The sequence below is a fragment of the Pseudopodoces humilis genome, chromosome 12 (assembly GCF_049639895.1).
Source record: "Pseudopodoces humilis isolate 2021_Gansu_Grassland_sample_001 chromosome 12, ASM4963989v1, whole genome shotgun sequence".
NCBI lineage: Eukaryota > Metazoa > Chordata > Aves > Passeriformes > Paridae > Pseudopodoces > Pseudopodoces humilis.
The window spans coordinates 791,640-863,728 of NC_142211.1; the positions used below are offsets into that span (position 1 = coordinate 791,640).

Consider the following 72,089-nt stretch of genomic DNA (forward strand, 5'->3'; position numbering starts at 1 on the left):
CTCATGAATTTCATATTATATGAAATTCAGTGTTTTTTTGAATCCTATAACTAAGTATTAGAAACAAGGGCACACAATCTTTATCTCAGACTCCAACATCTGCCCCTCTTTTTTTTAAAAAAAAACAATAAAAAAAAAATCAACCTAAATCTTTTCTTGGATTACTTTTCAAGAAGGGTTATTTTTCCTTCACTCGTGTTTTAACAAATGAGGCTTTACAATATTAATTTTCCCACTCTTTCACTTGAAACCCGAAGTCCATTGCTCTTGCATGTGGGATCTAAGTTGTTCAGCTGTTAACTGTGGTCTTAATACAGTTCACATCTGCATGCTTGCTCTTCTGCTCTTTGGGCTGTCTCTTTGTCTCTGCAGCCGATGAGTTTCCATGTTCTTCGCTAGGAAGTTACTTCTGCTTTGAACCTGTGAATACACAAACATAGACTTTCCTCCAAATTATTAATTGAAATGAATTTTTAATCTTCTTGCTTCTAAACCTTTGACTAGAGCTAAAGAACTCTCTCTCAACTTTGTTTGAGTATTGTTAGACCAATGCTTGATAATTGATGGAATTGGCTTTGTAACAGACTTGTTTTAAAAAGGACTGTTCAAGAATTATTTGCAATAGATATAAGATCTTTACGCTTTTTCCAAAAATTTAAGATATATAAGGTTTTTATACTTTTGAGGCATAGCCTTGGTTCCCCCCCTTTTTTTGTAATTAAGTAAGGTATTTGGTTTTTTTGTTATGACAATGAAAAACCATCAAATTAAAACACTTGCACATGTATACACATATAGGAAATAACACTTTTACAGAAATAAAAAACTTATTAAAAAGATGCATAATTAATATTATATGATATTAAACTTATCTAAATAATCTGTAATATGAATTGCTAAATGTACTAAATATATACTCTCATCTCAGAGTCTGCTACAGCTGATAAGTTAATGGAAGATTGGAAAATCATGTCCGGATAACAATTTTCCAAGCCCACTGTAAAATCCAGCTGCTATATTAATTCATTAATTGCCAAGTCAAATTGACCTGAATATTGTTTTGATGCAGAAAACTTCTGGGTTTATTGGTAAATTCTCTATCCAAGTAAAGTAAAGGCTTTGCCAGAGCCTTAGGCCTCATCTGGAAAGATGTCTCTTAAGTAATTTTCAAAGCAAGGGGTTTAAAAATAGCAGCTATAAGATGCTTAAAACACTGTAAACTTTTAAAAGGCATTTGTATAAAACAAATGATCAGATGTCTTAGGTAATTGACTAATTAAACTATTCAGCTGTTAATTTAATCTGAAGTTTCTTTCATAACACTTAACTTTCAACCATGACACATTTTCTTAGAATCCTGGAAACTAAAATAATGAAGTTACATTGAATTAGGCAAATGCAAATCTTCTTAAACAAGGAAAAGAGTAAAAACCAACACAAAAAAACCTCTATATAGAAGCAGCTGCATAACTTATTTACTAAGATGCATCTGTAGTTAGAAAACAAAAAAATATCAAATGACACATGTCTAAAAGGTAATTACACAAAGATATACCAAAATATGTATAAAGCTGACTGTAAATACAATGACACTTTATAGATAATGCTCATCATAGAAATTTATAAATTTACATTATACAATGAAAATGTCATCAGTGTCTGAAAAAATCAAGATAATATTTTTAAAACATTCACGTCTTAGTGACTAAAAATTAATTAAAGTGAAAAACTTTTAAAGTTTTTGTAAATAACAATCACTATTTTTTGTGCAACTTATAGAAAACCAAAACTGCAGAGATTATAACAAACAATAGAACTTCTAATGAAATCAAGGGTGCCACAGACTGCATTCACTTCTATCCACAAGTAGGTGTTCATCAGCGTTCTGTCCCAGCTGTTTCAGTTGTAGTTATTTTCATCTCTCTAGGAAAATAACTATACTTTGCAGTTTAAACAAACGTCTTCAATAAGACATAAAGCAATTTAAATTTTAAACTTGTTAAAAATTAATTATGATAAAAGGAAGTAACAAAACTTAACGTCAAAAAATACCAAAGTTATAACTTAAGTTAAAAACACTCAAACTTAAACATAGTGAAATTTAACTTTGATTAATCTTATTAACACTTAATCTATATTAGATGAAAATATGACTTAATCTTACTCTATTATTATAAAAAAAAGGCATCTAAAAGTTTGGTATACACTTCTTTGAACACAATATAACAGGAACATTGGTTCACTATAGAGATTATAGGGATGCAACAAATTTATCACCATTCTATGTTATCTGATTTTGAGAATAACTTATAATAACTGCAGATGTCATTAAAAATACCCATTCGTAACAAGAATTTGCTTGGTATATGCTTAAATTTGTTAGGATTTTTAGAATGCAGTTTTACTAGAAAAAAAAATACAACAACACAGATTTGGCTATTTGCTATTCAGCTTTTGTAGTACTTTTCAGAAACATTAAGTCTAACTTTTTAACTGAAATCTAAAATCCAAATTGGTATATATGCTGTTATACATGTTTTTTTGTTTGTTTTTTTAATAACAAAAGGATTCGCATTAAAATTTCCTTATTAAAATTGTAAAAAAAAAAACAAGTAAATGGGTAATATATGGTTAACATAACTTTGAGATTACTGAAAACTGTATTGAACTAAATCCACAATACACATTCAAATGAAAGTTAAAAATCAAAGAAACCTGTCTTTAAATCTTTTTTCTGTAGGGTTAATCAGATGATCTTTCAACTCAATTTTAAAGAGATGTATCTTGTAGAAACTGACTGTAACTACAGTAATAATGCTTGATCACTCCATATCATACAATATTACATTATCAGTAAATGTATAGAGAAGATAACATTTTCAAAACCTTCATGTATTAGGAATACTGAAACTGAAGAAAAATCTTTTAAATTTCTTGGGATGCATAAATATCATTTTCTATGTTATTCTGTGAAAACAAACCCAACAGATATTATTAGAAATACAACATCCATATGTATTCTATTATGCAACATTTTTTAACTTTTTGATCCATTTTTGAAGGCACTTCAATAGGGGCTTCTCTCTGAAGCTTAACTGACTGCAATAATTTGCAGATTAGCCAGTAATGCATCTTACAATGCTTTTGATTTTTGCCTTTCGGCTATTTTTCTGAAACCATTCCAGAGATGCTGGACTTTGTATTGACATGCCCTGTAACCCCGAGTCCATGTCTGTGGGAGGATTTGTAGATTGAAAGAACTGTGCATTAGCATGGCTGTGCTCAAAAGACTCTTGGCTTTGTGTGGTATCTAGTGAATCCATCTGCTGTGGTGAAGCTGTTGTTTTTTCCAGCTGTTGTTGCTCTGTTGCAGCTGTATCGTAAAGCGAATTTAATTTTAAAACTGCCGCTGCAGCGCCTGGGGGCGGTGCCGCAGGCGGGGTATAGAGCTCCGGCTGTGGTTGCGTCACTGCTGACGTTACTTTGACTGACAGCTGTGGCTCAAAGCACACCCCTGGTAGGCGGGGCGCAGGGGCCTCCGTGCCCGTGGAGGTCCCGAGCTACTCTGGGTCGGGCCGAACCCTCCCGTACCCTCCCAGGGGGGACAGGGCTGTCCACCCCCCTAGGGCCGGAAAGGGACTCGGCTTCCGGCACGCCGGTGACCAAGGAAGTTTCCCCTCCCTCTTCTGCCTGCAACAGCACACCGAGCCCTGGAACAGCTCCAAAAGAACTCAGACACTCTTGCAAAAGCTCTAAGCCCCCTTTTTGCAGATTCTGCCTGCGGTTTAGAATTGCCTCTTCGTCTCTGTATAGTTGTTTTTCTGGGCTTTCAACAGGCTTAGACATTCTCTTTGCTAAGGTAGAATTCAGGAAGGCTGACACAGACTTTACAGCGTGCGGGAGCAAGGATTCCGCATCTGACTGAAACAAGCCCTTCTATTTTTCTGGACCCATAGTGTCCCTTGCCTGAGTTTCAGAGTCCCATTTACTGGCGATGACTTCATAAGTCACTGCAGAAGTCATTAGAAGTTTAGTCCCTGCCTGGTCTCTAAGAGTGGTTTTTTCATATACTCTCACGTTTATCTTCTCCCACAGGCTTGGGATAAAAATTTTCTCTGAATCCACGTTAGGGAATTCTACCCGTACCCAGGATAGAAGGCTTTTAAGCTCCTCCATGGACACAGAGATCGGGTGCTCCTTTACCATAGCTTCCAAGATAACTAAAACCTCCCCCTCAGGTTTGGACATGTTTCCCATGTTTTTGCTCTCTTTTGACGGCTTACCTGACCTCAGGGTCAGCTTCCTCTCAGCTCCTCTATCCGTGATCCGTTCCACAGCTCACAGACGTCTGGCTTGGCTTGTCCGCTCTCACCAGCACCGGGATTACCGAGATCTTCTTTTTCCCCTTTCCAGGGAGTTTTCCAGCTTTCCGCTGTATTCTCTTTTTTCCAGCTTTCCGCTGTCTTCTCTCTTTCTTTTTTTTTTTTTTTTTTTTTCTTCAACAGGAACCTTCAGTTCAAAGTGCCCCAAGTTTGGGAGCCATTTATCTCATTAAGGACTTTTGGATTGGGTTCTTTTTCCCTTTGAACTGAAGATTGATGAGAGGGAGGCTAGTTTTATCTTGTTCGGTCTCAGTTGTTTATTTTTTCTTATCAGCATTACAAGGTACAAAGAGCTACGTGCACTAAGATAGAAAAGGGGTAAAATGGCCAACAAAGATCCTCTTCAAGGTCTTTTATATGTCCATTTACCCAATTAACAGATGCCAACCAAGCTATTTTTCTTAGTGACCCAATGACCCAACACCTGTGCTGCACTGCGGCATTTTCTACCCAGTCACCTACTACTACCCAAAAACCCCTAGGAGAAGAACATGAAGAAGAAAGAAGAAGGACAAGAGACAACACCCTAAATCCTCCATCTTGTCTCTTGTTCTCTAAACTACTTTTTCACCCAGTGATTTAAAAAACTTTCTAATTTACACACTTACACTTTTCTTATCTAACTTTAGCATTTGTTCTCATGTGTTACCATGAAAACATGCTCATGAATTTCATATTATATGAAATTCAGTGTTTTTTTGAATCCTATAACTAAGTATTAGAAACAAGGGCACACAATCTGTATCTCAGACTCCAACAATAAAGCATGGGCAGGAGTCCCATCTCGCCTTCGAGCGGGGCCTTGCACTTTTGGGAGGCTGTCCCTGTTTGCACCCAACCATACCCAAATTATTAGATGGACTAGGAAAGACAATTTGACTCATGAAATCCACAAAAGAAGAACTGATATTTTAGACTCAAATTGTGATTCGGATATATTTCATTGGGCAAAATCAAAAAGGGTTGCTGCATCCATATTTCTTCCATGGGTTGCAGCTGCCAAGGCACTTGATGAATGAGGACAGCTCGAGTGCTGGGTGATCAAACTGGCCAATTTGACATCAGTCGCCCTCAGCTCCCTCCTCGAAGACGAGGAAATTACCAGACAGGCCACACTCCAAAATCGGGCTGCCATAGATTTTCCTCTGTTGCTGCTGCATGGACACGAATGCCAGGAATTTGAAGGACTTTTCTGCCTAAACCTGTCCTCAAAAGCTCCCAATGTCCACGGAGCCCTCTGAAAGATGAAGAACTTGATCGGACAAGTGAAGCAAGAAGCCAAGGACTGGTTTAGTGAGCTGTTTAAAGGCTGGGGACTCACAGGATGGTGGACCTCGATAATCAAAACAATCTTGTTGTTTTTTGTTACTCTGTTTCTAATCGTGCTCGAATTCGGAGTTGTCCATTGTTTAGTTTCAAAAGCTCTCAAAAAATTAGTCTCTACTACCTCAGAGATCAACCACATAGAGCTAGAGGACCGGAAGCAACTTAACTGGCTCGCCAATCACGAGTGGTGGACAATCTCGTGACCTGTATCAAGATAATCTCATAACCCTTCAACAAAAATTTTATATAATAAGAAAGGGTGAGATGTTGTTATGCAGTTAGGAAAAATGGTATGACCCAAAGAATGTACCCCTGAAAATGTAGGATTTTAAATTTTTTTCCCTTATCTCTTTCTCCCCAGTTCCCCTTATTGGTTGTGTAAATGTAATCCACCCTCTTCCCCCTGCCTTGAAAAACGGGTGCTTATCGATACCTCTTTCTCTTTCCCTCTTGCTCCCCAACTCCATAGGATCCCAAGAAATAAAGCTGCAACTGCCATCTCAGCTAAGGGAAACAGCCTCGTTTTTAAGTTCTTTGCTAAGCTAAACTACCTCCCCTGTTTCCCTGGCTACTGCTGGGTGTACACTGGTGACAGAGAGGCAGGGGACATAGATATTATAGCAAATGACAATGCTGATTATAGGAGGGTGATTGAGGCCCTCCGAGGGGACCCTTCCTTAGCGGACATGGTCCAGGCTTGTGCTAATGTAGGCACCACAGATTATAAGATTGCTGCCTTGGTTACTGCCTTACCAGCATCCTCAAAAGGGCCAAAGGGTAAGCAGCAGAAACAGGTGACTGTACAAGCCATCAAAAAGCATGGAAAACAGAAACAGGAAGAGAAAACTCCCTCGTTTCTGTATGGTCAGTGTGGAAAGCCAAAGCATGTTGCAGAGGCTTGCACAGTGAAATTAGATGCTAAAGGCCAGCCTTTGCCAAGTTCAGGAAACAGAAAGCCAAGCACTTTGGGGAAAGGCGGGCAGACATAACCACTTCCCCAGGTCCCGATGCTGATGCAGGTCTGCTTAGCCGGCTTGTGGCCAGCACCCATAGCTCAGCCAGACTTGATGTCTTCACAGCAGGAACAGTCGTATTGAACTCTTGCAAAATGCACAAAATTCCTTTGGATGCCTTTGGACCCTTGGGGGAGGGCAAAAGTGCTCTCCTCATAGGGAGATCTAGCACCACTATTCAGGGTATCATTGTGCATCTGAGACTTATTGATGTAGATTATACGGGACAGATTTGTGCTATGGTTTCCACCCCCACCCCCCCATCACTATCCCAGAGAAAATGTGCATTGCTCAACTTGTGCCTTTCAAGTCTTCAGTTTCCAGGGCTGTCACACTATTTTAGGAACGGCGAAGTATGACACAGACTCTCTTAGCTGGGTTGCCCATGAGAGCAAGTTTTATTATTCCAGACCTTCTTTTATAGACAGGTTCAAGAAGGTCCGAGAGGTAAAACTTTCATTGGTCATTAAACCAACACATCACCAGCATTGGACAGTTGGGAACAACACCCCTTGACTGTTTCTTACAAGTAAACAACAAGGATCCAAAGAACACCTGCAAAAGTTGTCCTTCTCCAAAGACTGTTTAGATTCCTCCTTATGATTATTCAAGCCAGAGTGAGAACTTTGTGTGACTTGGTTTCACACAGGCTCTGTGCTCCCTGCCTGCTTTCAGCATCCATATAGGGCTGTGAATCGGTGTCGAGGGGACAGCTGCTTTGGATTGACCGGGTCACCTCAAGTTCACTGGACTGCAACCCTGACTGACAAACGTCCCAAGATGTGGTCTACCCTGTGCCTCCCTGGAGCTACCCCGCCAGAGATCCATTTTCGAGGTCTGATTGACACGGATGCCGACGTAATCATCCTGTCCGTCTCTGTGTGGCGTCTGCAGTGGCCTCTGGATCCTGTGGAGTCACCTGTCACAGGATTGGGTGGAACAGCGCGATGCTTCATGATCCAGCAGTCTGTGCTGATCACAAACTCAGAGGGACAATCGGCTATGGTTAGACCTTATGTCACCACAGCTATTGCTAACCTCTGGGGGTGGGATGTACTGGCGGCTTGAGGGGTATGGATTGGGATGGATTTTTGATGGGGGCCACTGTGATGAAGGGTGCACTGTGTCCTACGCCTCCTTTACGGTGGCTGATGGACAAACCCATCTGGGAAACCCAGTGGTCCCTCCAAAAAGAAAATGTAGTCGTCCTTTGAAATTCGGTTCAAGAGCAAGTTACAAGCTATACCAATCTGCCAGATGTCATAGCAGAAGGTAATGCCGGGGCTGAAAAGTGGGCTAACCCTACATGGGTAGCACCTCAGCCTGATGTACTAGCACAGGCCAGAGCATCATGTGAATTTTTTCATCAAAATGCACATACATTGCAAAAGCAGTTTCAGTTGATTCCAGCTGAGGTTAGTGACACTGTCAGTTCCTTTGATGACTGTCACGCGCACGCTCTGCCTTTACTGGTGGGGGTAAACTCCAGAAGCCTCAAGGCCTTGGAGATTTGGCAAACGGATGTTACCCAAATTGCCGAATTTCACCGCCTCAAGTATGTGCATGTGTCTACTGACACTTTCTCCTCTGCCATGTGGGCTTCTGCTCATACTGGAGAAAAAATTTGTGATGTCATTGCCCATTGGAGTCAGGCTTTTTCCATGCTAAGGATACTTTCTACTGTGAAGAGCGATAATGGCCCTACTTATGCCTCACAGAAAGTGCAGCAGTTCATGCAGTTGTGGGGTGTTTCACACAAATTTGGCATTCCGCATTCTCCAGCTGGTCAAGCTATTGTTGAACGTGCTCATGGTACTCTGAAGCAGGTTCTTCAAAAACAGAAATGGGGAATGTAGGGTGAAACCCCGCAAAGTCGATTGGCAAAAGCTTTGTTCACGGTAAATCACCTTACGGTGCCGCAGAATTCAAATAACCCTGTTATCTTGAACCATCACCTTTCTTTGCAGGCTTCAGGCAAGACACATCAGCCCCGAGTGAAAGTTCGGGTGCGAAATTTGACCACCAAACAGTGGGAGGGCCTGTTTGAACTTATCGCTTTTGGTCATGGATGTGCGTGTGTATCCACAGATACTGGGGTACAATGGGAACCTACAAAGTGTGTCCGCCCTGACCTGCAATCACAAAGGCAGAACCAAGCCAACAGGCAAACCACAGGCCGTGACCAGAAAACCACAGGCTGTGACCAGCATGAAGGTCATCAAGTGGAGGAACATTCAAGTGATGACACAGATGTAGAGGATGCGAGTGATCACTGGGATGGTCCCTCTACAAGCAGACCCTAAACATCTTCCTAATTTTTTTTTTTCTTTTTTTTATAGAAAAACGGGGTGAGATATGGACCTGATTTTCTGTGTCTGAGAGAGTTCTCAGCCTGTCAGTGGCTGAGCTGTTCCCAAGGGAAAGTCTCTTGAGAACATTTCTCTCTTGAGGACTGTTTTTGTAAATAGATTGTACTTCTCAAAACAATACTGTAGAGCTGTGTTGTGTGTTTTCTCTTGTCCCACCAATGGGATGAGAGAGGTGCTGTTCCCTTCACCAATCATGTTAAACCTGTATCGGAACACCTTATAAAAAGAGCTGACAGGTGTCACCCTGAAAACTCAGCTTCTGAGCTTCCTGACATGGTTTTCTAAAGACTTTCCCAGGATAGTAACTGTAAACATAGATATGTGTACATTCTTTCTGTTACACGTCTTGTGATGGACATCTCTCATGGCCAGTGCAGTGGGAGAGTGTTATCCTGACCATCCAATCCCTGGCCGTGGTCAGAAACCTATAAATCCTGGGAGGAAAAATAAACTTTCTCTTCTTTTCACCACACCTCGTCCTGTGTCCGTGTGATCTATTCAGCACCAGCGGCAACAGACAGGTTCTGAGAATAAACCCTTCTGATGACCCTCTTTCTGCTGCTGCATTGAATCCACGCTTCTTATTTCGTGTCCAACAGCGACACCACAACATTTTCCTTTCAAATATTCTTATACTTTATCAGGGTCCTGTAGTTGTTCAGGGGTGAACTTCCCAACCATTGGATCAGAATAGTCCTTCAAAAGATGGCTCATTTTCTCCCACATTCCATGCTTTGAGAGATTGGACGAGATTGCTGGCTCAAAACAATTCTGATGCACGTGTGTGAGGAAAAGGGACAGATCAGGCCTTGCCTTTGCTGAGGGAATGCACTGCTCTGGACACCCCACCCCCCCCCAGGCCTGTACCCCAGCCCTGCAGTGGCCTTCAATCATTGACACACCAGAGGCAATGCTTCACACCCCACACCCAGAGCCCCATTCTAGCTCCAGAGTGGCCAGAAGATCAGAAGTCCCATCTGGGGGAAGGGCCCAGGAAAGCCAAAGGGTACTTGAACTAAGGCAGAAGGCAAGCACATGTCTTGACCCTACCTCCTCCTGGAATTTCTATCAGCTGAACACTTCTGGAACTAGAAGTGGTAGCCATGTTTATTATTTTCTATATTTCTGTCTTTCTCTTTCTTCTAATTCCCTCCCCTTGGAATTTGAGTAACTTAAAATCAGATGGGTTTGGAGTTTGCTAAGTTGAATAGGCTAAGTTAATGCTTTGTTAAATGTTTTATGTTGATTGAATGCTGCTCTAAACCTTTTGCCAAAGTTCTCTGATTTTCTAAAGTTGTCAGTAAAGTTTTTGTTGTTTTGACCTCTTGAGAATATCTTGTCAGTGTTTCCCCCGTGCATCTAACTCAGAGCACATGAAATACTGTAAGCCCTTTTAAGAGTCTCATTATACGAGTTTTTGGGGCCTTACACATGCCATTCATGACTATCCACCCTCAATGCACATCTCTGAATAAACTCCCTAGAAATCTCTGTCCAAACACGGTATTGACTGTACTGAGACCTGGCAGACTTAGCAACAAGAATATGCTTTCCTTAACATCCAAAGGGAATTCAAAATTTTCAAAAGCTGTTGTAACAGGCCTGAAGGAGGAAAAGTGGGTGAAAAGCTGGGGAAAATCACCCTTCCTGTTCCCCCACAAACTGGGTATGATTATAAATGAAATCCCAGAGGTAGGGCCCAAAGCCAGGGTAGGAGAGCAACACTGAGTACACATCCCAAATGACCTGTTGCACTGTATTAGAACAGCGATAGTGATGACACAGACTCTCAAACTTAGTTGCCAAAGAGAGCCAGTTTTATTCTTCCAGATACTCTTTTATAGACAGTTCCTAAAAGGTCCGAAAAGGTAACACTTTCATTGGCTATCAAACCAACACATCACTGTGGACATGATTTCTGAACCTGAGAGAATTTCAAGCTCTCAGGGGCTGATTGTTCCCAAGGGAAAATCTTTTGGGAACTGTTCGCTCTCAAGGACTGTTGTGTAAAAACAAGGTTTGGTTTCCTAAAACAAGACGCAGGTGATCTGAGAGTGTTTTCTCTCTTGTCCCACTAATGGGATGAGGGGGGTGTTGTTTCTTCTACCAATCAGGATAACCTGTAATCGGAATGTTATAAATGCAATGGCAAAATAGGGTTAATATAAAAAGCGATTTATTATAAAACAATTTCAATCGCAAACAACGAGAGAAAAAAAAAAAACACAATAAAATAAATCAGCGCAGAGCTGGGTGGACAGGGGTCTATACCCAGAGATACAGATTTACCCAAATCCACGAAGTAGGTACTGCAGTCCGGGGTTCTTATAGGGGTTTTCATATCCTGGGGCAAAATCCAGAGTAAGCACCGTCCAACAAAAGAGTTTGAATAGACTTCCCGGATCTGTTGAGCTGAGTCAATGGTCGGTGGAGCAGAGTCCTTTCACATGTGAGAGGCTCTGAGTGTCCTCCGATTGCATTTCCCGGAATGGAGTGGCCAGTTTGGGTGCGGAGGAGATGGGTATCTCGACTGAGCCACTCTCATTGTCTGGTTTGATTGCTTGTGTCCTGCTTTTTATTTTGTGTTGATAAGCGTTGCTGCCGGTCGTTACTGCCCGACTCGGGAAGGTATCTCTGGATTATTTTACATTTTGCATCTTTACAGTATTACAAATATAACATATAATTCTTTATTCTCTTTCACGAATTTTTATCCAATGTTATATTTATCACAGGAACACCTTATAAAAAGGGTTGAAAAACCCCAAAAGAAAGGCTTTTCTGCCTTATGTAAAACCTGTGGCTGTGTGTGTGATTCTCGGAACCCTTCGCTCTATACTTCATGTCCTCTAATGACACATCACCATCACTGGACACTTAGGAACGACACTCCTCGACCGTTTCTTGCAAGTAAACAACAAGGAGACAAACACCTGCAAAGGTTGTTTTTCTTCTCCAAGGACTGTTTGAGTTCCTCCTCACAATTTCTCAGGCCACACTTTCTTAGGCCTGTGTGAGAAAGTTATGTGACAGTTTCACACAGACACTGTGCTACCTGCCTGATCTCTCGCATTCAGCATCCACAATGACCCTCATTGCCCTTGATTTTATCATGTCATAAGCTGATATCACACAGTACAGCAACAAAACAATCTTGATTCCTTTCCCTGCTCTGAAAAAGAGCACTGTGAGGAGCACATGTTGCATATACAGGAATATATACAGGGTTAGGTACCACAGCCACATGAGCAGACCAAGCAACATTGTGGCCATTGGCTCTGTACCTAATACAACAAATGCTTAGATTCAATTTGGTTCCAACCTCTTCTAGTGAGATCTGTTGTCATCTCAACCCTTTGAGCCCTACATTGGGCGCCAAATAAGGCTGTCATTGTTTAGGAATGGTATTCCCCAATTTAGTGTTCACACTCTAACACTACCAACCATATGCTGCTCACTCACTCCTCCCTCCTCCTACCACTCAGTCCTTTGTGGGATGGAGGAGAATTGGAAGCACAAAAGGTAAAGATCACAGGTGGAGATAAGAACAATTTACTGGAAACAGCAATTAAATAAGGCAATGAACAGTAACAGCAACAATACTAATGATAAATTGTCCAAGAGAAAGAGGCGAACTATTCACACATGATTGTTCACCCCATGGAAACCCTGGACAATACCCAACCACTCCTTCCACCACCTTGCACAACCTGAAATGGAACCCTTCTCCCATCCCCAGAAAATGATGTAAGGTGGTATAGAATAACCTCCAGGTCTTAGCCATGCCCTCTCCTGGCTACTGAAAAAAATTAATTCTTTCCTGGTTGTAACCAGGACAACAGAGCAAGTCTCACATCTGTTCTGTGAATAAATGATTGGCTCATTGTGAAACACAGTTCATTCCAGAGTGATGCAGTGCCACTTGTCCCTTTGCAGCTCTGCTAAGAGTCTAATGCAAAACCTTCATGATCATGTCCTTTTGCTGCTGCTTGCACCAGGCTGCATATCAGAAACAGGAGGCAGTTTCTCTTTGCACTCTGCTGCAGCAAGCAAAGTTTTAAGGTGGTCAACCTCAGTTTTAAGGTTATAATTTTCAATCCTAAGTTTATCAACTTGAATTCCCAATTTTTCTCCTGTTTCCCTCTCAGAGGTTAACAATCACTTCAACATCTCAATCTCTGATTTCAAAGCAGTATGCTCTACATCAGAAATCCATTTGGAAGCAAAAGAATCCTTGGTTTCTCCCTGCACACAGGAGAAACAGGCTCCTAAAACTGCACAAATGATACCTTTATCTCTTCTTTCTTTAGACTTTTGCTCAGCCTGACATTGATCAATGCATTCCATCACTTTATCTTTCCAAAAACTTTGAACCCACTGCTTCCCAACCTGGGAAGGGGCACATTTATATCTTTGAAGCAGTCTATACATGGCAATCCTGCCAACTATGCCAATTAGCTATTATATGAAAAGGGGGACATTTACTCCACTGTTAGTTTGGGGTGATTTCTCAACTCTCAGTGTTTGATTTGTCTGTCAGCACCCCAGGAAAGCTGAGACCCTTGTGCACAACCAGTCTGTCAGCATCCTGTTATAGGGACCCTTCACTGAGCAGTCCTGCTGGATTGGAGGGTGACTCAACTGACTTATTCAGGGACACACACCAACAGCATAAGGGACACCCCTCAGCAAGTCTTCCCCTTTATTTGAGTATGTAACCCACTGCCAGTGACTGCCAGTGCCTGTGAAGGACTCATACTAACAGTTAACAGAATAGCCCTCTTTATTTATTGTCAAGATGAAAAATGAGGGATGGGACCACCATGCTTTGAGATGATTTATTGCTCAAGTAGCCAGATAAGATATCAGTCTCAAGGCATGAGATTTAGAAGCGACAAGTCAGCCATAGCTCAAGGAAGTCACTAGTTTTTTCTTTGCACAGGAATATATAACATTCTAGCCCAATAGGCAGTTGTCACAAAGCTTGTTTTCACTTATTAACCTATCACTTTTACTTAATCTTGCTGCACTGTGCCTCTCTCTTAGCCAATAAGCTGACAGATCACATACTCATACACACCTCTATTATAGTTTCTAGATCTCTAACTTACTCTATAAGCCACACTATTACAGCTTAAACCTCCAACTATTTTACCTAATATAATTTTTTACTTACTCTAGGCATATTCTTACTTATAACTATAGAGACTTAAGTTTATAATTTCTCTACTCAATGTCTGTGTACCTTCATCAATCTAAGCTCTTTCTAAGGCTGCAGACTGAACCTTTCAGTATCTGCAGAAGTTTCTATTTTTCGGTTTCCAACAATTTATTAATATAAAATTGTGACAGGTTAAGGTTTGATGATTGTCAGTGATAGTATCTGAATGCAAAAATATATTCAAAGTAATACACAGATATTTGGATTTTAAGAGAGACGGGACCACTGGGAGACGTCTTAAAGCATGATGTATTTATTCTTCTTCTACAGTCTCATGAAGGAGTGAGAATGTCTTCATGTTTGCTAGATGTTCATGGTCAGTGGTCACAAGACCACAGGTTACAAGGTCTCTTAAAGTTAATTAGCCAATAAACTACTGCCACAAAAGAATGTTTCTACTTTTACACAAATAGTTAATTATTTTGCTTTATACGTCTATGCTGTAGTGTGGATTTTCTTAACCAATCATATAATGACAAACAAAACTATTTGCTACACTTTAAAACTTCTTATTACCTTTATAACTACTTCTATATCTTAACTTCAAAACCTTAAAACTTTCTACTACCTAGCTTAATGTCTTTCTATCTAAACTACAAACCCACATTCTTGCCCATGGTTTCTAAATTCGGAAGCCTTTTCCAAGGTCTCAGGTTGAACCCTGTATTCATTTCTGTGTTTGGGCCTGCATGCACAAGATTTTGAGAATTTTCTGTGCTTGGAATTCCCACACACAAACTCTTATCCCCAGTAAAAGTATTCAGTGTGTGATAAATGTAACCTTGGATAAAAATTAGTGAAAGAATAAATAAGTATATAACTGGATCAGTAACAATGTAAAAATTAAATAAAATATAGTGTGGCCGAAGAATTTCCCCAAACCCAGCAGTAACTACCCATTCAGGTAGTAACGACCTTAGGCGACGTTCATCAGCCTGAAAGAAAGAGCAGGACACGAACAATTAAGCTAAACAAAGAAAGGAGCCAGGCCGAGATGCCCATCGACTCCACACCGCACCGGGACACCCCTTCCTGCAAACCCCGACTGAAGATGCAATCAGGCCAGACAATAAGTGGAAGCCCAGCCGAGATATCCGTCGACTCCACACCGGACTTGGACACTTCACCCTGAGAGCCCAACCGAAGATACAATCAAGAAGCACTCAGAACCTTTCACATGCGAGCGGACTCTGCCCAGTCGTCTATTGATTCAGTTCCACGGTTCCAGGAAATTCATTCAACCAGCCATCTAAACTCTTTGTTGAACAGTAACTGCTCAGAGTTTTGGCCTCAGGACACAAAATCCCTATAAAAACCCCGGACAGTCTACCCTCCTTCGTGGATTTGGGTAAATCTGTACCTCCGGGTATAGACGTCTCCCTATCCACCCAGCGCTGCGCTGATTTATTGTGGTTTTTTTCTCTCGTTGTTTGTGATTAAAATTGTTTTATAATAAATCGCTTTTTGTATTAACCCTATTTTGCCATTGCATTTATAACAAGTGCACAAAGAGTATGGTTCTTACCCAACAGGCATCCCTGTGGGGCAGAAGAGAGGTTCAGCCCATCAACGGATCCCAGAAGTTACGATGGGGTCTTCCCTGACTTTTGTCCATTCTAGACTTCCTTTGATACTATTTCTTTGTGTTTAGGTGGAGCTTAAGTGACTCTAGTCATACATACTGAAACAGAGAAATTAAGAATTAGGAATCATTTATAAAAAATTGCCTTGCATAAAAGAAGGGGCTACAAAACCTGTGTGAAATGCTGGCTGCTCCCATAATAGCAGGAAGAGAATAAAGACTGCAGGATGAGATAAGGAGCTAGAATGCATAAACAGGAAGCAAGCATAAATGCACCATAGGATGAGGGGGTTCCTTGGATTCTTTTGGACCCCTAAACCAGAAAAAATGGAAAGAGGGGGGGTCAAAAGAACTGAAAGAAGCATGCCCAAGAAGACAAGGTGAAAAGTTCAGCTGAAGGAAAATTGCTGACTTCAGCCTCAAAGACCCCCAGACAACCACCAGAGTGACCAACAAGGAGCAGTGCGCAGCTGCAAATAGGTGTGGAAGTAATTTTAATACGAAGTGAGGACAGGCGGGGTTAGCAAATGAATATGTATTAGGTGTACTGTGTAACCCTAGTTTGTAGAGAATAAAAAGAGAGAAACAAGTCTCCAAGGTGTGCATGCCTTTCGGAGGAGATATCCCCCATGCACCTCAGCGCTGAATAAATTCATACCTACTCTTATAACTACTCTGTGAGTTATAGAGTTTTTTTCTATCCACATATCAATACTTTTGTTACTGATTGGTGTAAAATTCTCTCACTTTGCTTTTAAAGATACAGTTGTGATAAATGTAACCTTGGATAAAAATTCGTGAAAGAATAAATAAGGATATCACTAGATTTGTAACAATGTAAAAAGTATATAAAATATAGTGTGGCCGAAGAATTTCCCCAAACCCAGCAGTAACTACCCATTCAGGCGGTAACGACCCTAGGCGACGTTCATCAGCCTGAAAGAAAAAGCAGGACACGAATGATTAAGCTAAACAAAGAAAGGAGCCAGGCCGAGATAGCTATCGACCCCACACCGCACCTGGGCACCCCTCCCTGCAAACCCCGACTGAAGATGCAATCAGGCCGGACAATAAGTGGAAGCCCAGCCGAGATATCTGTCGACTCCACACCGGACTTAGATACTTCACTCTGAGAGCCCAAACCGAAAATGAAATCAAAGAACACTCAGAACTTCTTTACATATGAGGAGACTCTGCCCGGACGTCTATTTGACTTTATTCTCCAATGCCAGGAAATCAATTCATCCAACAATCAAGGACCCTTGGTGAATAGTGCCTACCTGGAATTTGGCCTCAGGACACAAAATCCCTATAAAAACCCCAGACAGTCTACCCTCCTTCGTGGATTTGGGAACACCTATACCTTTGGGTATAGACCCCTGTCCACCCAGCGCTGCGCTGTTTATTTTATTGTGGTTTTTTCCTCATTGTTTATTTTTTTATAAAAATTGTTTTATAATAAATTGTTTTTTATTTAACCCAAATTTGCCTTTGCATTTATAACAGATTGGTGCCGTGAACTCGGATCGGAGAAACTGCGGGGAATCTCACTGCCCAGGACGGGTACCCCCGCTGATTTTGGCGGCCTGGTGAGTTGAGAGCCCCCGTAGTTCATTCCGACATCCGAACCAAATTTAGGCTGAGATAAAAACCACAATAAAAAGGAAAAGGATCCGGATCGGAGAGCTCGGGAAGGCATGGAGCCTTCAGGAAGCCGCGGCTTGTTTTGCTCGTAAAACGTCTATTGTGCACAAAGACACCCACGCAGGAAAATAGCTGTAAGTACTGCTGGTTGAGTGGGCAATCGGGCGAGTGTGTGAGACGTGATCTGATCACGAGGCGAGTGTGGACTTCAAGGCCGCGTTTCCATCCTCCCGCGAGGGAATTGGCCGGCCGCGAAGGAAGCGATACAGAGTGAAAGTTTTTTTTTCTCTCGACACACACTCGTAAAACCTGAGGCCAAAGGGTGTCTCGGGAACTGATCGCAAGGAACTAAAAGGGGAAGGATACGTCTTGTCGAGCTCGAGAATTGGTAAACCCTTTTAGTTAACGGACCCCAGTAGAGGTCCAGGAGAGGATCAAAAAGTACCGATTACAAGAGACCTCAGCTCAGCTCGCTGAAAGGTGAGTATCGGCAAATTTTGATTCCTAGAGTAAGTACACAACGCAGAAACAGATATCGACTCCCGGAGAAGTCGAAGAAAGGTAAGAAAATATATTTGCGAAGTATGGGGCAGAAAAAGAGTAAGCTTCAAAGAAGAAGCACAGGGAAAGATTCCTCCGATCAGGGGGAGGAATCACCAGACATCCCACTGAAAAGTCCCTTGGGGTGGATGCTAAAACACTGGGAAGATTGTCCCCAGAGGAAGGGGAAATCAAAGGAGAAATTAATACATTATTGTATGGAGGTTTGGGGAGGACAGGAGTTGAGAAGTCATCTCACTTGGCCAGTGTTAGGCACATTTGAAAAATGGACATGTAATAAGTTATTCTCCTATGTGGAGAACAAGGTCCCCTCAGATCCTGAGGAGAGGGAATATTCTAAGCTCTGGGTAAATGTCAGAGTAGGGCTATTTCCAATAAAACAAAAAGAAAAACGTGAGTCGAGAGCTGAGTCCTGGGAACCCCTCGATCACTTACCACCCCCATATCATGGACCGGCGGGACCTTCCTCTGCAGATCAAGTGGTGCCTTCAGCACCCTTGGGCCCCCAAGACCAACCCACTGAGATATGTGTGTCTCAAGCGGGAGACTCGGGGCCAGCAGTGATGCCGGCAGCCCTTCCCCTTTCCCCGCCTGTAAACACCGTAACCACAGCAACCTCCTCGGAGGTTTTTCCTGCACAAGGCTGGGGATCACCCTATCCATCCCTGCCGGTCCAGCCGCCACAACCGGGACCCTCCCATACAACGGAGGGGATTCCTCCCTTCAGCCGGGTGGCGGCAGAATTCCCACAATTGATAACAGGGAGGCAACCCACAATCACCAATTCCCCTCCCGCAAGTAGAACCCGTTTGAGAGCGAGAATGACGGATAATGAATGGGGAGAGAGTGAAGAGGGGCACCGGTTGTTCCCTCTTAGGGAAGTACCGACGGCCCCGGGAGTGATCGGTTTTGTGAATGTACCCCTTAACTCTGGAGATGTAAGAGCATTTAAAAAGAGATGGGGCGGTTGTTGGATGACCCTTTTGGTGTGGCTGAGAAGTTAGATGAATTTTTAGGGAGTAGTATCTATACCTTTGACGATCTTATGGCAATCCTGGGATCATTGTTTAATCAGGAGGAAAGAGAGATGATTAAACAAGCCGGTATCAGAGACTGGGACAGACGCAATCCACAGGGGACGCCAGGTAACCAGAAATGGCCTAGTGTAAGCCCGAGCTGGAATGCACAGACGGAGCAAGGCAGACGGAACATGATGGATTTAAGGAGCATAATTGTACAAGGTATAAGAGAAGCGGTCCCTAGGGGCCAGAATATTAGCAAAATTTTTAGAGAATGTCAAGGGAAAGAGGAACCACCCACTGAATAGATCGAGAGATTACGGCGAAGTTTACAGATTTACTCTGAGACTGACCCGAACTCTCCTGTGGGGGAGGTTCTGTTAAAAACACAATTCGTTCCTAATCTTGGGAGGACATTAGGAGAAAATTAGAAAAGATCGAGGAGTGGCAAGATAAAAGCCTCCAGGAGCTCCTAAGGGAAGCTCAAAAAGTATACATGAGGAGAGAAGATGAGAAGCAGAAATTGCAGGCTAAGGTTTTAGTAACTGCGGTGAAAGAGGTCCAGAAACAAGAGCAGATGCAGGGTAAGTTTAAAACACTACCCAGAAAAAGTCGAGGTTCTCACTGGGCAGCCCCGGCCCCACGGAGAGAACCCCCTGAATGCTACTACTGTAAAAAGGTAGGACACGTTCAGCGGAATTGTAGACAAAGAATAAAAGATGAGAAAATTTTTCAGGAGGATTAGGAGTGTCAGGGGCTCTTTAATTTGGGGACCGGAACATCCAAGGAGCCCTTGATAAAATTAAAAGTGGGCCCCCAACGACAGGAGGTAAGTTTTCTTGTGGATACTGGGGCAGAGAGAAGTACCCTGCAGAAATTGCCATACGGATGTGTGGCTAGCAGAGAAAAAGTTTTTGTAATCGGTGCAAAGGGAGACCCCTTTGAAGTGCCTGTAATAAAAGATGTGGAAATAGAATCTGAAAATAAAATTTGCTTAGGGAATTTACTATTAGTAGAAGAAGCAGATTACAATTTGTTGGGAAGGGACATGATAGTCGCTTTAAGAATTAATATCATGATTAAAAACTCTCAATTGGTAGTGAAAATATTTAAGTTGACTCCTAAAGATGAGGAGAAAATAAACCCTGAAGCATGGCATTCAAAGGGAGAGGTAGGAAAGCTAGATATCAAACCTATCAAAATAGAAATCGAGAACTCTGAGGACCCCATAAGGGTTAAATAATATCCCATCCCGATGGAGGGGAGAAGGGGGTTGAAACAAATAATTGATGACCTCCTAAAAGGGGGTACTTTAGAACCTTGCATGTCTCAACACAACACCCCCATCCTGGCTGTAAAGAAGACAGATGGCAGCTTCCGATTGGTCCAGGACCTACGAGCGGTAAACGCTAGGACCCGGACTAGATTCCCGGTGGTGGCCAACCCCTATACTTTACTAAACAGACTCTCACCAGAAGACGTGTGGTATAGTGTGATTGATTTGAAAGATGCTTTTTAGACTTGCCCTCTAGACGAAAAGAGTAGAGATTATTTTGCATTTCAGTGAGAGGACCCAGATACAAACCGTAAGCAACAGCTAAGGTGGACGGTCCTCCCCCAGGGGTTTGTGGAGTCTCCGAACCTTTTCGGACAAGCTTTAGAACAAATGTTAACCCAATTTGCTCTTGAGGACAGGACAAAGCTTTTGCAATATGTAGATGACTTGCTAATAGCTGGACCGACTGAAGAGAGCGTGAGAAAAAGCAGGATTGCCTTGTTAAACTTTCTAAGAAAGAAAGGTTTGAAAGTACCAAAATCCAAGCTGCAATTCACAGAGTCTGAAATAAAAAATAAAATACCTCGGACATTGGATATCTCAAGGAAAAAAAAAAAAAAAAAATTGGACCCGGAGAGGGTAGCAGGCATCCTTGCATTGCCTGCACCAAAAACAAAAAGGCAAATTAGACAAATTCTAGGGCTCTTGGGATATTGCAGGCAGTGGATTGAGGGTTTCAGTAAAAAAAGTGAAGTTTTTGTATGAAAGATTAAACACTGACAGGCTGAAGTGGACTGAACAGGATGAGTCTAATTTCCAGAAATTAAAAACTGTTCTTATGACTGCCCCGGTACTAACTCTACCAGATACGAATAAAGAATTCCAGTTGTTTGTGGATGTGAGTAGACAAACAGCACAGGGAGTCCTGACTCAGGAATGGGCAGACAAAAGGAAGCCTATAGGCTTCAAAGATCTTAGATCCAGTCAGTCGGGGTTGGCCTACGTGTTTACAAGCAATTGTAGCAGTGGCTCTGTTAGTGGGAGAAACAAAGAAAATAACTTTTCCTCCCCTGGTAGTTTACACCCCCCACGACGTGAGAAACATATTGCAGCAAAAAGCAGAGAAGTGGCTGACTGATTCCAGGCTTCTAAAATATGAAGCCATCTTAATCAGCTCACCCGGTTTAAAATTGAAAACCACTGCACAAAAATCCTGCTCAGTTTCTATTCAGAAAAATTAGTACATGATTGTTCTGAAATCGTAGAGCTGCAGACCAGATAAGTTACATCAACGCAAACTGTGATTGTTTTCCATTTATACATTTTAAATGTGCTTATTGTAAACAAATTTGAGTAACCCACTGTTGGGGAGAGTACAAATCTAAGGGATTGTGTACCGATTTTCTGACTAAAGAACAGGAGCTGACTAGCCGTTTCTTAATACTTGTCACCTGGGCGGGGTTTTTAGAACTTGACTCTCCTGAGTGGTACCTGCTTTTTCAAAAGGGGATTAGAGGTAAACTAGACTCCAAGGCAGAAACTTTAGAAATTGAGTGCCAAAAGACAGTCAAGGTACCGTGCAAGACAGACACAATTAAGTCGTCTCGGTGGGCTGCTTTCAAGAGAAAGTACGCCATTAGGACTACAAGGGCCCCTGAAGAATATCCTTGCTGCCGAGAAGATGGTAATCCCCGCCGTATATTTCTATACGGGCGAAGGGCAAGGCAGAGGGATACACCGGTGGGGAATCCTGACTGTCCTGAGTCTAGCCGTGTGCTTAGCCGAGGGAATGATTCCCCAGGTACCTCCGGGGGAGCGTCTCCTGGGGAAGTGTGAGCAGTGTCAGACTGCCACAGATACCAGACGAATAATTAACTGTCCTCCGGAACGTTGTTTGTCTAACGGCACTCAGTATAATCTTTGTGAATTAAAGGGGGAGGTCTGGTGTTACCACTCAGGGGCAAGTTTTAAAGACGGGCAGTCTAAAACTCCTATGAGAAAAAAACTAAAGCTACCCACTTCAGGTATAAGAGAGAAGTGGGGATGCTCCCTCCAATTCCAATCTGCATCCAATGTAACAAAACTGTCTGGATAAGAGGAAAAAGACAATCCACCTTTTTAGCATATTATAAGGTTAACCCTTTATGTTACAATAAAGCAAACTTAAAAATGTGTACCATGGGGGAAAAGTGTATTGGGAAAGTAAAAATTTAAAACATGAAGAAAAAGCCTCTTTTAATAATGAACTGTGAAAAACGAAGTTCACTCCTGTAAGTTTTAAAAAGTTTAATAAAGACAATAAGAGACATAAAATAAAGCAAAGAGTTAAAACGGCCGGGTGCCTTGGCGCGCTGCCAAGAGCACACCTGGTATCCTATGGATACCCCTTTTATCCCATCCTTGCTGTGAGGGGTTAATGCATATTCAAGCATGTCCCCTCCCTGGTTCCACCTTCTTAGATCATGCTTCTGCACAGTCTCAGTTTCTGCTTGTCATCATTATTCTTGCTGGTCAGCATTCTTTTGGGGTCTGGTTTCCTTATCTCTGCAGATAGTCAGTTGTTGATAAGAGGCTGGGCCCCTCATCCTTCTTCTGAGGGCAGCTGAGCTTATCTTTCCCCCCTGCCCACGTCCTGGTGCCGGTTTTTTTTCTTCTTTTTTTATAACAGTTTGCTCTCCCTTTCCTGCTGCTGATAACAGCCTGTTTTCCACAGCTTGATCCTCCCATTGTCTTGCCTTGTCCGGATGAAACATATCTTTATTATTCAGAATTCCTACCTAAGCCTATAACTTACTAAGAGAGAAAAGAATATAGTGAAAGCATATAATATATATTTATCAGAATAATTGTGAAAAGCCAATATTTACAACATGAATTCACAACAACTCCTCCTTTTATTTTTTTTATAAATCATTTGGCTTGAGCAATAATTCCTGTTTCCTAGCTTCTAGCACTCGTTCATTTTTCTCACAAATCAATTTAGCTTCTTCTAGCGGATCTTTCACATTATTTTGTTTTCTTAATACCATGATTTTTTGTGCCGTTCCAGATGTAGCCAATCTTGGGTCTGTAGGCATTGCTACTATTTGCATGCCCTGCACCACTTTGGTGATTAGTTGGATGAAACAGGGGATTAGACAAGGAAGGAATATTAAACCAGCTGTAGCACATAGGAGGAAGAAACCTAGCTTCTTCCACCATTCTGTCCCCAACAGGTTATTCCACCAATTAGTGGTCATCATTGACTCCCATTTTTGGACTGGCACATGGGCTATTTTTCTGATGTTCTTGGCGATATCTAGAACGGCATTTCCATTGTCATCAATTTGCAAACAACAATCTGATGTATTAAATTTTCCGCAAACACCCCCCTCTTCAGCCAATAGATAGTCCAAAGCCAGTCTATTCTGATATATTGCAGCTCTGGCTTGGCGTTGCTGACTGACTATTAATTCCATAGCCCCAGCTGTTTCATTGGTTATGATTTCTACTACAGCTTGGAGTCTTATAATGCGATTTAGCATGTAAATTGGGGTTCGATATCCCCAACTTCCATCTTGTGCCCAAGTAGCTGGCCCATATGTTTCTAGTATGCGTTCAGGGGGCCATTCCTCATCTCCCCATTTTTGAGGTCCTCCAAACAATTCCCTTTTATTTCTTTTTAGGTCCTCATAAACCGGCACTCCCAATTGATCTCCATCTGGTCTTGGCAAAAGGAAGAATCCTGGTTGAATGATTCCCAGAGTACAACTCCCTTTCCATTGTGAAGGGAGCTTTGGGTATGCCCTTTTCCCACATATCCAAAATAAGCCATCTGGTGCCTTCCAATAGTCATTTTTCTGTTGATTTATATTTTCCCAAAATTTTGATATTTCTGGGATTCCAGAGTAAGGATTTTTCCCTTTACCATTACATCTGAAGAGTCTGGTTCGATTATCATACACACAATTCTTTTCTTTTACTTTTCCTTGGGTCCAATATAAAGTTGGTTCCTCTGGGATCCACCATGTAGAAGTTCCATTGCTTACCTTATACCTTTTACAGGGAGTTTTCCCTATTTCTTTAATAAATTCCTTACCAGTTCGCCATAAACATTCTTTCCCTATCACTGTTGAACTCAGAATCCATCCTTCTGGTCGAGTCCCCCCTCTTATATTGGTCCGGTTCCACTTAAGGAGTTCCACCGGGCCTATGCTACTACCTTTCCATGGCCATTCCTCCGTCATCAAGGCTCCTCCACAGACCCAGCAGTTCGTTATGTTAAGTTCTTTACTTATCCTCTCCCCTAAATCCACAAACAGGTTTTTCCCTAGTCTTGAGATATCTATTTCCCCTTTTAATTGCTGTTTGAGCCTTGCATACAGGTCCTGACGTGAGGTTAAGTTAGGTTTAGGTTTCTGTGTTGGTTTTATCTTTTTTCTTATCACTTGCTCTTTTATCAAATCTTGGGTCTTTCCCTTGACCGCCCCCGTGAAGCAAATCCATTTTTCCCCTTTTGGGCAAGTGCTTCCCAATCTAGCACCACTGACTCCTAAGTTTTCTGTGATCCAATATTTTTCTCCTTTATGTATACAGGTACTTAACTTGGATGGGTTATAGCAGTGACTATTGATATTGGTGTGGGTAATAAGAAAGAAACCCCGGTGTTTTTCCATGTAAAGTTTTCGATAGCATTTGTAACATGGCTTTGCTGGTGTCCCAAATGGGAAAAGGATAAGTGACAGAAGAAGGAATAATAGGGGTCCAGTATGGCTTACACCCCCACCCATCCTGCCTATGAGGTTGCAGCTCACAGCAGGTGTTTTATATTCTTCTTGGTGGCGAGTTATAGAGGCCAATCTGGTCTTGCCCCCTATTTCCTTGTCACTTCCTCTTTTGTAATTTCCAAGCAAATCTCTTCTGACACCTTTTAACAGTAGTATCCCACCGTTCTTCAGGTATTTCCCATTCAACAGGCACCAGTAATTCCCATCCACAGAACAGAGTTATTATTTCAGTTGCCTGCAATTCTGTTTGGATAGAGGATCTATTATGTGCTCGACACTCCCTACAACAAGAACGCCGATTGTGTGAGCTGCAATACCAATTTTTCCCACAACTTAAACACTTATATTTAACCCAGCTAGCATGTCCCGTATTGGGATGATTTATACAAGGTATATGGTGTGGCACTGATGGAAGTTGTGATTCTCCCCCTTCTTTATACAGATCACAGGCCAAAGCAAAAATATGAGGATTTCCTGACCGAAACAGCCCCGATCCTCCTGTTTGGAGAGGGAGTATTCCTCCCCAAGGTGGATATCGAAGGTGTCTCAGAACTTGTCCAGGCAGGACTTGAAACCACTGATACAGGTTTGGTCTCACTTCCCAATTAGGCGTGATTCTTTGCTCATCCCTTGGATCCTGTGGATTGTCCCAGTTCATTACCACCCAGCCCCCGCTTTAGAGTCAATTTGGTATCACCCGGTTCAGAAGTTATAATCCACTCCTCAGGTCTTTTCACAGGTCCCTTGATTCTACTGGCGTGGATCCAGCCTCGCTCCCTGGTCCGGATTGCGGCCTCCATTGTCAGCAGTACCTGAAAAGGACCTTCCCATTGAGGAGTCAAAGATTGTTCCTTCCATGTCTTTACCAGTACCCATTCTCCTGGATGAATATTATGAATTTTGAACTCCAAAGGGGTGGTTTGAGGGATCATTCCTTTTAGCCTTAGGTTTTCAAGTGTTTTAGCAATTGTGGTGACATATTTTCTGACACTTATTTCCCCTACTTCATAAGTGGCAGCTTCATGTCGGGTGGTAAGGAAGGGTAGTCCAAACATCATTTCATAGGGTGACACTCCCAGGTCTGACCTGGGTTGTGTTCGAACCCTTAATAGAGCCAGAGGTAAACATTTTACCCAGGACATCTGGGTTTCAATCATTAATTTTGTTAAGGTCTTCTTTAAAGTTTGATTCATTCTTTCCACCCGGCCTGAACTTTGTGGGTGCCAGGGGGTATGCAATTCCCATTTTATTCCCAAGGTTTGGGTTATTTGCTGTAAGACTTTAGATGTAAAATGTGTTCCTCTATCTGAGTCTATTTTATTAATCATTCCATACCTGGGAATAATCTGTTCCAAAAGAGTTTTACACACCGCATTAGCTGTGGCCCTGGCAGCGGGAATAGCTTCCACCCAGTGAGTTAAGTGGTCTACTATTACCAATAGGAACTTCCATTTTTGGACTTGGGGAAGTTCAGTGAAATCCACTTGAATACTTTGGAATGGCCGTAAGGCTAATTCACGGCCACCTAATGGTGTTTTTCTCATTATTTTTCTATTTACCTTTTGGCAAGTTATGCAGTTTTCAGTTATTTGTTTTGCTACCCCAAAAATTCCAATGCATCCAAAATCCCTTAGAAAGTGATCACACAAAGCCTGAGTACCCCAATGAGTTTTCTGATGCATATCTTCTAATATTTTTCTGGTGAGTGGCTTATTAAGTAACTGTCTCCCATCAGGGAGTTTCCACTTTCCAGACTGATCCCGTTCTCCCCCTATCTTAAGCAATTCTTTTTCTTCTTTCTCACTAAATTTAGGGATCTCCAATTCTTCCCTGTCTGGGGTTAAAATTAACATTACTCGTTTGTCCCCATTTTCTGCCGCCTCTTTAGCCTCCTGATCTGCCAAGTTATTCCCTCTTATTTCAGGTGTCATTCCCTTTTGGTGTCGTTTGATATGTACTACAGCTATCTCCTCAGGTAGTTTTAATGCTTCTAAAACTTCTAAAATAAGTCCCTCATGTACTAGTCCCTTCCCTTTTGAGTTTAGTAACCCCCTTTCCTCCCAAATTTTCCCAAAGGTATGAATTACTCCAAAGGCATACTTTGAGTCAGTATAAATGGTCCCCTTTTTATGTGCTAAATGCTCCAGTGCTCTTTTTAGAGCATATAATTCACAAGATTGAGCAGACCAGTTTGAAGGTAGACTTCCTTTTTCAATGGTCTGCATATTTTCCCCATCAACTACAGCGTATCCCGACATTCTTTTTCCTTGCAAGCATCTGGATGAACCATCAACATATATTTTTTTTCCCTCCAAAAGGGCTTGTTCTGCTAAATCTTCCCGAACTTTAGTTTGGCATTGTATGATTTCCAGACAATTATGTGCCAAATCATCTTTTGGTTCCCCATACAGAAATTGGGCCGGATTGAGACTCCTGCTTGTTTCTATTGTCAAATCATTATTGTCAATTAAGATTGCTTCATATTTTAACATCCTGGAGTCTGTTAACCATTTTTCAGCTTTTTGATTTAGCACATTTCGGACAGCATGGGGTGTGCATACAATTAATTTACTTCCAAAGGTGAGCTTACGGCTTTCCTCCACCAAAATAGCAGTAGCTGCTATTGCCTGAATACATACTGGCCAGCCATGGCTCACTGGATCCAACAATTTGGATAAAAAGGCTATTGGTTTCTTCACCCCCCCCCATTCTTGAACTAAAACCCCGTGAGCTACTCCGTTTTCCACATTAACGTATAAATGAAAGGGTTTTTCTAAGGAGGGTAGGCTTAGGGCTGGTACTGAGGCTAGTTTCAATTTCAATTGTTCTAATTTATCATCATCATCTTTAGTCCATCTTATATTGTCTCCCCCTGTCAATTTCTCATACAAAAATTTTACTGCTTGTGTGTATCCTTCAATCCACAATCTACAATATCCTAACAGTCCTAGCAGTTTCCTAACCTCTTTCTTTGAAGAGGGAGGAGGAAGGGATAGGATCCCTGCAATTCTTTCAGGATTTAATTTCCTGCTACCTTTGCTTATCAGGTGACCAAGATATTTTACCTCTGATTCCACAAACTGTAACTTTCCTTTTGATACTCTGAGTCCCTTTTCCCCAAGAAAATTCAGAAGTTTTATAGTAGCTTCTCTAACTTCAGCTTCTATTTCTCCTGATATTAGGAGATCATCCACATATTGGATAATTTGTATTCCTACAGGAGTGGGGAAAGTTTGTAGTATCTCTTCTAAGGCTTGCCTGAATAGATTTGGGGACTCTGTGAATCCTTGTGGTAATTTTGTCCATCTTAATTGTTGCTTTCTCCCGGTATTTGGATCTTCCCATTCAAAGGCAAAAATATCTCGGCTTTCTTCTGCCAGTGGGCAGGCCCAGAAAGCATCTTTAAGATCCACCACACTGAACCACTGATGTTGAGGTGGGACTTTACTTAAAAGAGTATAAGGATTAGGAACCACAGGGTAATGGGCTCGTGTTCTTTTATTTACCTCCCTTAAATCTTGCACTAATCTGTAATTTCCATCAGGTTTTTTTACTGGGAGTATAGGGGTGTTATGAGGAGATTTACAAGGTTCCAATGTCCCATCCTTTATCAATTCTTCTATTACTGGCTTTAAGCCTTCTCTCCCCTCCAAAGAAATAGGATACTGACGTACACGTATGGGACGTTCTTCCCTTTCAATAGTGACCCTTTATGGGGTCAATATTCAATCCACCCCTATTTCCTTTTCCAGCCCAAACTTCTTTGTTAATTTTCTCTTCAACTTCTTGGACAAGTTTTAACACTTTGGCTGTCATTTTCCCTTCTACTGGGATAACCCCAATTCCTAATTGTATCTGTAAATCCCTTCCCAATAAGTTGCTGCCAGCCCCAGGAACTAGTAAAACATCTCCTATTCCTATTTTTGTTTCTCCTTCTATGACCACATTTTTAATGACAGGAACTTTAAACCCTTCCCCTTTTGCCCCTGTTACTTTTACAGTATCATTACTTATATCACATCCCTTCGGAATATTAACAACACAAGTCCTTTCTGCCCCAGTATCAACTATAAATTCCAATGTCTCCTCTTGGGGGCCCACTTTTAAAGTTATCAAAGGCTCCAGATGGTATTTGTCCCCCAAAAAATAGAGCCAGTGACTCCCCTATTCTTCCTCTGGGGGTGTCTCTTGAAATATCTTTAGATCCCTCCTTAAGTGAGGGCATTCTCGTTTAAAATGCCCTTCCTTTTTGCAATAAAAACAGGTATTCCTGGGTTGTCCCAGGAATTTTGATTGTGCTGGATTTTTATTTCTTCCCTTTTCCCCACTTCTAGCCCCTGAGTGTTTAGGAGGAATTCCTGAGGGTTTTTGATTCAGATTTTTCTGGAAAGTGTTTTCCCTCATAGTGGCTATCATGATTTTTGCTTCTACTTTAGCTTTTTCTTCATCTCTCCGTACATAAACCCTTTGAGCTTCTCTTAATAAGTCATTTAAGGGTTTGTCGTGCCAGTCTTCCAATTTTTCTAGTTTTTTTCTAATATCTGGCCATGCCCGGGTGACAAAATTGACCCTTAGCAGGGCTTGTCCTGCTAGGGACTCAGGGTCTATTCCAGAGTATTGTTTCATATTTTTTCGGAGCCTTTCCAGCCATTCAGTTGGGGTTTCCTCTTTTCCCTGTTGTCCCTCAAAGGCTTTTCTAACATTTTGCCCTCGGGGCGCTCCCTCCTTTATCCCTTTGATTATCAAATTACGATAATCATTCATACTTCCCCTCCCAACTTCATCATTCTGGTTCCAATCAGGAGGTGCAGTTGGCAATTTCTGTTCTCCCGGTGGGCCTTGTTGGTTTTCTCTTTCCCATATTTTTATCCCAGCAGTTCTAATCATATCTCTTTCCTCTTGGGAAAATATTATTTTCATTATTGATTGCATTTCTTCCCAAGTGAAAATATTGGGCCCTAGGAATTGATCTAATTGTTCAGCCGTACCTATAGGGTCTTCTAATAGCCCTTTAATCTCCTTTTTGAAATTCCTAACTTCTGTAGAAGTTAAAGGAGCATTCACAAATCCCATTCCCCCCTGGACTCCTCCCATAGGTACTTCTCGTAATGGGAATAAATTGATTTCTTGGTTCCACTCTCCCTGTCTATCTGTTTTTACAGCCCCCTTCCCTTGTTTTGTATTAGTGTTGGTAACAGAGAGGTTATCAGGCTGCTTTTGAGCTTTAATTGCTCCCCTTGTGTTCTGATATGGTGCCCCTTCGTTAAGAAGAGATGTTATCTGGGCGGCAGGCGCTGAACTCTCCAAAGGAAAAGAGGCAGAAGCAGAGTCCGGCAGGGAAGCTGGGATCCCTAGTGCAGAAGGAGTGAGGGCGGGGCCTGGCAGTGAAGCCAGGGCCGCCTGTGCAGAGCTGCTGGGGTCCGGCATTGAAGCCGGAGCTGCTGCAGCCGGAGTGCTGATGTCCGGCAGTGAAGCCGGGGCCGGCAGGGCGGGTGGAGCAGAAGCCAGAGTCGGGACACCCAGCGCTCTCCCCGGTTCGAAGGGGGGTCAGGAGTTCCAGGGATGGGTGGAATTCCCAGCATCAGCGGGGGTGGGAGGATTCCCAGCGCCATTGGAGGCAGAGGAATTCCCGAAGGCTGGGGAACCCCTGCGGCTGGCTGCAGCGGGAGGGCTCCCTGTGTTAGTGGTGGAGGTAAGACATCCAGGGGGTCCCATTTTTTTTTATTTTCTGTTTGCTCAACCTCTGGAGTTTTAGATACTTTAAAAACTCTGGCTCCCAGAGGTTCTGTGTTTCCTAACCAGCAAGAGGCATATTCTCTTTCTTCTGGATTGTATGGCTCTTTTGAATTCACAAATATATTTAGAGCCTGGCAGATCCAAGCCTCCGAGGACCCGTATTTTGGCCAGTGAACATGATCAGGTCTAATTTCCTTTTTTACCCACTCCTTCATGCAGAATTGGATCATTTTTACTTTGTCTTTCCCCTTTGTATCGGGATCTGTATCCCAATTTGCTAGTATGACCCTGAGGGGACTATCTTGAGGTATATCCTCTGGTATTTTATTAATTCTTTTTTCTCTTAAGGCCAGCTTACTGGTTCTCTGTCCCATTTTTCCAAGTCTTCTCTGTTTCACTCTACTCCTTTTAAGTACCACTATTTAGAACACCAATTGTACTATTTTAGAATACCAGTTCCACTCCTTTAAAACACCAGTTCACTTCTTTAAAATACTTATGTTAACTCCCTTAAAAAAAACACGAGTTCACTTCTTTAAAGCACTAATCACCCTTCACAGCACCACCAACAAAACCAACAAACCCCAAATCCCTCTCTCAATGTTCTTGTTACAGTCCACCTTCCCCCCTTCAAGATACAGTTATACACGATCTCTCATTCACACATGCATTCTCATTTCTTTAATAGGCTTTCCACACTCACTTTCACTCACACCAAGACAATACAATAATAAGGTACCTTCAATGTTGTTGGCCAACCCCCCAGATTTTCTTGGGTACTGTATCCCACACTTCCCGTGGTTTGCACCCTCAACCTGGCAATATTCCCAGGGATTTATTATTTTTTTTATCCCCTTTTTGTCCCGTCTCCTAGTACACTGAACTTAGGAGAACTCCCGACTCCTTCCTTTCCAGGGGTCCAACCCCTCCCTGAGACCCCAGTCCCAGTAACCCCGGGGGGATTCTTTCACTCCTTTTTCATTCGCTTCGTCCAATTCCTGGCCTATTTTCTCGCGAAAGATAGGAACCGCGGTAGTATGGACTCCGCTCTTGCTCCGCAGGTCTGGGGTAACCAGCTTGCGTCTCATTCACACACATTCATCCCCCCCGTTTCCACCCCCCTGATCAGTACTTACCAATTCCTGTTCAGGTCCTGAAAGATTATGGGGTTTTGAAGGAGCGCTTTATTACTTTGATTTTTTTTTATTTTTCTTTGCTTTACTTGTCTCTCTCTTGTCCTCCGGGTGTTGCCCTGCTACCACCGATGACACCAGAAGAGCCAAAGCGGATTACCAAAGCTGGCAGGGAGGCGCCTTCCCCCGCCTGGAATCTCCTGGTTTCCCCGGGGCGAGGTGCTTCATCCCAGACGAGCCCCCAATTTCTGTGAAAAACGAAGTTCACTCCTGTAAAATTTTAAAAAAGTTTAATAAAGACAATAAGAGACATAAAGTAAAGCAAAGAGTTACGGCCGGGTGCCTTGGCAAGAGCACACCTGGTATCTTAGGGATACCCCTTTTATCCCATCCTTGCTGTGAGGGGTTAATGCATATTCAAGCATGTCCCTTCCCTGGTTCCGCCTTCTTGGATCATGCTCTTGCACAGTCTCATTTTCTGCTGGTCAGCATAATTTTTTTGCTGGTCATCATTATTCTAGCTGGTCAGCATTCTTTTGGAGTCTGGTTTCCTTTTTTCTGCAGATGGTCAGTTGTTGATAAGGGTCTGGGCCCCTCATCCTTCTTCTGAGGGCAGCTGAGCTTATCTTTCCCCCCTGCCCACGTCCTGGTACCGGCTTTTTGATAACAGTTTGCTCTCCATTTCCTGCTGCTGATAATAGCCTGTTTTCCACAGCTTGATCCTCCCATTGTCTTGCCTTGTCTGGATGAAACATATCCTTACCATTCAGAATTCCTATCTAAGCCTATAACTTGCTAAGAGAGAAAAGAATATAGTGAAAGCATATAATATATATTTATCAGAATAATTGTGAAAAGCCAATATTTACAACATGAATTCACAACAAGAGGTACCTGAGAGGTAGAGACTTCCCGGAACGCCTCATATCTGGGATACCTCCTCCCCCCCAATGCATAATCCTTTCTTAATTCTTAGACTCTTGTGGAATTCATGGTGCTCTTTCAGTGCTTCTTTCATCTTTCAGTGGAATCTATCCTATTGTTTCTGTTGTCTCTCACTGATAGCTGTCTTAAAAACGAGATTCACTTAATAAATTATAAAAAGAATTTAATATAAATAAAAGACAATTAGGGACAAAATAAATAAAGCAAAGGGTTAAAACGGCCGGGTGCCCTGGCGCCTTGCCAGGAACACACCTGGTGTCTTAGGGATACCCCTTTTATCCCATCCTTGCTGTGAGGGGTTAATGCATATTCAAGCATGTCCCCTCCCTGGTTCCGCCTTCTTGGATCATGCTCTTGCACAGTCTCATTTTCTGCTGGTCAGCATAATTTTTTTGCTGGTCATCATTATTCTAGCTGGTCAGCATTCTTTTGGAGTCTGGTTTCCTTTTTTCTGCAGATGGTCAGTTGTTGATAAGGGTCTGGGCCCCTCATCCTTCTTCTGAGGGCAGCTGAGCTTATCTTTCCCCCCTGCCCACGTCCTGGTACCGGCTTTTTGATAACAGTTTGCTCTCCATTTCCTGCTGCTGATAATAGCCTGTTTTCCACAGCTTGAACCTCCCATTGTCTTGCCTTGTCCGGATGAAACATATCCTTACCATTCAGAATATCCATCTGTGATAAATATAACATTGGATAAAAATTCGTGAAAGAGAATAAAGAATTATATGTTATATTTGTAATACTGTAAAGATGCAAAATGTAAAATAATCCAGAGATACCTTCCCGAGTCGGGCAGTAACGACCGGCAGCAACGCTTATCAACACAAAATAAAAAGCAGGACACAAGCAATCAAACCAGACAATGAGAGTGGCTCCGTCGAGATACCCATCTCCTCCGCACCCAAGCTGGCCACTCCATTCCGGGAAATGCAATCGGAGGACACTCAGAGCCTCTCACATGTGAAAGGACTCTGTTCCACCGACCATTGACTCAGCTCAACAGATCCGGGAAGTCTATTCAAACTCTTTTGTTGGACGGTGCTTATTCCGTATTTTGCCCCAGGATACGAAAACCCCTATAAGAACCCCGGACTGCAGTACCTACTTCGTGGATTTGGGTAAATCTGTATCTCTGGGTATAGACCCCTGTCCACCCAGCGCTGCGCTGATTTATTTTATTGTGGTTTTTTTTTCTCTCGTTGTTTGCGATTGAAATTGTTTTATAATAAATCGCTTTTTATATTAACCCTATTTTGCCATTGCATTTATAGCAGGAGGGTCCCCAAAAGGAGGTGTTGGAATTTGTAGTTGATTCTGAAACAGAGTAATTAGCGTAGTGCAGATTCTGGAGGGATGTGGTGTAAAGAGTGGTGAGATGGTAGTGGCAGAGAGAGAGAGAGAGAGGTTTGCGATCTCTTTCATTAGAGTTGTAAAGATTTTTAGAAAGAGAGCGAGAAGTGTCTTGTTGGCTCCGAAGAGTGAGCACTGGCTTGTGGGAAAAAAAACCCCACAAAATTTCAAGCGCGATTAGAGGTGAGAATTGTGCCTGAAATAGGAGATGTTAGGAGCATCTGGAGCCCTGGATTAGGAGATGCTAGGTTTAGGTGTTGTTTTATTGCTTTTATGTAAAGCGGCTGCAGCAGGACCCGGTCCCTGTGAGTGGCGAACAGCGGGGCCCGGTGTGGCGGCTCCCGGTCCTCTCCCACCCGATGTGAAGGGTGGCAGAGCGCGGTTCGTGAGGGGCGCTGCTGGAGCGGGACCCGCCATGTCTGTGCCGGGGTCTCGAGGAGTGCGGGGTGCCGGGAGTGCTCGCCGGCCTGGCAGCGGTGCTGGGTGAGGTTTGCTGCTGAGGAGCAAGCTGGCCCAGCAGAGGAGCCCCAGACCAGAGCACTGTGGACTCCGGGCTCTGCCCCTCGGCAGTGGTGGGAGCTGAGTGTGTTTGAACATGCCAGTCCTGTGTGTGAAGGGACGGCACATCAGGGAAAGAGGGGACACGAGCTTTGCCCCAGGGTCTGCACGCAAGTGACAACCTATGGGCCCCTCCCTGCAGAGCGAGCGGCTGAATAGAGCCTGCTTGGCCCAGAGCCGCGGCAGCAGGGGTGGGGGAGAGAGATGGCCTGAAAAACTGCTGTCAATGGGAAAGAAGGAACGGAACAAAAGCCGAGAAACTGACCGGTGTATGATGAGACCAAAGTAAAAGTAGTCTTGCTCGTTAGGTTCTGAAAACCTCATCAAGGTGTTTAATTTCTTGAAATAGGATCTCTTTTTCTCTTATTTTTTTCCCTTTCTTTCTTTTACTCTTGTTGTTAAAAGGAAGGGGTTTGTTCTAAGAAACCGATAAAAGAAGTTTGTGAAGCTAAACAAGTAAATATTAAACAAAGGGTAAAAAGGTAACGAATGTAATTTATTTGAAGTCAAAACTAACCTAGCCTTTCTTGTTTAACTAATTTGAACGCGCAGAAAGAGATTGGCTCCTATGTTAACTGTTAAATTTCGCTTAACCCAAGAATTTTAAAGAATACTGATGGAAAATTTTGATGTGATGTTTTCATTCTCCCTGTGTTATTAAGAAATTGTTTTCAGGTACTACTGATAATTAAGGCAGAGAAGCTGCAATCTGGACCAAAGAGTGAAGTTGGATTCACACCAATAAGATCAAAAGACCTGAGGACTGGACTGTAACACCCAAACCCAGTGATACCAAATGTACTCTTGAGCAGAGACCGGCGGTAATGAACTGAAACAATCCAAATGATCCAAGGAATGAGCTAAGAATCACGCCTAACTGGGAAGTAAGACCAAGCCTGTATCAGTAGTTTCAAGTCCTGCCTGGACAAGTTCTGGGACACTTTCGATATCCACCTTGGGGAGGAAAACTCCCACTCCAAACAGGAGGACTGGGGCTGTTTTGGTCGGGAAATCCTCGTATATTTTTGCTTTTGCCTGTGATTTGTATAAAGGAGGGGGGGAGAACCACAACTTCCATCAGTGCCACATCATATACCTTGTCTAAATCATCCCAATATGAGACATGCTATCTGGATTAAATATAAGTGTTTAAATTAGAGAAAAATAGGTATTGTAGTTCACAAAGCTAAGCCTCTCAATACAGGAAGTGTTGTGTGCCAAATCTATTAAGAATAACTTAAATGATAACTTTTTTTGCAGATGGGAAATTACTAGTGCGTGTTGAGTGGGAAGTACCTGAGGAATGGTGGGAAACTGCTGTTAAAAGGTGTCAAAAGAAATTTGCTTGGAAATTACAAAAGAGGAAGTGACAAGGAAATAGGGGGCAAGACCAGACTGACCACTACAACTCGCCACCGAGAAGAATATGAAACACCTGCTGTGAGCTGCAACCTCATAGGCAGGATTGGTGGGGGTGTAAGCCATACTGGACCCCTATTATTCCTTCTTCTGTCACTTATCCTTTTCCCTTTTGGGACACCAGCAAAGCCATGTTACAAATGCTATCAAAAGCTTTACATGGAATGACACCGGGGTTTCTTTCTTATTACCCACACCAGTATCGATAATCACTGCTATAACCCATCCAAATTAAGTACCTGTATGCATAAAGGGAAAATATTAGACCACAGAAAATCTAGGAACAAGTAGTAACAGATTAGAAAACAACTGCCCAAAAGGAGAAAAAAAAGATGGATTTGCTTCACAGTTGTTGCCAGGAGAAATAACCAAGATTTGGTAAGAGAGCAAATGGTAAGTGAAAAGATAAAGCCAACACAGCAACCTAGACCTGTATTAACCTCATGTCAGGACCTGTAAGCAATGCTGAAACAGCAATTAAATGGAGAAAATTTCTTCATGAAGTGAGAAATACTCCTGGTAAAAAGTATAAAGTTGGTAATAAAACTTGTACATAGTAAGTTCCAGAGAAACCAACTCTGTAGTAGACCCAAAGGAAAGTAAAAGAAAAAATAGTGTACATGGTAATAGAACCAGATTTTCCCAGTGTAATAGTACAAGGAAAAATCCTTACTCTGGAATCCCAGAAATAGCCAAATTTTGGGGAAATATAAATCAACAGAAAAATGACTATTAGAAAGCACCAGATGTCTTATTTTGGGATATGTGAGAAAAGGGCATACATTCTTGGGCACAAGATGGAAGTTGGGGATATCGAACCCCAATTTTTGCATTATGAAACTCCAAGCTGTTGTAGAAATCATAACCAGTGAAACAGCTGGAGCTATGGAATTAATAGCTGTCATGGAGTTACTTTACCTTTAAGGAAGTTTAAGTTGCTGGGAACTGCCTGGAGTCTTTTCTCCTGACCAATTATCAGTCATTGCTGAGAATTGACAGCAGTTTAGGCCATTGAAAAGTGGGGATCAACTTGTGAATCCTACCTTAAAGTGTAAAACCAGAGCTCTCTTGGTTCTCTGTTTCCTGGCTGGGAAGGGTGGCGGAGCTCCAGGCCTCCCGTTCCCTGCCCAAGCCATGCAGCCGGGTGGGGACTGGGCTGGGCCCAGCGTCTCCTGGCCGGGAGATGCGGGCCCTGCGGAAAAAGTTTTCTCCGGGCTCCGGCTGGGCCGGGCCGAGCCGATCTCTGGCTCGGCTGCAGGTTTTTTGCTGTAACTAAATTCACTAGAAACTGCTGAGTGAAGAAGGAGAGAGGCTCTGGACCTGCAGCGGGCTGGGCGCGGCGACTACACTCTCCAGAGCAGCCATGAGGAACTTTCCATCGCAGACGGCTCCAGCTCCTGCACCGGCCGAGGCCACAGAACTACCTACAACAGCCTGGGCAAGATTTTAACTTTCATTACCCAGATGAGACTTGCGGATTAATCTTTTTATCCAGACAGAGAAAAAGAGATTGATCAACTTGAAAAGAGACTTTCTAAACTACCAGTGACAGGAAAGAAAAGAAGCTTCAGAAAAGGTAGAGAATTAAGAAGATGCTTTAATTAGGCTGAAATATCTTTCTGTTAAAACTATGGAAATGGACAATAAGGTCTTGAAAACACTCCTTTAATTCATGACAGTATAAAGGGAGGAATAGAGTGTTCAAAGTGTAAATTTTGAGTAAAAAGTAGAGTAATTATGGTACAGTGAAGTGCTGGAAGATTTGAAGCCTTGAGAGGCAATGAGAAAACTGTTTTCTAGTGAAGCTCACAGAAACAGATGAAGAAGACTTTTTGCCTTTGAATAACTTATCCTTAAAAATCCCATCCCTAGACTCATGGCCCATACACACTTCAGAGTGATGTGAAAATGGGAGGAGTGGGCTCTAATAACAGCAGCTCTGGGCAGCTAACATTAGGGCAATGGAAAACTATAACAAAAATAGTTTTTCTTGTGAGAAACTCCATAAATTAACAGGAAGAAACTTCTGTTTCTCTATAAAGACTGGTGAAAAGACTGTAGCAAGAATTGGGACTGTTTTAACCATCAAAGTTCCAAAGTTTTTGTCTCTTTTGTCATGTGAACAAGGGAATAGTGGGTAGACGGGATGAAAAGGTTTTTCTGGAAGTTTATTCTGGTGTTCTTATTGTAGTTTGTCAATAAACTTTTTTTTCCTTTTTAAGTTTTATGCCTGTTTTGCTCTTGTTCTAATCCATATCTCACAGCAAGAAATAAGTAATTTTCTTAGTTATTGGTTTAAAACCACGACAATAGCCAGTCAGTGATGAAAGCCACAGTGGCAATATATCAAAATAAGCTGGCTTTAGACTATTTATTGGCTAAAAGAAGGGGTGTTCTGTGAGAAAATTAATACATAAGATTGTTGTTTTCAATGACAATAAAAATGCCATTCTAGATATCGCCAAGGATATCAGAAAAATGGCCCATGTGCCAGCCCAAAAATGAAAATCAGTAATGACCACTAATTGGTGGGATAATGTATTTGGGATAGAGTAGTAGAAGAAGCTAAGTTTCTTCCCCTTGTAGCAGTGCTACAGCTCGTTTAATATTTCTTCTTTGTTTAATCCCGTTTAATTTGGCTGATCACTAATATAGTTCAAGGCATAGCAAATGCCTACAGCCCTGAAAATGGCTACATCTTCAACGGCAAAAAAAAAAAAAATCACGGTATTAAGAAAACAAAATAATGTGAAAAATCCGTTGGAAGAAGCTAAATTGATTTATGAATAAATGAATGAGTGCTAGAAGCTAGAAAACAAGAATTATTGCTCAAGCCAAATGATTTATAAAAAAAGAAGAGGAGGGGTTTGTTATAAATTTGTATTGTGATATTGGCTTTCGCAGATGAACATTATATATTAAATACTTTTTAGCTATGTATGTACTTTTTTTCTTGCTAGCAAGTCTTAAGCTTAAAAGAATTTCCTAGGTACAAGGCAAGGAAACCCCAGAGGGCAAGGACAGTGGGGCCCAAGCTATTATCAGGAGAACAACAGAGCTCAAACTGTTATCAGCAGAAGATATGAAGCCCAGCTGTCGTCAGGGGAAGGATGAAGGGCCCGGACTCTTATCAACAAGTGACCATCTGCAGAAAAAAAGGAAACCAAAAACTCCAAAATAATGCTGACCAGCTAGAATAATGATGACCAGCAAAAATATATGCTGACCAGCAGAAAATAAAATTGTGAAGAGCATGATCCAAGAAGGCGGAACCAGGGAGGGGACATGCTTGAATATGCATTAACCCCTCACAGCAAGGATGGGATAAAAAGGGCATTCCTGAGATACCAGGTGTGTTCCTGGCAAGGAGCCAGGGCACCCGGCCTTTTTAACGCTTTGCTTTATTTCTTTTGTCTCCTAATTGTCTTTTGTTTATATTAAATTCTTTTTATAATTTATTAAGTGAATCTCGTTTTTAAGACTGGGGTGACGGGGGGATCGCAGCAATTGATTCTGTTGGAAGCCGAGGTGAGCCTGACTGGGAAAGAGTGGCAGCAACATCCCAGTGTGACTGGCCCAGAAGCCCCATGTATTCTGGGCATAGACTTCCTTCGGAATGGCTATTACAAAGACCCAAAGGGACTCAGGTGGGCTTTTGGAATAGCTGTTGTAGAGGCAGAGGACATTAAGCAATTGAACACCTTGCCTGGACTATCAGAGAACCCATCTGCAGTAGGACTCCTGAAGGTGGAAGAACAGCGAGTACCAATTGCCACCTCGACGGTGCACCGCCGACAGTATAGGACAAATCGAGATGCTGTGATCCCCATCCACAAGATGATCCGAGAGCTGGACAGACAAGGGGTGGTCAGCAAAACCCACTCACCCTTCAACAGCCCCATCTGGCCTGTGTGCAAGTCCGACAGAGAATGGAGACTGACTGTGGACTATCGTGCATTGAATGAAGTGACTCCACCTCTGAGCGCTGCCGTGCCGGACATGCTGGAGCTCCAGTACGAGCTGGAGTCCAAGGCAGCAAAGTGGTACGCCACTATTGACATTGCCAATGCATTTTTCTCCATCCCCCTGGTAGCAGAATGCAGGCCTCAGTTTGCCTTCACGTGGAGGGGAGTGCAGTACACCTGGAACCGTCTGCCCCAGGGGTGGAAGCACAGCCCCACCATCTGCCATGGACTGATCCAGGCTGCCCTGGAAAAGGGTGAGGCTCCAGAACATCTGCAGTACATTGATGACATCATTGTGTGGGGGAACACAGCAGTGGAAGTATTTGAGAAAGGAGAAAAGATCATCCAGATTCTGCTAGAAGCCGGCTTTGCCATCAAGAAGAACAAAGTCAAAGGACCTGTTTGAGAGATCCAGTTCCTGGGATTAAAGTGGCAAGATGGACGGTGTCAGATTCCCACTGAGCTCGTCAATAAGATCACTGCAATGTCTCCACTGACCAGCAAGAAGGAAACGCAAGCTTTCCTAGGTGCCATAGGTTTTTAGAGAATGCACATTCCTGAGTACAGCCAGATCGTGAGCCCTCTCTACCTGGTTACCCGAAAAAAGAATGATTTCCACTGGGGCCCTGAACTACAACAAGCCTTTGCTCAGATCAAACAGGAGATCGCCCATGCAGTAGCCCTTGGCCCAGTCAGAACAGGACCAGACGTGAAGAACGTGCTCTACTCTGCAGCCGGGAACAATGGCTTGTCCTGGAGCCTTTGGCAGAAAGTGCCTGGGGAGACTCGAGGCCAACCACTGGGATTCTGGAGCCGAAGTTACAGAGAGTCCGAAGCCAACTACACTCCCACAGAGAAGGAAATCTTAGCTGCCTATGAAGGAGTTCAAGCCGTCTCAGAAGTGATTGGCACAGAAGCACAACTCCTCTTGGCACCCCGACTGCCAGTGCTGGGGTGGATGTTTAAAGGAAAGGTTCCTGCTACCCACCACGCCACCGATGCTACATGGAGCAAGTGGATCGCCCTCATCACGCAGCGCGCCCGTATTGGAAACCCAAATCGCCCTGGGATTTTGGAGATAATTACAAACTGGCCAGAAGGTGAAAACTTTGGTCTCACTGATGAAGAGGAGCAGGAACAAGTGACACGGGCTGAAGAAGCTCCACCGTACAACCAACTGCCAGCAGAAGAAACACGCTATGCTCTGTTCACTGATGGTTCCTGTCGCATCGTAGGGATGAACCGGAAGTGGAAAGCAGCCATATGGAGCCCTACACGACAGGTCGCAGAGGCCACTGAAGGAGAAGGTGGATCAAGCCAACTTGCTGAACTCAAAGCTGTTCAACTGGCCCTGGACATTGCTGAAAGAGAGAAGTGGCCAAAACTCTACCTCTACACTGATTCATGGATGGTAGCCAATGCTCTGTGGGGATGGCTGGAAAGGTGGAAAAGGGCCAACTGGCAACGAAGAGGAAAGCCAATCTGGGCTGCTGATGAGTGGAAAGACATCACTACCAGGGTAGAGAAACTGTCTGTGAGGGTCCATCATGTAGATGCCCATGTCCCCAAGAGTAGGGCTAATGAAGAGCACCGAAACAATGAGCAGGTAGATCAGGCTGCAAAGATAGAGGTGTCAAAGACAGACTTAGATTGGCATACAAGGGAGAGTTGTTCCTAGTCCGATGGGCCCATAATGCCTCAGGTCATCAGGGTAGAGATGCCACCTATAAGTGGGCATGAGACCGAGGGGTGGGTCTAACCATGGACAGTATTTCTCAGGTTATCCATGACTGTGAGACGTGTGCCACGATCAAGCAGGCCAAGCGGTTGAAGCCGCTATGGTGCGGTGGGCGGTGGTCCAGATACAAGTATGGGGAGGCCTGGCAGATTGACTACATCACACTGGCCCAAACCCGCCAAGTCAAGCGCTACGTGCTCACGATGGTAGAAGCCACCACAGGATGGTTGGAAACCTACCCTGTTCCTCATGCCGCTGCCTGGAACACCATCCTGGGACATGAAAAGCAGGTCCTTTAGAGGCATGGCACCCCTGAGAGGACTGAATCAGACAATGTGACTCATTTCAAGAACAGCCTTATAAACACTTGGTCTAGGGAACATGGCATCGAGTAGGTGTACCATATCCCCTACCATGCACCCGCTGCTGGAAAAGTTGAACGGTGCAATGGCCTGCTTAAAACCAGCTTGAAGGCACTGGGTGGGGGAACTTTCAAGAACTGGGAGATTAATTTAGCAAAGGCCACATGGTTGGTGAACACCCAAGGTTCCACTAACCGAGCAGGCCCTGCCCAATCTGAGCCCTTTAGAACGACAGATGGAGATAAGGTTCCAGTGGTACATATGAGAGATATGCTGGGAAAAACTGGGTTAATTCTGCCTCCTGCAAAGACAATCCAATCCGTGGGGTTGTCTTTGCTCAAGGACCGGGTTGCACTTGGTGGGTGATGCAAAAAGATGGAGAGACCTGGTGCATACCCCAAGGGTACCTGGTTTTAGGGTGAACTACCCATGACACTGTGCTTGTATCTGTATCTTCATGTACATATTTATATAGTTAAAGTAGTATGTGTTCATGTATAATTTAAAGGTTGAATATTTGATGTAACATTTTGGTATGTGTCGCTCTATTAGGAACGGCGAGGAGAGAACGACACAGACTCTCATGGAGTCAGAACAGGAGAATTCCTTAGTTTATTGATTCAGCCTTGTTTTATAGACTGGTTTGTGGAAAGTACAGAAAGGAAACTCTTTTTGGTTAGTAAACTGCTACATCACCATCATTGGTCAGTGGTGAACAATACCCTTTGACTTTCTCTTGCAAAGAAAACAAGGGGCAGACAAACAGCACCTGGCAAGGCTGTTTTCTGTCTCTAAGAATTGTTTTGATTCCTCCCTAAAACTTCCCAGGCTACTTTCTCAGGCTGGACTTGAGAAAGGTATGCGGCCTGCAGTTTCTGCAGGCTCCCTGCAGCCTGCTCCAAAGCTAGCATCCACAGGTATGGGAAAAAATTCGGGGTGGATAGTGTTGAGGTTTAGGTGTCCTTTTTTTTTTGTTGTTCTGGCCTGCCCGTGGAATTTTTACCCATTATCTGCAGAGACAACCTAACTGTGGGTATTTAGTGGGTGCTCGACAAAGGACAAAGAGTGGCCGGGCCCAGGGGGGGGAAGGGGCAGGAAAGGAGGGTGGGGACAGTTTTTGGCTGGCTTTCTTCGGCTTCGGGGAAAGACATTCATTTGCTGGGTCGCGGAGCTGCTGCGGTCGAGAGAAGGGAATTTCGCCATCACCCAGATGGAGCTGCTGCTTCTTCTCTTTCTTCCCTCTTTGTTGGTGGCCTCACACCCCCTGTCCTGCCAGGATGTGTGGCAGTGCCAGCCACCGCCGCGGAGCTGCTGATACACCTCATCCACCAACCCAGGATCTCAGCTCGTCCCTGCTGTTCCAGCCGACTGTTCCTCGTGTTATAAATTTGTATTGTGATATTGGCTTTCGCAGATGAATATTATATGTTAAATACTTTTTAGCTATGTATGTACTTTTTTCTTGCTAACAAGTCTTAAGCTTAAAGGAATTTCCTAGGTACAAGGCAAGGAAACCCCAGAGGTCAAGGACAGTGGGGCCCAAACTCTTATCAAGAGAACAATAGAGGCCAAACTGTTATCAGCAGAAGATATGAAGCCCAGCTGTCCGCAGGGGAAAGGATGATGGCCCCGGACTGTTATCTGCCCTAACCATTTGCAAAAAGAAAGGAAACCAAACTCCAGAAAAATGCTGACCAGCAAGAATAATGATGACCAGCAAAAAATATATGCTGACCAGCAGAAAATAAAACTGTGAAAAGCATGATCCAAGAAGGCGGAACCAGGGAGGGGACATGCTTGAATATGCATTAACCCCTCACAGCAAGGAGGGGATAAGAAGGAGATCCCTGAGATACCAGGTGTGCTCTTGGCAGCATGCCAAGGCACCCAGCCGTTTTAACCCTTTGCTTTATTTCTTATGTCTCCTAATTGTCTTTTATTTATATTAAATTCTTTTTATAATTTATTAAGTGAATCTCGTTTTTAAGAATTTTGGGGGCTCGTCCGGGATAAGCACCTCACCTCTAGGACCACCGGAGATCCAGAATGGGGAAACAGGCGCACCCCTGCTGAGTTCAGCAGACCCCGCTCCGTTTCTCCTAGCGTGGGCCAAGCGGCTGCAGGTCAAAACCCCGAGGACAAGAAGAAGAGGAATAAAGCAAAGGAAAGGGGAAAAGGCTCCCTAAAAACCGCGGTATTTTTGCTCCATAATTCTTGTGCACGAAGACCCAAAGAAGAAGACGGATTGTAAGTAATCTTTGGGGGAGCAGGAAGCGGGGGTTGCAAGATACCCCCGGGGTTACTGGGACTGGGTCTCAGGGGAGGGGTTAGCCCCTCGGGAAAGGGAGCCCAAGGTTTTCCTGGCACAATCCACTGGGAAAACAGAGTAAAATGTGGATTCTCTAAAACTTTGTCAAGTTGAGGATTAAATCTAAGAAATTTGGACTTAAAACTGCCAAATTGAGGAATAATCCAAGAAACTTGAGATATTTGACATATTACAGTGCCCATAGGCGTATATTAACAAGTAACTGGGAAGTAAAGAGCACCTTATTGTCTTGCTGTGACTGGGTGGAGTTGAATGAACAGATGTGAGAATGCGTAAATAGGTGTGATTGTTGCGCTAAAGTTTGTTTGTCTTTTTTTGGAATTGTGTTGCTAAAGAGGAAAGGTTTCCTGTGCTGTGCTGGAGTAAGAGTGAACACGGGTCGATGTTTCCACAGGGACTAGATCACGATGGGGACACATGGAGTGATTCGCTTCCTCCCTGCGAGCTCCTGTCATGGAGCCCCGGGGGGGGGCAAACCAGAACTGGGGCTTGTAGCCCAGGAGCCGCGGGGGTGCTGTATCAAATCTGTTCTCAGCGGGTCTGGTCTCAGAGCAAAGCCAAGGTTATCTTTAGTGGAGATCTTCCCTCCGCGCCTTTCCTCCCCCCCCCCGGGCAACAAGAGCTGCTTGCGGGGGAGGGATCGCTTTGGTGAGCTGGTATGTGGTTCAGCGTTTGAAGTTGTTTGTTTTTAGGTTTTTTTAGAAGTTTTTTTTGCCCCACTGTGGCGGCGGTGAAAGGTTTTCCTGGGAGATGGTGCTCCCAGGGCTACTCCCTGCAGAGCTATTGGGACGGAGGGGCGGGTCAGCCTCAGGAGTGCAAGGGAACTCCTGGAGCTCCGGCCGGCGGTGAGTCAGGCCGAACCCTGATAAGATCAGGCACGGAGGGTGCCCTGAGGGGATGAATTCAGCTCATCCCTTTTCAGTAAAGTGAGGGCAGGGGGCCGTCTAAGTCTTGGTGCCCCTGGATTGTTTAAACTTATTTTGGAGCTCTCAAGCCGCAGAGCTGTGTTTAGGTGGCTGCCAGCAGGCTGGAGTGAACCACAGATGCTCGCTCGGGTTCCCTGCTCCAGGCACCGGGGGATCAGAGGAGCTCTCAGTGACTCCTGGAACCTCCTGAAGCTGTGAAACAGGCCGGGAACATGCCCAATGGTGAGAGAGCCAGGCGAGTCCCTCTGGGACCCAGGTTTTCTATGCCGGGGTCTTATGAGACCTTAGGCACATTAAGTTCTGTGATTCCGAGAGTAAGGACTGGTGTCAAACTGTCTCAGAGAGCTTTTTCTTAGCCAGATGTGTGAGTGAGATATGGAGCAGTACTGGCGTATGGTATCAGCTCCAAACCAAGGGAGCTGCAAGTTGCAAGCCTTTGTTTTCCCGGGTTCTGAGAGAATTCCGTGTATGATAGTGCTGTGGGCTTCTCCAGCAGTAAGCTGTGTCGGTGATGAAAATTTGAGATTTCATGAAGAGCAGAGAAGTTTTGGAGAGAAGCTTAGAAGAATTCCAAGAAATGCATCCTGGGAGAAAGTGGAAAAAGAAGTAAGCTCTGTTTGTTTTTTTTTCTTGAGTGACTGCAATATTTATTTTGTAGAGAAACAAACACATTTCTTAGTATGCCTTCCAATTTCTTTACTTTAGTGAATATCGTAGAATTTTGTAGTTGATTTTAATTTTAAAGGCAAGTTACAGTAATTTGCATAGTAGTCACTTCTTAAGGTGAAAACTTATCAGGTTGTCAATAAGTGTTAGAGCGGTTAACCCTAATGTTGTTTGTGTCCCGTGCTGATGGGCACAGCCTATGGTTCTTAACAGCAGAGTCCGGTACCAGCCTAAAAGCAAAATCCTATGGATTGTTGTAAATCTTTTTACTGCTGCTGAAAATTATTTTGTCTCTCTTTTCACAATATGAAATGCTGATCATCTCTCTGATGATTTCTAAAAAGAGTTATTGTGATGGTGTGTTTAAGTGAAGATCAGGCTCAGAACTGCCATGATTTCTTGTTCTTTTGAATTTGCCAAGAAAGTGCACATGTCTCTAGGAGTGCTTGTGTTGTTTTGCAGCTGTGCTTATTACAGAAGCAGAAGTGGACCCAGTTAAAAGATTAGAATTAAAACTGTTAGTCTTTCAAATTGAGAAGAGAATTGTGGAGACTCTAAACTTGGGCTATTTTAATAAGTACATGTGTTAATTTAGAGATGAGTCTTATTTTGTGAAAGAAGAGTTTGAAAACAATTGTAAGACTGGTTCTTGCTATAGATTGTTCATAGTATATAAGCTGCAAGTGTTGTTGAAACATAAAGGTATTGTCAGAAACTTGTCAATGTATCTAAATTCCTGTAAAAATAAAAGACCTGATCATATCTTGTCATAAAAAAGTTACACCAGAGATTATTCACATTAAGCAGCAGTGTGAGGATAGACTCCTTTGTACTTGTAGAAGAAAATTTAGAGAAGAATGATGTCTGTGTCTTCATTTCTAGCTTGACTGAAGATCTGTTCAAGGCAGTAGAAATAGTAATAGCAGGTTTGTTTTAGTTGGTAAAAGTAGGTGGCTAGCTGACTGGTCTCTGTGTGTGTGGGGAGGATCCCCAAAAAAGGAGGTGTTAGGATTTTGTAGTTGATTCTGAAGCAAAGTAATTTGTGTAGTGGAGATTCTGGAGAGATGTGGTGTAAAGAGTGAGAGATGATAGTGGCAGAGAGAGAGAGAGAGGTTTGCGATGCCTTTCATTAGAGTTGTAAAGATTTTTAGAAAGAGAGTGAGAAGTGTCTTGTTGGCTCCGAAGAGTGTGCACTGGCTTGTGAGGAGAAAAAACTTTCAAGCGCGATTAGAGGTGAGAATTGTGCCCAAAATAGGAAATGTTAGGTGTATCTGGAGCGCTGGGTTAGGAGTTGCTAGGTTTAGGTGTTGTTTTATTGCTTTTATGTAAAGCGGCTGCAGCAGGACCCGGTCCCTGTGAGTGGCGAACAGCGGGGCCCGGTGTGGCGGCTCCCGGTCCTCTCCCACCCGATGTGAAGGGTGCATAGCGCGGTTCGTGAGGGGCGCTGCTGGAGCGGGACCCGCCGTGTCTGTGCCGGGGTCTCGAGGGGTGCGGGGTGCCGGCAGTGCTCGCCAGCGCGGCAGCGGAGCTGGGTGAGGTTTGGTGCTGAGGAGCGAGCTGGCCCAGCAGAGGAGCCCCAGACCAGAGCACTGTGGACTCCGGGCTCTGCCCCTCGGCTGTGGTGAGATCTGAGTGTGTTTGAACATGCCAGTCCTGTGTGTGAAGGGACGGCACAGCAGGGAAAGAGGGGACACGAGCTTTGCCCCAGGGTCAGCACGCAAGTGACAGCCCCTCCCTGCAGAGCGAGCTGCTGAAACAGCCTGCTCGGCCCAGAGCTGCAGCAGCAGGAGGGGGAGAGAGAAATAGCCTGAAAAACTGCTGTGAATGGGAAAGAAGGAACTGAACAAAGGACGAAGAAACAGACCGGTGTATGATGAGACCAAAGCAAAAGTAGTCTAGCTCGTTAGGTTCTGAAAACCTCATCAAAGTGTTTAATTTCTTGAAATAAGATCTCTTTTTCTCTTATTTTTTTTCCCTTTCTTTCTTTTACTCTTGTTGTTAAAAGGAAGAGGTTTGTTCTAAGAAACCGATAAAAGAAGTTTGTGAAGCTAAACAAGTAAATATTAACCAAAGGGTAAAAAGGTAATGAATGTAATTTATTTGAAGTCAAAACTAACCTAGCCTTTCTTGTTTAACTAATTTGAACGTGCAGAAAGAGATTGGCTCCTATGTTAACTGTTAAATTTCGCTTAACCCAAGAATTTTAAAGAATACTGATGGAAAATTTTGATGTGATGTTTTCATTCTCCCTGTGTTATTAAGAAATTGTTTTCAGGTACTACTGATAATTAAGGCAGAGAAGCTGCAATCTGGACCAAAGAGTGAAGTTGGATTCACACCAATAAGATCAAAAGACCTGAGGACTGGACTGTAACACCCAATACAAACTGGACTCTTGGATAGAGGCCGGCGGTAATGAACTGAAACAATCCAAATGACCCAAGGAATGAGCTAAGAATTACGCCTAACTGAGAAGTAAGACCAAGCCTGTATCAGTAGTTTCAAGTCCTGCCTGGACAAGTTCTGGGACACTTTCAATATCCACCTTGGGGAGGAAAAATCCCACTCCAAACAGGAGGACTGGGGCTGTTTTGGTCGGGAAATCCTCGTATATTTTTGCTTTTGCCTGTGATTTGTATAAAGGAGGGGGGGAGAACCACAACTTCCATCAGTGCCACATCATATACCTTGTCTAAATCATCCCAATATGAGACATGCTATCTGGATTAAATATAAGTGTTTAAATTAGAGAAAAATAGGTATTGTAGTTCACAAAGCTAAGCCTCTCAATACAGGAAGTGTTGTGTGCACAATCTATTAAGAATAACTTAAATGATAACTTTTTTACAGATGGGAAATTACTAGTGCGTGTTGAGTGGGAAGTACCTGAGGAACGGTGGGAAACTGCTGTTAAAAGGTGTCAAAAGAAATTTGCTTGGAAATTACAAAAGAAGAAGTGACAAGGAAATAGGGGGCAAGACCAGACTGACCACTACAACTCGCCACCGAGAAGAATATAAAACACCTGCTGTGAGCTGCAACCTCATAGGCAGGATTGGTGGGGGTGTAAGTCATACTGGACCCCTATTATTCCTTCTTCTGTCACTTATCCTTTTCCCTTTTGGGACACCAGCAAAGCCATGTTACAAATGCTATCAAAAGCTCTACATGGAATGACTCCGGGTTTTCTTTCTTATTACCCACACCAATATCAATAGTCACTGCTATAACCCATCCAAGTTAAGTGCCTGTATACATAAATGGGAAAAATATTGGATCACAGAAAACTTAGGAGTCAGTGGTACTAGATTGGGAAGCACTTGCCCAAAAGGGGAAAAATGGATTTGCTTCACGGGGGCGGTCAAGGGAAAGACCCAAGATTTGATAAAAGAGCAAGTGATAAGAAAAAAGATAAAACCAACACAGAAACCTAAACCTAACTTAACCTCACGTCAGGACCTGTATGCAAGGCTCAAACAGCAATTAAAAGGGGAAATAGATATCTCAAGACTAGGGAAAAACCTGTTTGTGGATTTAGGGGAGAGGATAAGTAAAGAACTTAACATAACGAACTGCTGGGTCTGTGGAGGAGCCTTGATGACGGAGGAATGGCCATGGAAAGGTAGTAGCATAGGCCCGGTGGAACTCCTTAAGTGGAACCGGACCAATATAAGAGGGGGGACTCAACCAGAAAGATGGATTCTGAGTTCAACAGTGATAGGGGAAGAATGTTTATGGCGAACTGGTAAGGAATTTATTAAAGAAATAGGGAAAACTCCCTGTAAAAGGTATAAGGTAAGCAATGGAACTTCTACATGGTGGATCCCAGAGGAACCAACTTTATATTGGACCCAAGGAAAAGTAAAAGAAAAGAATTGTGTGTATAATAATCGAACCAGACTCTTCAGATGTAATGGTAAAGGGAAAAATCCTTACTCTGGAATCCCAGAAATATCTAAATTTGGGGGAAATATAAATCAACAGAAAAATGACTATTGGAAGGCACCAGATGGCTTATTTTGGATATGTGAGAAAAGTGCATACCCAAAGCTCCCTTCGCAATGGAAGGGGAGTTGTACTCTGACGAGACAGAAATCAGTTGGGGTGTTAGTTTTGGAGGTCCTAAAAAGAAATAAAAGAGAATGGTTTTGAGCACCTCAAAAATGGGGAGATGAGAAATGGCCCCTGAACGCATATTGGAAACATTCTTGGGCACAAGATGGAAGTTGGGGATATCGAACCCCAATTTTTGCATTATGAAACTCCAAGCTGTTGTAGAAATCATAACCAATAAAACAGCTGGGGCTATGGAACTAATAGCCAGTCAGAGATGAAAAGCCAGAGATGCAATATATCAGAGTAAGGTGGCTTTAGACTATTTATTAGCTAAAAGAAGGGGTGTTCTGTGAAAAAATTAATACATAAGATTGTTGTTTTCAATGACAATAAAAATGCCATTCTAGATATCGCCAAAGATATCAGAAAAATGGCCCATGTGCCGGTTCAAAAATGAAAATCAGTAATGACCACTAATTGATGGGATAATGTATTGGGGATAGAGTAGTAGAAGCTAAGCTTCTTCCCCTTGTAGCAGTGCTACAGCTGGTTTATTAGTTCTTCTTTGTTTAATCCCCTGTTTAATTTGGCTGATCACCAATATAGTTCAAAGCATAGCAAATGCCTATAGACCTGAAATTAGCTACATCTAGAATGGCAAAAACAAAAACAAACAAACAAAAAAAATCATAGTATTAAGAAAACAAAATAATGTGAAAAATCTGTTGGAAGAAGCTAAATTGATTTGTGAATAAATGAACGAGTGCTAGAAGCTAGAAAACAAGAATTATTGCTCAAGCCAAATGATTTATAAAAAAAAGAAGAGGAGGGGTTTGTTATAAATTTGTATTGTGATATTGGCTTTCGCAGATGAATATTATATGTTAAATACTTTTTAGCTATGTATGTACTTTTTTCTTGCTAACAAGTCTTAAGCTTAAAAGAATTTCCTAGGTACAAGGCAAGGAAACCCCAGAGGGCAAGGACAGTGGGGCCCAAGCTCTTATCAAGAGAACAATAGAGGCCAAACTGTTATCAGCGGAAGATATGAAACCCATCTGTCCGCAGGGGAAGGATGATGGCCCCGGACTGTTATCTGCCCTGACCATTTGCAAAAAGAAAGGAAACCAAACTCCAGAAAAATGCTGACCAGCAAGAATAATGATGACCAGCAAAAAATATATGCTGACCAGCAGAAAATAAAACTGTGAAAAGCATGATCCAAGAAGGCGGAACCAGGGAGGGGACATGCTTGAATATGCATTAACCCCTCACAGCAAGGAGGGGATAAGAAGGAGATCCCTGAGATACCAGGTGTGCTCTTGGCAGCGTGCCAAGGCACCCAGCCGTTTTAACCCTTTGCTTTATTTCTTATGTCTCCTAATTGTCTTTTATTTATATTAAATTCTTTTTATAATTTATTAAGTGAATCTCGTTTTTAAGACTCGGAGCCCCGCAGGAGCACCGGGACTGACTGCCGAGGGGGTTTGTGAAAACAAAGCCTCTCCTCCATCCCGTCTCAGCCAAGAAAGCTGTCACGGGGTCCCTGGTTCTGTGTTCTTGTTATTGCTGTAGTTATTGTTGTTTGTTTGCCTGGTTATACTAGTAAAGAACTGTTATTCCTATCCCCAGATCTCTGCCTAAAGGCCCCTTGATTTCAAAATTATAATAATTCGGAGGGAGGGGGTCTACATTTTTTCATCCCAAGGGAGGCTCCTGCTCTCCCTAGCAGACGCCTGTCTTCTAGAACCAAGACACTCCTACGCCTAATTGGACTTGTAAGTCCCTGCCTAATAAGTGGATTTCTAAATGAGGTAGATAAATGAAGTCTGCAAAGCACTGCCTTGAATTCCCCTTTATTTCGATGCCTTCTGCTATGAAGGCTTTGAAAGGCCTTCCTTTTGCCCGTAATACGTCACAAGTTCTTTCCCCAACTTTTATCCCTACTGGAAGCTTATTAATACTTGATCGCTCTGCTCCTTTATCTACTAAAAACTCATTCTTCACTCTGGGGACCCACTTCAAAGTTTACCAAGGGCTCTTCTTGATGGTCCATTGGGTCCCCCATTAGGTAGAGTCCTTGACACCCCTAATCTCTATCTCTCTCTCCCTTTAGGATTTTCTCTAGGGTGTCTTGTTCTTTTTCAGTAGCTTGGTCCATTGCCAGTTTCCTACAGTCTCTTCTGAAATGCCCTACTTCTTCACAGTAGTAGCACTTTTGGTCCTCCCTGACCCTTTTGGGGGTAACCCAAGGTGGTCTAGGTGCATTCCTACCTTCCTTTGGTGGAAGTCTTGTCTCATTTCCACTTGAGTGGTTTTTATCCACCTTCCTAGCCACAGCCACCATTATTCTCGCTTTAGTTTAGTCTCCTCCTCTCTTCTCAGATACACTCTTAAAGCTTCCTTCAATAATTTGTTCATTCCTTTCTCTTGACAATCTTCCAATTTCTCTAACTTCCTCCTAATGTCTGGCCAAGATTTGGTGACAAATTGCACTTTTAATAACACTTGGCCCTCAGGACTGTCAGGGTCAATGTTAGAATATAATTGAAAATTTCACCTTAGTCAGTTAAGCCAAGAGGCTGGTGTTTCATCTTTCTCTTGAGTCCCATCAAATGGCAATTTGGTGTTGTTTCCACGAGGTACAGATTCTTTTATCCCTCTAACTATCAGGGATCGATGTCTTCCATGTTTCTCCTCCCCTCCTCTTTGTTTGGGTCCCACCCGGGGTTCATTAGAGGTAGTTTACAATCCCCTGGAGGCCCCAGCCGGTTCTCCCTTTCCCAAATTCTCATGCCTGCAGCTCTGATTAACCTAACCTCCTCTGGGTTAAAGAGCATGGTCAGGATTGAATTTAGTTCCCCCCAGGTATAGATATTTGGACCCAAGAACTGGTCTATTTGAATAGATATTCCTACTGGGTCTTCTATCAAATTTCCCAGTTCTTTCTTAAAACCTCTCACTTCAGAAGCTGCCAAGGGGACATTTACAAAGCCGACTCCCTATCACAATCCGCAAGGTGGGATCCATGATGTGGTTCTTTTAGTTGGTCTTAGAGTACAAAAGATTAGGAGCAAACCAAGGACTTAAACAGCAAAACACATTTTATTGACTGCTCATTAGCACTAATATGCGATAGAGAGAAAAGCGGAGAAAGCAAAGCATAAGGAAAAGAGAATAAGGGGATTATAGCTACCAACATCAAAGCCCACTCAGCCATCCAGTGACGCAGAGTCTTCTGTCTGTTGGGGAGATCTCAAAGGAAGGTAAATTTGGGGTGTGATTTTATAGTCTTTTACAAAGAGAGGGGCACAGGGCCAAAACCAGAGGAGATTGATGAACATTGTGATGAATTCCATTGCGCGGGGGGCAGGTGTAGGGTACGGAGCAAACCACGTCTTGCAAGTTTTTGCTCACCACGAGGAACGAGGGCAAGGTGTCGTGGAAAACCCATTGCACAGGGTACCATGCACAAGCCTCTGCTCACCAGCAGGAACGAGGGCAGTGTACCGTGCAACCACCTGCAAAGAATCACTTAGCAAACACCCACCTCAGCTAGACCCAAATCCCCCAAACCAAGTCCCTTGTGATATTCAGGGTCTCAGTCTCTGTCCTTCAGACAGTTGTGAGACAGATGAGAGAATCTTCGGACCGCCTCTTACACCACCCCGTGGCTCACAATCATTGTTAAACGAGGTCTTTCTGCATGATGTCTTAGTGCTGCTGCGAAGTTCTTCTTTCAAGTCTTCAGGACTCGTTACAGTTGGTAGTATATCCCAGAAATAAACAGAGACAGGTATTAGGGAAAAGATAAGGGACAGAAAAAGGAAAAAGAGAAACAAAACAACAATAAAATCAATATATTGATTTCAAAGAAAAACTAATCCCTATATATAATTTCAATTAAGGCTTGCATATTGGTTTTTTATCATTAAACAATCCATTTCATTCTAAAATACAACATGATAAAATGATTAACCTCATAGTCACAATGGCAAATTATTTATTCTAGTGCCTGCATAATTCATCGAGTATCAATAACCTTAGGGGTATCAGCAGCATGTAAAGTACCAATCATATTTTGTGCATCCATTATGGAACTCAATTGTGTCAACCACTTCATCATTCTCCAGTTCGGGATGTACAAGATTGCTGATAAAACAAAACCAAGTAAAACTAAAACCTAGAGGACGATGATGGGATGACACAATTTGTTCAAAACACCTGTAGCAGTTGGCGACCACCCAAAAAGTGTCCCACCACTCGTGCTCAGCATCTTTCTTTACTCTTTCCAAAACACGATGTATTCCTTTCACATTGTGGTGAACCGTAACTAAGGTCTTTTGTCCATCCTTTTTGATCTTTTCCAAAATTTCGATTAAATCCTGGTGAAGCAACAATTGCCTCACCAGAGTAAAGTTCATTCCAATTGGAGCAGGCACTAAATGATGAATCAAAGTGTAATTATACTGCAAAAGATAATAGGAAGTAACTGGAGCTAAATAAGAAAAGTCACATCCTACAATCTCAGTAAAATTGCATACACAAAAATTTGAATGGTTCTTAGTATCCACCACTATGTTTTCTACAAGCATACTATCACAAGCACTTCTCAAGCATACACATCCATTGCCTACATACACAAGCACTGTTTCAGATGTCTCATTAGGATGGATTTCATAATAACACATATTCTGTTCTGTGACTAAACAAATGTCTTGAGTTTTGGTTGCATTACTTTCACAGATAAACCCTTGCTGTTCCTGGACAATACAATTTTCTAAACCAACAGTTTGCCATTTCCCACCAGTTTGATGGGCCCATTCCCTATGCTCTAAAGGATAGAGAATAGCTCCGTCATGATTCAGCCCCAATGTGATGATAGGAAAAATTGAATGTACTGAAGCATTACGTATTGTCAATACAAAAGCTGTGGCTGTGTTTGTGGTGGGGTCGTAGGTGAAATTCACCAAATTCCACTAAGATTGAAATTCTTTTTCAAAATCATTGGCATTGTCCCAAACTATTTTCCGAATTTCAGTGGGAAAGGTGCCTTCTTCACCCTCTCTGATAATTGATGCAGCAACTGACTGCATCCACAATTGGGCTTGAAAACAGCTAAGAGCCAGAGAAACACTATTTTGGGTAGCACTGAGTGCATCAATTATTAATTTTTGATCATCTACATTTACCATTTCCCAATTTGGTAATATGTTTGATAGCAACCACTGTTGGGTTCCCAAAGCTGTTAAAGATGACCTCAGTGGTTGTTGTATTTTGGTCAAATCTTTAGTTGCAACAGCCAATTTATTCATTAACACTTCTGAATCAATACTATTCAAAATTTCTAGTCTTGATCCCACAACACCAGTTATATCTCTTGTCATCCATTTGTGAAAAGAATTGCGCTTTCGCAACCAGGTTGTCCACCCCTCAAAAGAAGTTTGCAAAAAAGCTGAACAAGCTGGCCGAATCTCTGAGACATTGTTTTGCATTAGTAATTTGACTTGTTTGATAAACCATGCTGGATTAAATAGCATTTGTTGTTGGCTAGTCTTAGGGTCCAATTTCAAAAAAGTTTGGGTTCAGTATACACAACTTTAGAGGACAATTGTACAGCCATTAAATTCAGCCAACAATCTTGATTCTGAGTTTCACAAGATATAACCTGGCCATGAGATCCGGTGACATGACTTTGTACAGGTTCAGTGTGGGATCCGGTACTCAGTTTGCAGCGTGTTGAAACATCATCATCTTAACATAAAAGAAGGGAAAACATTAGTTTTGTCATTTAGCACAAAAAGGAGTATTCATACCATGGTATGTGATTATTATACTTAATATAGGCCTTGCTACAGCATTTCTTTTAAATCTGTAAGTTCATGGTTTATCTGATCTTCATGTCCCTCGGTGTTCTTCTGTAGAAAATAAACAAAACAGAGTCTGCCACATAGGGGCAGGAGATTAAAACGATGGAATTATCCAGCGGGTGTTTATCCAATGCTCTTTCCCCGAGGCATCGGAGGCTACCCATGCATATTCTCCTGTAGTTCTTTTAAAAGCTTCAGCTTGGACTAACCAAGATATAATCCCCACTCTTACCAGCAGAAAACATAGAATTTCTTGTCACTTTTCCTTTTGCCATACTGGAATTCTGTTTACTTCCCAATCCTTTTGTTGCCAAAAAGGAAGCCACTCAGTACATCCCTTGAACATAGCATAGGAATTAGTGTAGATACAGACAGAAGAGGTATTCTGTACCTCATGTTGGAAAACATTCCAAACAGCTATCAGCTTTGCAGCCTGAGCACTGCTTTCTCCCTCAGTAATAATTCGTTCAGCAGAAGAAAGGTGGAGGGCTACTGCCCTGCACCTCCACAGCTCTCCCTCTTTTTTGGCAGAGGTACCAGTGAACCAAGAATTTGCTGATTGGTTTTGCTCACTGTCCAGAACCTATCAGTGGTGTTGCTTTGGCCCACTGCCCAGAATCAGTTGAAGGTGAGGTGGAGCGCTTTGTAAAATGGGGCTGGAATCCTGCCACTGAGAGACCAGTTTACTTAATTTTTCAAGCGGCAGGTTAACCATTAAACCCTTCGGTACCTCTTTCTTCACCAAGTTCCACCAATACTGTAGGCTAGAAATCAGCCTACCCTTTTCTGTTTTTATGTTAGGAGGGGTTTCTTTAATTACCAAGTCAAGTTTGTCATGGCTGCTACTTAAGCTCTCAGTTTTTTGTATCACCTGATTTTTTACACCTCCTTCTGTTATTGAGAAGATGTTAGAGTAATGTTCAATCTGGGCATACCACTTTATCACTGAGGCCCTCTGGGCCACCCCGTCAAAGTGGGGAGTCCCAGTAGTGACTGTCTTTATAACTTCAAAAGGGCCTTTTAATGCAATTGGTTGTTGTTGTGTAATTTTTAGAGACTAACTACAAACAATCCTTTTTCCCAGGCAGTGTACCTCTTTTCAGCATCTTTATTTTTTATTACTTCTTTTTCATCTCCTCCCACAAGGATATCATCTATGGTTGTTTGGAGGAGAACTGCTGTAGGTTTCAGTGATTCTTGAAGACCACAAATTAAAGGGGTCATAATTTTAGCTTCCACAGGTAACAACATTGGTGATTCAGAACCAACAATTAATTTTCTTTCGTGAATCAGTTGCAAACAAGCTGCCTTATGCATATTTTCTAGAATTTGGTCTGGGGAGCCAGTCAGAGCTACAGGATCTCCCCTTTCCAGGGGGTTAAGTCCCCCTGCCCAATATGCAGCTCGCTGTGTTAGTGATCATGGGTTACATTTATCTTCTGTTGTTAAGAATACACCATGTCCCCAATAACCACTTGCTTCTTGTTCTGTTAATCGAATTTGATCTCCCCCTGTGAGAGACACTCGGAATACGTATTCTGTCTCTGACTCGTGAGGGAGACGCCCATATTCCTTTTTCAACTTAGCCAATTCACTAGCAGTGTACAGGATTTCTTTAGTGGTTATATGCAGATCAAGATCTTCATCATTGATATAATTATATTCTGTTTTAATCAAAGGTCTCATTTGTGAGCAACAATTTTCACCACAATTTTTTACTAAATGTAATTCTGCTTGAGAATATATGTGATTTATCTGAGGAGTTTCTTTTTCCAACAACTCCTTAAAGGAGTCAGCATACCGTGAATTTTTGGCACACTCCTCACTCAGAGCAGTTCGTAAGAAATTAATTTCGTTTTTCAAACTTTCAACTAAATTTTGTAGGGATTCAATAATTGCATTTTCTTCCTGCCTTCATCTCATGCTAGCCTCTACTGCTGACGTAAGGCAAGCTCCCAATACAGAACAAATTATGGTTTTATTTCGGCCAAATTTTAACTTTGCCTCATGTTGAAAGGAGCAAATTCAATCAGTTATATTTTCCAGGCTGAAGCAATTATTTTGAGCCCATTCTTCCCCAGCTGGGGAGGGCTTAGCATTGTGCTTTGCTAACAACGCAAAGAATGCAGCTTTATCTTTTATACTAGAGTTTTCAGAGTGTTCACTCATCTTTGTGTGTGAAGGGTCCAGTACCACTACAGGGAGGTAAGACTTAAGTTACGCACAAACGCAGTCTTTGCCACGTCACCCTTCGCGTCCCTGTATGGGTGAAGAGACCAAATCTGCTTGGGAGGCACTCCTTGAGTTCAAAATTCAGGTTGTCTCTCCACTACACCAAGCAGTCAGCATATAAAAAATCAGTAAGTCCCACCTTTTGTACTCAAAGATCCCTTGTAAAATTCTGAAGACAGAGCCCTCAAATGAGTGTAGGGATGCTTTTCAACTGGGTGTGTGCAGTTTGCGAGAAATTCAAGTTGCCTCCCTTGCTTTCTAGACACTGCTCACCAGCGTGGCAGGCTAGGGGCGGCTGAAGCAAAACGTCCTGCCCCTGATACAGACTGCACAACAACCTGCAACCCCTTCTGTCTCTCAGAATCCTGTCCGTGACACCAATTTATGTCCTTCAGACAGTTGTGAGACAGATGAGAGAATCTTCAGACCGTCTCTTACACTCCCCTAGCTACTCCTCCCATAGGAACTTCCCTAAGGGGAAAAAGCTTTTCTACTTTTGAGATTTTAGATCAGGTATTGCAATATGGCGCCTCTGCCAGATTTATACTAGAGGGAGAACTTGAAGAGGAGGTGGATAAACTTAGTCCCCAATTAGGAGGAGGTAGTGGGAGATGAGCAGGAGCAGGAGAGGAAGATGAGCCCACAGCTGGAGTCACAGGGAAGGGAATTGAGGAAGTTGGTCGAGGGGTTGAAGAGGGGGCTGAAGGTGTGACAGGTAAGGGCTTTGGATTTTGGGCACAGATGTTTACATTTGAGGCAGGAGATGGTGAAGGGATAACTAGGGCTGGTGGAAGGTTTGGGCTTAGAGTATTAGGTGGAGGTGGTAGTGGGGTCACCTCTGCTGGAAAAATAGAAGTTGCAGTTTTCAAGGAATGAGGGGATGGGGTTTCAGTGGAAGGAGAAGCTGGGGAAGGACTCAAGGTTTTTATTTGGGTAATTGGGGAGGGGTTTGAAGGCAGAATTGAAGGGGGGTCTAGGAAAGGGATTTGGGGCATTACTGGGTAAACAGGGAGAGGAGGAAGATAGTCTAGGGGATCCCATTTGCTCTGAACTTCTTTCTCTGACTCCTTTCCTTCTTTATCCCCTCTTTCTTGTTCTTGCTTCTTAAGTTTACACATCTTAACAGTCTCTTCTTTAGTGAGATCTCTTTCCCAACAGGCTGCATAGGATATTTGTTCTAAATTAGAGGTACCTTGATCCCTTAAATAGCAGTTAAGTTGGGAACAAACCCAGGGATCATTGGACCCATACCACGGCCACTCTGCTTGCAATTCTAGATTGGGCCAAACCTCTATGCAATAGTAAATAATTTTAACTTTATCGAGGCCCTTTGTGGTATTATATGTCTCCCATTTGTCTAACAATTGCCCCAGTGGACTGTCGAGAGGGATGTTCTTTTGTGTTTTACTCTTTTTCTGGGGTTTTACTTCCTTACTTATACACTTCCCCATCCTTGTGCCTCTACCCCAATGAAAGAATTAAAGAGAGGCAAATTAATCTCTAATCAACACAAACTCGGATCTTACTCTAACAGGGTTCTATAGCCTGGATGATCTTGAGGCCTAGCTCCTCAATCCAGCTGCCTATAGTTCCCTCAATTTTCCTTCGAGGGATGGGTCTGATGGGGCTCTCCCTGGCCCCCTGCCCACCCTCGATCCGGGGTAGCAAGGCCCTTCTGAGAGTCTAGTCCCAACGGGGTAGCACTCCCCCTCCCGGCACTCCCCTGCGCGTGACTCACACCCCCCCAAGTCCCGACGCACCCAGGCCTACTTGGGGTCTGTGGGTCATCACACCAAATTATGTCCTCCACCCACCCGGAGTTTTCCTAAGGGAGACGCCTCAAACTCTCTTTATCCAATCACTTCCCCTTGTTCCCAGCCAGCCCCTCGTGGGAGTCTGGAACCACGGTAGTAGAGGGTCCTCACTTGCTCCGGGTGTCTGAGCTGCCAGCCCCCGTTTCACTCACTCTCACACTCACTTGTCTCCCTACTCCCACCGCCGGTCATTCACCAGTCTCTGACCAACGCTCCTTGAAGTTGACGTCTCAGGCTGAATCCTTGGTCCGTGACAGCCGATGTCCCCATGAAGGTCCAATGGCCAGTGGTCACTCAGTGGTCTTCAGTGGGTGTGGCTATCCCGGAGTGAGCCCCCAACTGAAAGAAATTGGCCAGGAGACAAGACTCCAGTTTGATGCCTTTATTAGGAACCAGCTCTTGGGGTGGGGGGCCCGAGGGGTTGCTTGCACCACTGTTGATATATTTTATATATTAGTAAAGGCCTGTATGCGCAAACCAGCCTTTGAAATAAGTTGTGATATTAAAGGCTAAAGTCCTTGAAACCTTCCTGCAGAAGAGAGAGTAAAGTAAAACAATATCCTTGTGTGTAGGAGAAAAAATGTAAACCTGTGTGTGTTAGCCAATAGTAGCTTGCTCTGCTCACAGACCCTGTAGAACCCTATAAAAGGTGTGCTAAAGATAGAAATAAATGGTGTTCACATTTACTTCTGTGAAGGCTGGTGAATAAGCTGGCGGTCTCTCAAAGTCTGGCACTCCGACCAGGGACCTCCTGTGGGCTGAGGGGCTTTGGAGCCAGTGGAGCGGATCTGGGCGCGGGAAGCCGCGGGCGCGGATCGGCACTGGATAGGCAGCCTGAGCGCGGTGAGACGTGGAAATTCAGGTTGCTGGGGGAGACCGAGGGGCGGGGGCGTAGTAGAAGGGTCGCAACCTTCCCTCCCGCAGTTTGCCGCTAGCATGGAAGTGGAATGTGCGGCGGCGAAAAAACTGCTTCTTAGCATCCTCGTTAAACGAGGCGAAGCAGCCCGGGAAAAAGACCTGGATATGCTCATTATATGGGCTAATTATCACGGGCATTTAGTAGTGCCACCACTGCTCATTGCAGTGCCTCTTTAAGGGCTCTGATATGGGAAACGGCAATCACGAAAAAGAGCAAGGACACTGTGTCTCTCTGTTGAACTTGGCAGATTGTAATTAATACCTTAAAAAACAGAAAAGCAAGATATGCTGAGGCTGTGAGCCCCGTAATTCTACCTGCATCACAGCGGCAGATGCCTTTACCTCCCACTGCTGGGCAAGCACTCCTATCTATGCTGCCCTGAGAGGGAGGGAGAGTCAAAGAGAAGAAAATAATGAGAAAGAAATTCCACAGCGAACGCTGAAACAACGAACAGAATCTGTTCAGTTATGGCAGGATGTGATACATTCGGAAATATTTGCTTCATTTTTGGAGTCACTTTTGACACTACAATCTTATTTAAGTTCCATCTTTACTACCCTGGAAGAAAAGAAGCCAAATTTAGACTAGTTTCCACCCGAACCGGGGGGACATGGGGGAGCACTGAGGTGTGCGCAGAGAGCGGGGGCACCCTCGGGGTAGAAACAGTGCAAGAAAAGTTCCAAGGCCACGCTGATAAGCTGCAATGATCGCCGTTGTTAGCACCTGGCCGTGAGAGACTTTTCGTGTAACATCACCTGCTTTTGTAAAAATCGTGCCCTTTTTCTTCTATCTGCAAACAGCGAGAGAGAAATTGAGAAAAAAAACTGCATTTGTTAAAGTTAACTTTGTGAGGTTTTTTTCTTTCTCTCCGTCTTTCCTCTCTGCGAGAGCATGTGGAGAATTTGAAGAGAGATAACAGCAGCAGAGAGCAGCAGCAGAAGCGGGCAGTCCACCCCCCTGCTCCCTCTCTAAGAAAAAGCACCGGGATAATACCCAGTTTGTTAAAAAGTCATGATTTATTGGGTTTTCAAAATGTTTTTATATATCCTTTTAGAGTTAATTTTGTGTTTTAAGTAATTATGAGTTTATGCAATTGCAGTTTTTAGAGTTTTACTAGAGAAATTATTGTGGTTCTTTGAAAGTTGAAAAAAAAAAAGGGGGTTTAAGGTGAATATTAACAGAAGTTGCCTTGCAATAATTAGTTTTAAAACCTAAGGTTAAAACATGGTGTGATTTACAGCTTCTAAGAAAACCTTCCAATTAATATTATCTACAGAAGAGGTTTGTGGTTTAAAAAATAATTAGTTAAGAGAACTTTACTGTACAAGACAAAGTTAATTTAGAGCATATATTATCTATTTGCTTGTTTTTTCCACAATTTTAATAAGGTAATTTCAATGTGAGTCCTTTTGTTATATAAAACATATATAACTGCATATATACCAATTTGGATTTTGGGTTTTAGTTTAAAAATTTGACTTAATGCTTCTGAAAAGTGCTACAAAAGCTGAATGGTAACTTGCCAAATCCTGTGTTGTTGTGATTTTTCTCTAGAAAAACTGCACTTTAAAATCCTAACCAATTTAAGCATATACTAGGCAAATTCCTGTTATGAATAAGTACTTTTAGTAACATTTGCAGTTATTGTGGGTTATTCTCAAAGCTAGATGACATGATGTATTTGTTGCATTTTTATAATCTTTATAGTGAATCCATGTTATTGTTATACTGTATTTAAAAAGTATATATCAAACTTTTAGCTGCTTTTTGTAGTAACAGAATAAGTTATGTTTTTATTTAATATAGATTAAGTGTTAATAGAATTAAGGATAGTCAAGTTTTATAATGTTTAGGCTTGAATGTTTTTAAGTTAAGTTTTATAACTTGGATATTCTTTTAAGGTTAAGTTTGTTATTAATAATTATTGTCAGGTTTAAATATTGTCTAATTTAAATTCTTTTATGTTTTATTGGAGACACTTGTCTAAACTGCAAAGTATAGTTATTTTCCTAGAGAAGAGGAAGATAACTACAACTGAAACAGCTGTGATGGAACACTGATGAACACCTGCTTGTGGATAGAAGTGAATGCAGTCTGTGACACCCTTGACTTCACTGGGAGCTCTATTGTTTGTTGCAATCTCTGCAGTTTTTGTTTTTTATAGGTTTCTTATTTTTCAGGGTTTCCAGAATTTTAAGATGTACCATTGCTGAGGATCAGCTGCCAAGGGGGAGGCTTCAGATTAAACCAACTGCTGAATAGTTTAATTGGTCTGGTACCTAAGGCTTCTGATCATTTGCTTTGTACAAATGCATTTTAACAGTTTGCTGTGCTGTAAGCATCTCATAGCTGCTACTATTGAGAACTTTGTTTTAGAAATGAGTTAAGCGGCATCTTTCCAGTTTAAAGCCTAGGCCCTGGCCAGGCCTTGACTTTACCTGGACGGAATGTTTGCCAACAGATCCAGATGTTTTCTGTACCAAATAAGTATTTGAGTCAGTTTTTGACTCAGCAATTTGACCCTATTAATATGACAGCTGGATCAATTTTGAAGTGGGCTTGGAGAATCATTTCCGGAGGTGATTATCCAATCCTTCACTGATTTTTTTTGTTTCTGTTTGCTTGCTAACTATGGGATGCTGGTGCAGTGTTTTAGTAATTAATAGTAGTTTTATATTACATATGTTATTAATAATGTTTATGATTTAATTGATTTTTAACTGTTATAGGTTCTTAATCCTTGTGTATATGGTTTTGTGTTGATGTTGATGTTTATAACAGAAGTACATCTCATTTTATTTTTTTTTAAGAAAACGGGGGAAATTTATGCCCTAAAAGCATTTAATTAGTGTAATTCATTAACTTCAAGGAGAGAAGTGTCTGTGTTTTGTTGGCAGGTTCAAAAAGGTCATCTGACCAGACTGTGTGCCTCTGAACACACGAGATCCAGTGAACAGAGAAGTCACCACACAGCCTTGGTACTCCAGACATGGATCAGAAGTGGAACTGTCAGGACACAGTTGTGTCTGAACACTACACAGACAGTTTACCAACAGAAACTTTATGTTGTTATTATGATGTTGTGTCTCTACCAATTTTTCAGGTATCCTTTGTTTTAAGATTTAGAAGGATCTGAAGAACAACTTGAACATCAAAGCCCTCAGTCACAGATCAACTGCCAGCTGACATCACGGGAGCAGTGAACGTTCCAGGACTGAATCGTGTTAGAGAAATTCTGTAGAAGATCTAAGAAAAGTGTAGAGACTCCATCTAACTGTATATAAAGCAAATTATAGTTGTGTGCTTACCCTTTCAGCAAATTGCTTTCATGCTTAGACTACATATATACCAGAGCACGTGTGTTAAAAGTAATTAGATAATAGTTTAAGATAAAGAGTTTAGCCTGTGTAGTAATTGTTATGTTAGTATAAAGTATAAGTATTCCCCCTTCAAGAGGTAGTGTAAGCATCTTTGAAAGTTCATTTAATGTTAAAGTTTTAGCTGTGAGTTTGCAAGTATGGTGTCATTTGCATGGAACAAACTGCTTATGGTAATTGTCCCAACCAACTGTCTGCTGACTAACATCCAAAAGCGACAGAACATATGGGTCACTCTGGCACATTGAACTGGCCAAAGGTCAATGTGTTTGAGCCTAGCCACACCTGGAGATCCTTTCGCACCTGTCTCATAGGAGTCCCTGAGTGGGATCCTCAAGCATTTAAAGGTTTAATTAGTAATGAGACTCGACTGAATCGATTGGCAGTGTTGCAAGAGTGCAATCGCACTGTTGGCTTCACATTAAGACAACTTGAAGCCTGTTGGCAAGCAAAAATTACCAAAGTTCTCAATGTTACCATACAGCCCTCAGAAGAATCAGATTTGTTAAGTTCCACCAATACCTCAGGTGGATGGATAATGTTTGAACCCCAACAAAAAGACATTCCAACTAAGTAAAGCAGCACTGGGCTGCAGTCAACACTATAGCTGATCTCGTTACTACCATTGAAAGTAAAGCCTTTATTCGCGGTGCAATCTCACAGGACAATTACCAAAGCGATTACCTAGTTCCATCTTCCTAATCTGTGGAGATAGAGCATGGAATTAGATTCCTGCTAGTCCACATAGGAGACCCTGTTATCTTGGGAAACTTACTTTGTTCCATCCAAGCTTACACCAATTGCTGAATGTAGCTAGCAAAATGAAAAACATCAAACAGTCAAAGCGAAGCCTGAATGAATTAAGGCCTAGCAACTCTAAAAAGGCTCGCTTGCTAGACTAAGGAAGGATTGAATTTAACATCCACATTGTTAAGTGAGCTTTCAGCCGATGTGAGTAGCGTACATCATGCAGTATTATAAAATCGAGCTGCAATTGACTTTTTGCTCTTAGCACAAGGACATGGTTGTGAGGAGTTTGAAGGCATGTGCTGCTTGGATCTTACTGAGCATTCAGCTTCCATCCATAAGCAACTACAACAGCTACAGGATGGGTTACATGCCCTGAAAGAAGATAGTGACCCCATTGGAAGTTGGTTCGCCAGCTGGGGCATCACTGGATGGTTGAGGTCTCTTGTGCTAGAAGGGGGACGGACTTTACTTATAATGTTAATCGGGATGACAGTCTAAGTTGTATGTTATCTTGTCTTCATAAGAGTATAGAAAGAGTCACATCCAAAGCCTGGTTTGTGCAAAAAGAGAAAGGGGGAATTGTTGATATATTTTATATATTAGTAAAGGCCTGTATGCACAAACCAGCCTTTGAAATAAGTTGTGATATTAAAGGCTAAAGTCCTTGAAACCTTCCTGCAGAAGAGAGAGTAAAGTAAAACGATATCCTTGTGTGTAGGAGAAAAAATGTAAACTGTGTGTGTTAGCCAATAGTAGCTTGCTCTGCCTGCAGACCCTGTAGAACCCTATAAAAGGTGTGCTAAAGATAGAAATAAATGGTGTTCACGTTTACTTCTGTGAAGGCTGGTGAATAAGCTGGCGGTCTCTCAAAGTCACCATGGCCATTCCCACACTGGCAGCTTCAAGGAGGAGGCACAATTCAGCTTTGCTGCACACACTGTAGAGCTGGGGCTCCCATCCTCGTGGAAGTAACCTGGAGGCCTGTTGTTCTGGTTCGCTGTCTAGGGGTGTCAGTCCTTTCCAGTCCTCTTTAGGTCATGGGGATGCAGGAAGGTGATCTTTCTAAGAAGGCTTAGGTGATGCAGGAAGATGATCTTTCATCATAGCTTGCTAGAATATGTTTCCATGTCCTTTTATTCCTCTGTTAGCTCATTGTTTTGGTGTCTTGCATGCCTTAGTTTGCATATTACTCGGTTGCACAGCTCCCCGGGAGTTGCTTGGTTCCAGTGTGGCACAGCTCCCATGGGAGTTGCTTTGTTCCATGGCATAGCTCCTTAAGGGGTTACTTTGCTACAGTGGGGCAGGGAAGTCAGGGAAAGGAATAGAAGAATGTCTCATAAGAACTCTTAAAACACTTCAAAAACTGGTAAGTAATTAACATTACTAATAACCATCGGAGTAAACAAGGGGTACAACAAACAAGGCTTACAAATGGTATAAGAACATTAACTGTACATAACTAAACACAGTATTTTAACTGGGGTGGATTTCTTGAGAGATTTTATTCATGACATCGATGTTGGGGTCAGAGGCACAGACTATGTGCCCTTATCTGTGATGCCTGGCTCTGACACCCAATAGAGCACTGAGTTTCACATAACACCATGGACACAGCTGTTAAGTAGAGAAACTGGGAATGTGAGTGTGTGGGTTAGATAGAGTTTTCTTAAGTCACTGGGTAAGAAAGTTAGAGTTTAAGGTTTAAGCTAGTTTAGAAAATAAGAGGCAAGATGGAGGACATAGGGCATTGTCCCTTTCTCCTTCTTCCTTCTTCATCTTCTTCTAAGGGTTTTTGGGTACTAATAAGTGATTGGATAGAAAATTCTGCAGTGCAGCACACAGGTGATGGGTCATTGGGTCACAAAGAAAAATTTACTTGGCATTTGTTAATTGGACAAATAGACATTTAAAGGACCTTGAAGAGGTGCTTCGTTAGCAATTTTGCACCTCTCTTAGTGTATATAGCTCCTTGTACCCTGTATACATGTAATATAGATAAGGAAAGAATAAACAACCAAGTCCGAACACAAGAAAACTGCCTCTCGTCAGTCTCAGTCCTGGGGCAAAAAACCCAACTACCAGTGTCGCCTCCTGACATGTCTTGGTCTGAGGGAGGGAGAAACAGGGGGGGAAAGAGATGGGAGGTGAAGGAAAGAGTAACAAAGGCACCAGAATCCCACAGGGAAATTCATGCCTCCTTCCCAGCCCATTGCTCCCCATATTCCCTTCCCATTTCCTTAATGCCATAGCATCTTCTCCCTCTCAAGTAATGGCCTCACAGGACACAACTAAGCATCTCAGATGTCCAAACTCCCCAGGGAGCCACCCCTTCCCAGATCCAACATGTCTGACCATGAGAGCAGGACTTTGAAGGAAATGCACTGCTCTGCCCATCATTAGTGAGGGTGTCTCAACTCCAGAATTATGTCCACTGCATGGACACCTCACCTCCTCCCACCTCTTTAAGCAACTGTTGCCTTTAAATTGACCCTCAGAAAGCTGGATTAAGGATCATTTAGAATTTAGATATTAGGAAGAAGTTCTTTCTTGTGAGGGTGGTGAGGTGTTGGCATGGGTTGTCCAGAGAAGCTGTGGCTGCCCCATCCCTGGAAGTGTTCCAGGACAAGTTGGATGGGGATCTAAGCAACCTGGTTTAGTGGAAGGTGTCCCTGCCCATGACAGAGGGGTTGGAACTAGATGATTTTTAAGGTCCCTTCCAATCTAAACCATTCTGTGATTCCATGATCATCACCCTTGATGGAGCTGACATTAAAGGGTAGTGAAGACAGTTAGATGTATTTTAGTATGTATTAGTCTCAAATGACCTGAATTAAAATCTGCAGGAGAGTAAATGGAGCTCTTTGACCAAAATCTCTGAAATATATGGAGACATCTCCACCAAAAACATATTTTTCAAGCAGAGGAAAAAAATGCATTGTGTTGTTTTTGCATTCAAAACATCCTTAAGCAGACATGCAGTGCATGCACAGCAGTTTGCTGCTTTATGGTACAGATCCCAGGCTAGGTCTTCAACTAGAAAAAATATTTCTAGCTGCATGTGTTTGGGCAGAGCTGCACATTTTTATTCTTGTGGCAGGGTCTGACATCCTCCATCTGAAATGGAAACCCACTGTGCACTGATGGCTCTTGCTTATCTCACTGGTGATGCTGTTTCTGAAGTTCCAGGGTCCTTGTCTTCAGGGGAGTCAGCTGTATACTCAGAGCTAATTGCAATAAATAACACAAAGTATATTTTCTCATCAAAATGTCTTTGTGGAAAAAAGCATCATTTCAAAATGGATAAAACCATGGCGGTTTTGTCCCTGTTTTCTGTTAATGCCTGTCCAGGCTGTTGTGCTTCTCCCCACTCAGCACATACCTGGAGACTTCACCCTGATTTTCTATAAGACCCTGCAAGTTGGAACTGGACCAGTCTAGAGACTTCCCAAAACCATGTAGACCTCAGAGGAACCACAAATTTTCACTGTGTGTGTCACACCTCTTTGGGAATGGTGTCCTCAAGCATGCCTTAGCAATAGCTGTGAAGTCTGGGAACCACTGAGGTGGTTCTCATTAAATCCAAGCTCCCTATGATTCTATTGCAATTTGGTGCTGAGAATACCTGCTCTTAACACACCCATCCCTCATTTCTGCAAAGTCATAAAAAGCTGGCAGACGATTGGACAACAGCTATTATATTCTGTAATAATGAAAAGAATAAAGATATAATAAATAGCATTTACCTGAAGAAGTGATGGTTAATAAATGCTGGATAATTTAGTAATAAAGGTGGTGAACAAGCAGTAGAGGGAGTCTGGAGGATGGTGTGTAAAGTGCTTAGAAAATAAAAAGATATCCCAAAAAGTAAGCTTGAAGGACCTGGGGTTGTTGAGTCTAGAGAAGACAATAAGGGGACATAGTAAATCATAAAATATGGCTACTGAGAGAAAGGAAATCAACTCTTCATAATCACAGAGAACTCATGGGTTAACCTGCAGGAAAAAAGACGCAGACTGGGTGACAGAGGGATAATTAAGAGTCCTGGGGTGATTTTATGATACTGGTATCCCAAATCGTCTGGTTTATATTATATATTAAGTTCTGCACCTTTAAGACTGGCTTTGAGAGCAAGAGAGGGGGAAGAAGAAGCGCGCAGTGTGTTAAGGAAAAACGTCACTCCCACACATCCCGCTCCTGGACTGTGGTGTCTGCAGCACGGACAGACAGCGGGACAGAGCTTCTCTCTGGCTTTTAGTTAGTTTTAGACAGCTGAGGTAGAGGAGTTCCCTGGACCTTTGTTTTTTTCCCTCCTTTTTTTCCTTTTGGATCTGTACAAACCTGCTCTGGACTGAACACCCAGCCAAACCCCGGGAGCTCACGCCTGTGGCCCACCGGGGCCTGGGCCTCGGCACTTTCCAGCGCCGAAAGGACTGATAAGGGACTGAGCGAGCTGAGCTACACCACATGAAAAGGACTTTTCTTCCTAGACTTGCCATCCCATCGAACAGCGAGAGGTTTTATTATTTAATATTATTCAATTTCTGTTAAATAAACAGCTTTTTCCACTTCTCTCCAAGAATTTTTTTTTTTTTTTTTTGGTTTTTTTTTCTTCCCTTTTCCGGACCAGGGGTGGGGAGGGGGCATTTCCCTGAGGAAATCCCCATTTGGAGTTTTCCTCCCTAATTTGCCCTAAACTAGGACAATTACAGTTTTTGGCACCCAACGTGGGGCAAGAGAAAGTGGAAAAACCTGTACTGATTGTTGGTTGTATTTATTCTCTATTGGGATAAAGCAGTCAGTAGCCATGTTGTTTGGATACATAATGTCTCTCGGGGTGGAGGCCTTCATGTGGACCTGGTCCATAAAAGTTTTTGAGGTTTTAATACCTGTCTTTGCCCTCTTTCACAGTAGAGGGGCACAGATTAGAATGGTTGTGCTGGGCTCGGTGATAATGATTTATAGGAAGTTTATAGAACTACTGAAGTTTCTGTCAGGTATGTTTGGCTTATGGTTTCTTCGCAGGACCCTGCCTCCCAGTCCCAGTAGCACATTTTGGGAGTTTATTGGTAATTGCACCCAGTTTGTTAGAGGAAGACCAGGGGATGAGGCTTTTCAGCCTTTTCTTTCCTTCTTCTCCTTTGAATCTGTTATGTCCCTCTTTGAGAATATCTAGTTTCCCCTGAGTGTTAAGGATACCACTTTCCTGGTCACTTTCCTGGTAGTTCAGCTGTTAAGCTTCCTCTATATGGTCTGCAACTTCTCTAGAATGAGGGCTGAGATATCCAGAGGAGCCAATGAGACCCCTGCCCCAGAAGTAGACTCAGGTGTGGGAAATCCTGAGTGGTTTAGAGAATGGGAGAGAATTGGCCGAACTCTGAAGAAATTTTCTGATTCCCCCAGCCTGGGAATTTTCACGTGAACAAATTCAGAACCCAGATGAAGTAGGGAAATATTTGGAAGAGAATTGCTGTGATGATTCTAAGGAGAAAAATATCATTGCAAGAAGCTGGGCCCTAGCGTATGCTTATCGCATGGTGCTAGATACTGTAGGGCAGGGAGATAAATCAGCAGCTACCCCAGTCACTCAGGCTGCAGCCAAGCCAGCGGTCAAACCAGACAGTGAGCCTAAGCCAGTGTCTGTTGCTCCTACCACGAGAGGCATGAAATTCAAAACCAAAACCGATCGGCCAGTAGATGATGATAAGGGTGATGTGGGGGAAGGACCCTCAAGACCAGCAACTGATCAAAAATCAGAAGGCACTGGTGAACCTTTCTCCCTGAAGGACCTTCGTGGCCTGAGAAAAGATTACACTCGACAACCTGATGAATCTATAATTAGTTGGTTAGTCCATCTGTGGGATGCTGCAGGTGAGGCTACAGTTCTGGATGGCACTGAAGCGAGGCATCTGGGATCCCTGTCACATGATCCAGTTATTGACCAAGGAATGATGAGGGGGCCTGACCCTTATAGTCTCTGGGAACAGGTCCTAAGAAGTGTGGCACAAAGATATCTGTGTGCAGATGATCTCTATATACAGCAAACTCGTTGGAAAACCATAGAACAAGGGATTCAGCGCTTAAGAGAAATGGCAATAGTAGAGATTGTCTTTGTGGGTGACTTAGGTACTAGAAATCCAGACTTGGTGCCATGTACATCTGTGATGTGGCGAAAACTTGTTCGACTTGGGCCGCAAGAATACGCTTCTGCTTTAGCAACAATGAAGTGGGATGACCGGGAGGAGACTGTGCTGGATATGGCGAAGAAGCTTTGAGCATATGCAGATACCGTGCATGGCCCCATGCAGGCAACAATTGCAACTGTGAGAACAGATATGCAAAACTTCCAAGACAAAATGGAGGAGAATTTCAAGAAACTCAAGGAGGACCTTCTTCCAGTCTCGACAGTACAGACCAGGAACCCTGGTACTCAACGCAGAAGTTCTCCAGATAGGGAGAAAAAGCTACGAGCTGAGCTGTGGTTTTTCCTACATGACTGTGGAGAAAACATGAAAAGATGGGATGGAAAATCTACTGCTGCTCTGGCAAAACGGGTACATGAATTGGAAGACAGCAAGACTCAGGGGGGATACTCCACCAAAAAGAAAGCCGCTCCAGTAGCCTGCAGTCAAACTGACAAGTATGATGATGATGATGATGATGACATGTCTGATTCCCTTGAAGGAACCTCCAAGACAAATACCCAAGGAAAGAAGGATAACCAGGCTTAGAGGGGCCCTGCCTCTAGCCAAGTAGAGGCTAGGGAAAACCGTGTCTTTTGGACTGTG

At 42.9% G+C, this 72,089-nt stretch overlaps 1 protein-coding gene and 1 pseudogene across 1 annotated transcript in view; one reads left to right on the plus strand and one right to left on the minus strand.

The window, feature by feature from the left end:
* The window catches only part of LOC148183264 (uncharacterized), a 7,564-nt gene extending 4,077 nt beyond the window's left edge, over positions 1-3,487 (plus strand). The window contains exon 3 of the mRNA XM_088061372.1: positions 3,374-3,487. Coding sequence (XP_087917498.1) covers positions 3,374-3,487 — 114 coding nt within the window. The remainder of the gene's footprint in view (positions 1-3,373) is intronic.
* An 11,740-nt stretch (positions 3,488-15,227) lies between these two features.
* LOC148183265 (uncharacterized) lies at positions 15,228-57,898 on the minus strand (annotated as a pseudogene).
* Positions 57,899-72,089: the final 14,191 nt, after the last annotated feature.